The sequence below is a fragment of the Muscardinus avellanarius genome (genome assembly GCF_963383645.1).
Source record: "Muscardinus avellanarius genome assembly, chromosome: 15".
Lineage (NCBI taxonomy): Eukaryota > Metazoa > Chordata > Mammalia > Rodentia > Gliridae > Muscardinus > Muscardinus avellanarius.
In genome coordinates, this window is record NC_137801.1 from 42,234,482 (window position 1) to 42,306,570 (window position 72,089).

At 37.2% G+C, this 72,089-nt stretch overlaps 1 protein-coding gene across 3 annotated transcripts; it reads left to right on the forward strand.

The window, feature by feature from the left end:
- Positions 1-16,079: 16,079 nt before the first annotated feature.
- On the forward strand, positions 16,080-44,605 carry FOXN2 (forkhead box N2; the record flags this gene model as incomplete). Of its 3 annotated transcripts, XM_080711070.1 has the most annotated exons (5): positions 16,080-16,616; positions 29,305-29,411; positions 31,016-31,080; positions 41,099-41,167; positions 44,088-44,605. In XM_080711070.1, 5 exons carry the CDS (start codon positions 16,080-16,082, stop codon positions 44,603-44,605), a joined length of 1,296 nt encoding a protein of 431 aa, XP_080567196.1. The 3 variants fall into 3 exon arrangements, with proteins under 3 accessions (XP_080567196.1, XP_080567197.1, XP_080567198.1); XM_080711071.1 differs by lacking the exon at positions 41,099-41,167; XM_080711072.1 differs by lacking the exon at positions 44,088-44,605 and having other exon boundaries at positions 31,016-31,064; positions 41,099-41,128.
- Between the last annotated feature and the right edge of the window lie 27,484 nt (positions 44,606-72,089).

Genomic DNA, 72,089 nt, shown 5'->3' on the forward strand with positions numbered 1-72,089 from the left:
TTTTTTTGTTTGCTTGTTTGCTTGCTTGCTTGTTTGAAACAGGGTCTAAACAGGTTGCTTAAGGCTGACTTCAAATTTGTGATCCTCCTGTCTCCGCCTCCCAAGTACTGGGATTACAGATGTGTGCCACCATACTTGACTTTAAGTTTTATAAAATCTAAAAGTATTATATGGTACTGGGGATGCAGCTCAGTAGTCAAGTGTGTGCAGAACATGCAGAATCCCTGGGCTTAAATAAATAAATAAATAAATGTACTGTAGATATTATTTTGAATAATGTCATGATGCCAGTTATATCTTGAAAGTAAACAGGGAATTATTTTAGTATTTTAATTCTATTGGGATTCTTCAATAGTAGATTACAAATTAGTTGGATGAAAATGAATGTGAATATGTATTTATATTTCTCTTCTATTTATACCATTTCATTTGTTGCTGCATCTTTTCTCTGTGTTACTTAGAATAGCATTATTAGTGAGAGGCCAACCTTTAAAAGAATTTCAAAGGTAATGTTATTTTTTTTATTTCTTGTGAGTTATTTTTTGTGTTAAAATGTTGGTATCAAGCATAAGTATTCAATGAATTTAGACCTTTTTGGATCCATTAATAACAAAATACCAAAATTTCTAACTTTTAAGTTCTTTTAAATTATTTAAATTGAAAGGATTTGAAGAAGGATTCAGGCATGTTGCCTGATTGGCAAATATAACTATAAATGTGCAATGGGAATAAATAGAAAAAGGATGTAAAGTCACATCATAAAGAAAAGGATGAAACAGTTATTGCAGTTCCATTCTGGGAAGCACTAATTTCAGTTGTTTGTCTGGCCAGCAGATATCATGGGTCAAGAGGAAAATCCTAGCTAGGCCTGGTGGTACAACCCTCTAATCTTAGTACTTGTAAGCTGAGACAGAAGGATCATAGGTTTGAAGCGAGCCTCAGCAATTAGTGAGGCTGTCAGCAATCCAGCAAAACCCTGTTTCAAAATAAAAAGTAAAATAGTGGTGTAGCTGTAGCTCAGACATAGAATGCCCTTAGGTTCAATCCCCAGTACCAAAAAGAAAAGGAAGAGAGACCCACTCTTTTTCTCTATTCTTAATAGAATTTTTTATATCTCAAACTTTTAAAACATAAAGTATTATTACTAATTTTGTACCCTGATGTGTGTGTGTGTGCACACACACACACACATGAGCACTGAACCCAGAGTTTTTTTACTTCTGAGCTATACTCTTTATCTTTTTATTCTTTATTTTGAAATAGGATCTCACTAAGTTGTGGAGGACCTCTCTAAACCTTTCAAGGACTGGGATTAAAAGTGTGTGACCACACTCGGCTCTAAGTTTTGTATTTGAAGACTAACATTTATTTATGTATTTATTTATTATTTTCTTTGTGGTACCGGGGATTGAACCCAGAGGTGTTCTACCTCCAAGCTATACGCCCAGTCCTATTTTTTTTATCCTTTATTTTGAAACAAGGTTTCACTTAGTTGTAAAGTGCCTCACTATGTAGCTGAGGATGGCCTTGAACCTGAGATCCTCCTGTCTCAGCATCTCAAAGTACTGGGATTACAAAAATGCGCCACCATACTGTTGAAGAATATAACATTTATAAATATGCTTCATATGCCAAAACTAATGATTTATTTGTGTTTGTTGTTGTTGTTGTTTTGTTTTCTGAAGATTGAACCCAAAGGTACTCTTAACTCCAAGCTATACTCTCAGCCCTAATTTTTAATTGTTTTGTAACAGGCTCTCACTGATTTGCAATAGGCCTCACTAAGAAGCTGAGGCTGGCCATGAACCTGTGATCCTGTAATATTCCAAGTGTTGGGGCTACAAACATGTCTCACCATGCCTAGCTACAAATCATTTATTAAAAAAACAACTCTAGGAAAATGGATACAAGATTTTAATAGACACTTCATAGAAGAAGACACTAAATGAAATATATGTATATATGCCAGGTGTGGTGGCGCACACTTGTAATCCCAGCATTTGGGAGGCTGAGACTGGAGGATCGTGGTTTGTGAGGCTCCTTGCAACTCAGACCCGTTTCCAAATAAAGATTTAAAAATAGAGCTGGGAGTGTACCTCAGAGTCATAGAATGCCCCTGTGTTCCACATTCAGTACTGCAAAAAATAAATAAATAAAAAGAGAGAAATATATGTATATATAAATGAAAAGATGTTCAATACCATTAGTGCTCTGGAAAGTGCAAATTAAAATCACAGGGTAGCTGGGGCGTGGTGGCACATGCTTGTAATTTCAGCATTTGGGAGGCTGAGACAGGAGGATCCCAGTTCACTACCTGTAGCTACTTAGTGAGGCCTTCTGCAACTTAGTGAAACCCTGTTTCAAAATAAAGAATAACAAATAGGGCTGGGGGTGTAGCTCAAAGGTAAAATGTCCCTGGGTTCCATCCCCAGTACTATCAAAAAAAGAAAAAAGAAAAAAGAAAAAAAAATCACAGAATACAATTTCACAGTTGTTAGATTGGAATCTGAAATATGTATACATTTCTGATTATTATAAACTGATTTAACTCTTCTTGTAATCTACCACTGAACTGATAATGATTTGTCATTATCATTTGAAAAGAAGAATACTGTTTGACCCAATAATTCGATCTACCTGTAATCGCTCTAGACATTATGTCTCATCAGTTTTAAAAACTTATTGTAGGGGCTGAAGGTATAGTGTAGCTCAGTGGTTAAGTGCTTGACTAATATGTGTGAGTTCTCAGGTCAGTCCTTAGCTTGAGAGAGAGGAAAGAGAGAAATTGTAAAAGTGAATTTACTACTGCAATAATGTTAATGAATTTGGTGAAAGGAAAAAAGAAGTTCCAGAATGTGTTCCAGAATGTGTTCTGTATAATTCATCTTTGTATGATGTCTTTTTTATATATATAAGTTTTTATTGGTGCATTGTAGTCATACATCTCAATGGGATAAAAAAAAAACTTCTGGAGATATATATGCACACATCACCCAATCAGCCCCTACCCAATCTCTAATCCCTTCCCTCCCCCTCCCTCCTACCCATGCTTGGCATCCTGATTGGCTTTAATATGTTGAAGTGCATCATGTGCTATAAAGAGTTTCCCTGATCCTCCCTCTTATCCCCTCAGATATGTCACCTTGATTGCTCCTCTATAGGGTCCCTTTTTCATCTAGAGTTCCTCCTGTTACCCATTTCTCCCAAATATTTTACACATTAAGAAAAGCATCTGTTTTCTTATTTTTTGGTGACATTTCACTGTAAATGCCATAATTTCGCTTTCCCTATGGCTGGGCAAAATTCCATTGTGTACATATCCCATAGATTTGAAATCCACTCATCCGTTGAAGGACATCATATGGCAATGGTGAACTGTGCAGCTATGAACATGGTTGTTTGTGCATTAGTTTGGTATTTTGGTTTTCATTCTTTTTGGTAGATACCCAGAGGTGATACTGCTGGATCATATGATAGGTTCGTTTTCCTTCTTCTGAGGATCTTTTATACTGTTCTTCAAAGTGGTTGCACCAACTTGCAATTCCACTAACAGTATATTAGAGCTTCTATTTCTCCACATTTATTCCTACTTCCTGAAGACCTGAAAGCCAGAAGGTGAGTAGCTTTGACAAGATGATCCACTCACAACCAATTTTTTTTAAATAGAGGCTACTTGGATCTGGAAATCTGCTGAGAGTTTACGTGAGGCAGCGGCAGCTTTTAGTGCTCCCTGGTCACACAGCTGAAGAAACCCCCTGGCCCTTTGCTGTGGAGCAGGCCCCAGTTCCAGGTCTGCCGCGCAACAGACTCCAGGCCTGGCCTTGCTGGCTCCAGACCCGTCCTCGCCCCACAGCAGGCTCCGGGCCCAGCCTCCCTGGCTCCAGACTTGGCCTCAACGCACGGCGGGCTCCGGTCCCTGTCACTTGGGCAGGATGTTTACAGAGGTTCCAAATTTTTCCTCCATATATATATTTGTTTAAGTAGGAGAAAACAGCACATGTCATTTGCAGAATCTGGGGGCCCAATTGCCTCTCAGCAGTGGATTTTAGCTTCCCACTGAAAGTGGAGGCTCACAGCCTCACGATGGAGAGCAGGAGCCACTGCTCCAAGCACACCCTCTCAGCGCAGCACAGAAGAGTGTGGTGGCCATGAGCTGAGGTCTGCCAGGAACCCTGGCGCAGTGAGCCAGCCCAGCAATATGGGTAGGGCTCCCTCCGACTTGCCCCAGACATTTTTCTTACATAGTATTTTGTCCAGAATTCCTGCGCATGTGCGGCAGGAGCAGTCTACTTTGGGGGGAGATTTATTCAAAAATTTAAGGTGGATTGGATTGGATCTGTCTGCCTGTCTTGAATACTGGCCACTTGATGGGTCCGGCCCGTCAGCGGTGGGGTTGAGAAATAAGGAGAGTGCTGACAGCCCGAATAGAACCACACGAGCTGGGAGATGTGTCAAGCAGAATCTCATTTATTTCTCTCAGGCAACCCAATTTAAAGCAAAAAACCACAAGGGGGATTTCCAACAGGAAACTATTTTAACCTATCTAGCTAAAGGTCACTCTTGCATGTACAAAGCACATAACTTGCAGCCAATCATTATCCAATGCACAGGGGTTCACGAGCACAGAAGCATTATTTGAGCCAGTAAGGCTCAACATTACCAAATTGGGCTAGCGGGGGCAAGGAGAGTAGTTAAGCTCTCCATATCCGCTCAGTGCTACATGTTGCAGATTCATCGGAAGTTTTCATAGTTCTGTCAAGAGGTTGTGCAGACCCAAACGCGCTCCGCGCTACATGTAGCTGATTCATCAGAAGTTCTGTCAGGTGGGTGAGCAGACCCCAACAGCCACTGCCGCCATTCTGGTCCGTCTCCACGAAACTTTTTCTTACATAGTATTTTGTCCAGAATTCCTGAGCATGTGGGGCATGAACAGTCTACTTTGGGGGAGATTTCTTCAAAAATTCAAGGTGGATTTGGTTGGATATGTCTGCCTCTCCTGAATCCTGGCCGCCGCCGCCTTCTTGGTCTCTCCGATCGTATATTGTTGTTAAGTATTCCTGTGCATGTGTGGTTTCTGATCTCTTCTGCTTTCTGATCTCTTCTGGGGTATCCCTCCAAAAATCACTTTTCTTGCAGTGGTGGGTGCTGCGCTGCCGTCTTGCCTCTAATTCCGCCATTTTCCACTCTCTCTTTTATATTTCACATAGGAGGTCATGACTGGAAATGTGTCTGTGTGTTGTCCTAATCAGCTATTAAATAAAAATCTGTTGTCCAGAGTTTCTCAGAGGGATGCATGTCCTATTCAGCTGCCGCCAAACTACACTACTCTGGCTGTGGTCGCCACTGTAGTCACAGCCACCACCATCTTCCTACCCTCTTCAATATTTTTTAATAAAAGAAAATAGTACGTGTCTTTTGCAGGAGTTGGGGGCCCAAGTACTTAGTAGCAATGTGTTTTATCTCCTCTCCAAGAGCGAAGGCCCACAGCTTCACCATGGAGAGCGGATTCTGCTGCTCTCAGCACACCCAGCCCCAGCGCTGTGCAGAGGAGCGTGGCATCGACTGACTCCCTTATGCAGGGCTCCATCTGATGCGCCCCAAACATTTTTCTTACATAGTATGTTGTCCAGAGTTTCTGAGCATGTGGGGCAGGTGCAGTATACTTTTGGTGAGATTTCCTCTAAAGTTCGGAATGGATTAGAATGAATCTACCTGCCTCTCCCCAACACTGGCTGCTGCCACCACCGCCATCCTGGCCCTTCTCCTGAGCATTTTTCTTACATAATATGTTGTCCAGAATTCCTGAGCATGTGGGGCAGGAGCAGTGCTTTTGGGGGGAGATTTCTCCAACACTTCAAGGCGGGTTGGATTGAATTTATTTACCTCTCTCGAATACTGGCCGCCACTGCCGCTATCTCCGCCATCTAGGTCTGTCTCTTTCTCATATTTTAGGTAGGAAGTCATGGCTATAAATGTCTCTATATGTTGTCCCAATCAGATATTAAACCAAAATCTGATGTCCAGGTTTTCTCAGAGGAATACATTTCCTATTTGGCTGCTGCTAGTGATCGCGGCTTCTGATGTCTTGTTCATTTATTTATTTTATTGGTGCACTGTATTCATACATTATAATGGGATAAAAACTTGTGTAGCCGGGCATGGTGGCGCACGCTTGTAATCCCCGCACTTGGGAGGCAGAGACAGGATGATCGCGCAGGTTCGAAGCCAGCCGCACGCGCTGGCTTAGGAGACCCTGTTTCCAAATAAAAATGTAAAAATTGGTCTGGGAGTATAGCCCGGAGGTAGAAGGGCTTCCAGGAACCCCAGTACCACCAAAAAAAAAAAGTGTAGACATACATGCACACATTGCCCAATTAGCCCCCACCCAATCCCCACTTCATTCCCTCCCCATTCCTCCTTCCCATGCTTGGCTTAGTGGTTGACATCTAATATTATAGCAATTTATCCAAAATTAACAATGATAATCTCACATAACAGATTCATCTGTCTGATATCAAATTTTGATCACTTAGAGATAACATTTCAGTATTTCTTTTTGCTTTCTTTCTTGCCAGAGGATAATTATTTCTTTTTTTTATGTAAAAATATTGTACATTTATCTCTTTTCAGAAAAAGTCTATCCTAACATGAAATATGAACTCTAAATACCCAAAACAATCTCAAAAAAGAATAAACCTAGAAGATGTACATTTTCTGATTTCAAACCTTACAGAGCTACAATAATTGAAACAGTATAGTACTGCTATAAAGGCAGATATATAAACCAGTGGATTAAAATAAAAAGCCTAGAAATAAATTCTTCCATATATGGTCAAGTTATTTTTGACAAAGTTTTCAAGAACATTTGGTGAAGGAAATAATGATCTTTAAATATTGTTGAAAAATAATTACATGAAAAAAATAAGGTTGGACCCTTACCTAACACCATATACAATTTTTAACTCAAAACAGATAAAAGACCTATATGTAAATCTTAAGACTATAAACTTTTAGAAGAAAACCTGGGTCATAACACTTCACAACACTGAAGTTGGCAGTAATTTCTCGGATATGAATTCAAAGGCACAGGCAACAAAAGAATAAACAAACTTCCTAAAAAATAAAAAAATTATTGTACAATGTAAACAGTTAAAAGTTACTGATAAAATGGGATAAAATATTTCAAAATGCTATATCTGAAGGTATATTAATATTCCAAATAGAAATCCTAAAAATTAGCAACAATAAAAGCAAACAATACAGGCCGGGTGTGGTGGCACACGTTTTTAATCCCCACACTTGGGAGGCTGAGACAGGAGGATTGCGCAGGTTCGAAGCCAGCCTCTCTGGCTTAAGAGACCCTCTTTCCAAATAAAAGTATAAAATAGGTCTGGGAGTGTAGCCCGGAGGTAGAAGGGTTTCCAGGAACGCCAGTACCACCAAATAAATAAATAAGTAAAAAAGCAAACAATACAATTTAGAAATAGGTAATAGACTGAAATAATGAATCTCCAAAGATTTTACTATAAACACATGAATATATTCTTCTTTGCTTAGTTGTCTGCTGGATGGGAAATCTTGTTTCTTTGATTCTGGCGTGTATTACCTATTTCTTCTTCATAATTAATTTCCTTGAGTATTTTCTCTAGCGCTGGTTTTGAAGGCATAAATTCCTTCAGTTCCTGTTTGTCATGGAAGCTTCTTATTTCCCCATCTAATTTGATAGATAGTTTTGCTGGGTAGGAAATTTTTGGCTGGAAGTTGTTTTCTTTCAGAGTTTGGAATATTTTACTCCAAGCCCTTCTGGCTCTCATGACTTGATTTTGGAGGTCTGGAGTGATTCTAATTGGTTTGCCTCTGAATGTCACTTGGCCTTTTGTTTTTGTTGCCTTTAAGATTCTCTCCTTGGCTTCCACATTGGTCATTTTGACAATTATGTGGCATGAGGATCCTCTTCTCTGATCCTGTCTAAAGGGAGTTCTATGTGTTTCCTGGACCTGTGTATCGACCTCTTGCTCTATGTTTGGAAAATTTTCTGCTATTTCTTTGAAGAGATTATTGATCCTTTTGGTTTCACCTTCTTTTCCCTCCTCTATTACAATTATTCTTAGGTTAGCTCTCTTAAAATGGGCCCATATTTCTTCAATGTCAGATTCCTGCTGTCTGATTTTTTTTTCTAAGTTATAAGTTATGCGTTCATTTTTGGAGTGATCATCTTCTAGGAGCGAGATTCTATTCTCCATGTGGTCTAATCGATTGTTTATACTTTGAATTGAGGTCTTTACCTCAATGATTGCTTCCTTTATTTCTTTTAGACTCTCTCTAAATTCTTCATGAAAGTCCTGTATTATTTCTATAGTTATATTCCTGATTTGATCTTCTGGAGATCTCTGAATTTCTGTGTTATCAGGTTCTGATAATAGGGGGTTGTGGGCATTCATTGCTCTATTGTCCCATGATTTCAGAATTTTGTGCCTTCCCCGGGTCACTATGACTTCACTTAGTGTGCTCTGTATCTCGAGTCTGTTGTAATCTCAGCCACCACTACTCCTTTACTGGGTTGTATCTCAAAGTCTCATACCCAGGACGTTAATCGAGGCTGCTCAAAACCGTGGGGGTGACAGGCTGGGAGTTTTCCCACGGTGAGCTGGGACTAGGGTGTGTTATCTCTGCCACTGTTACTCCTTCACTGGGTTGGACTGCAAAATATCTGACCCAAGAAGATTATCAAAGCTACACAAGTCCCTGAGAGTGCAGTACAGGGATTTCTCCTTTAGGGGCCGCAGTTACGCTCACGGTTATTGTGCGTGCAGATCTGGAGCTGTGGCGGGGAGCAGTGAACTTGCTGTTGCTTCTGGCAATATGGTGCTGCTGTCACGCCCTTGGCCGTGAGGCTGTCGTATTTCTTTTCTGGTTTTGAGCTCCCTTCTGAGTCCCTGGAAGGCGTGATGAGCTTGGCCACTGGGAGTTTTAGACGTTCATTGCACTGAAAGAACTGCTGACTTACACCCAAATGATCTGCAGCTGCTCACTTCAGCTCCTTGTTTACCTTTCCTCTCTGGAGCCTGGTGCTGTGAGGGAACATGGTGCTGGCGTGGCTCCGCTGCCGCCTTGCGGGCTTGATTTCTGGTCTCTGGTTGTTCTTCTTGTCTTTTTTTTCTTTGTCCCTTGTGTTTACATTTTTTATTTCTCTGCTGATGGTGTTTTCTGGCTATGAAAAGCACTGAATTTGTGGCAACAGAGATTGAGTTTTAGCAGGACTCATAAATGCTGCTTTTCTTGGTCGCCTTTTTTTTTTTTTTTGGTGGTACTGGGTTCCTGGAAACCCTTCTCTGGGCTACCCTTTCAGACCTATTTTATATTTTTATTTGGAAACAAGGTCTTTTAAGCCAGCAAGGCTGGCTTTGAACCAGCATGATCCTCCTGTCTCTGCCTCCCAAGCACGGGGATTACAAGCGTGTGCCACCACGCTCAGCTCGTCTTTTTTTTTTTAATTATCTTTTTTTGTGTGTGTGGTACTAGGGTTGGAACCCAGGGGCTTTTCTACTTCCAGCCTATTTATATTTTATTTGGAAACAGGATCTCACTAAATTGCCGAGAGTCTCACTAAGTAGCTGATGCTGGCTTCGAACCTGTGCAGTCCTCCTGTCTCAGCCTCCCAAGCGCAGGGATTACAAGCATATGCCACCACACCTGGTTTTTTGGTATGATGTTTTAAGAAAAAAAAAAAAAAAGATAACATGGGAAAACTATAAAGAAAATTTTGTTTACTTAATCCTCCATGTAATAAGTTAAGAATGTGGGAAAATAAAATAAGTCAACAAATGTGTGTGGTTGTACCCAAATTTTATGTTTGGTTGGTTTCTTATTTGGGGCAAAAAGTTGTCAGTCTCATTCTCTGTATGTTATGTTTTAGATAATACTGAAATTTCTGTAGCTTAGTTTCTCTTCTTATTTTGTCTTTTCAAAGAATTCTTCTCAGACCATTGTTAATAGCAACCTAGCAAAAGTTATCTTCTCTGGCCTTTTTGGAAATAATCAGAGATTATGGGATTTTATTTTTTGTCCTAGAGTAGAATATCACTATAATATTGAACATAATATGTACATGTTCACATATCTGTTAAGACACCTTGGGGGATGTATGAACTACACTGCTGTAAAAAATAAAAGGTGGTACCTTTAAATTTAAAGGCCTCTTCCTAATAAACCACTGTGGCATTTATACAGAGACACTCTAGACAGGGAACTCCAGGTTTATTTGAACTCTCCTTTTTTAAAATTCTTTTCTAAAATTTCTTTGATGAGAAGAAAGTACATTTCTTTCTGAAATTAGAATTGAGATCTTAAAACAGATCTGTATATTGCTAAATTGTCTAATATATTTATCTGCCTTTTTCTGGTAGCTAGTATCTTGGTTTTAGAAATTGTTTTCTTAGTGTTTGTTTTAATTACCTCAATAAGAACACTCGAAAAACTCTTGAGTTTATTTTTCAAATCTTACACCATATTCTCTCATTTTTTATTGGCCTTAAAACATTTATTTTGAATGATATTTATTATGTAACATGTATATTTTTACATGTATAAATTTTATTTATTTATTTTTTGCGGGTCTGGGGAATGGGACCCAGGGGCATTTGACCTGCAAGCTATACCTCCTGCCCTATTTTTTTATTCTTTATTTGAAACCTGGTCTCACTGAGTTGCAGAGGGCCTCACTAAGTAGCTGAGGCTGTCTGCGAACTGCTATCTTCCGGTGTCAGCCTCCCGAATGCTAGGATTACAAGCGTGCACCACCACGCCTGGCTCATGTGTAAAATTTCATACATGTACTTTGTTGTTCATTTTGTTACTGTTCATAAAAATTAATAAAAGGAAATACTATATCACTGGTCCAGATTTTCTTTTTGTTCATCATACATTTTCTTTTATGAAGCAAATTGATTATGTATGTTATTTATGTTCTGCTACTGAATGGTTTCAGTTTATTTTAAAACATAGTTTCACATAAAACTAGAATTTCCAAATAAATAAAAGTTTTAATTTTTGTGAAATATGCGCACTTCTTATAGTAATTTTACATATTATATATTTCTGATAAGATGACACTAAAATTGTGCACAACTAATGGGTCAGCTTACCCCAAACACCACAACTATGTAACCGGAATGCTAACAAAACATAAATATCCGGCCAGGTGTGGTAGCGCATGCTTGTAATCCCCGCGCTTGGGAGGCTGAGACAGGAGAATTGCACAGATTTGAAGCCAGCTTCAGCTGCTTAGTGAGGCTCTCAGCAATTTAGTGAGACCCTGTTTCCAAATAAAATATAAAATAGGTCTGGGAGTATAGTCTGGAGGTAGAAAGCCTCTGGGTTCCACCCCCAGTACCACACACACACAAAAAAAAAAGTCAATGTTTTTTCACCAAGAAATACCATAGTCAATTTAGGGGGAAAAAAAGTGAAAGGGGTTAGGGTAAAATACATAAAGATTTGGAGAGGAGCTTATTAAGCATTTCTAAGAAAGACCATGTGGCCAAGTTGTGCCAAGAGGAAGAACATGGGTTGAATGAGAATTGTAGACAGCACTGTATTTTCAGGGCATGATGCTTTCCACTGTGTTAACCTATTTGGGTTTGAGCTGTTGGTGTTTGGTACTACAAAAGCATAGGCTGAGGGAAATCATGTACAAACTATTGTGATTTTTACATTATACCAAAATTATTGCTATATTTACTGATGAGCTAATTCATGTTACAGAAAAGCTTTGTCATATAATAGGCCAAAGTAAGACTAAGTTGGGGGTGGCTTTTGTTTTTATCCTAAGCTTTCTGTTAAGTCAGGGCCTTCTTGTGATTTGATTTTGTGTGTGAAATGGAAATATTACAACTAAAAATAATTAGCAGTTGGGTGGGGTGGCTCATGCTTGTAATCCCAGTACTTGGGAGGATGAAATGGGAGGATTGGAGGTTCGTCCCCAGCCTCAGCTGCTTAGTGAGGCACTCTGCAACTTAGTGAGGTCCTGTTTCAAAATAAAGAATAAAAAATAGGGCTGTGAGTGTAGCTTAGAGATAGAATGCCTTTGGGTTCAATCCCCATCCTGCAAAAAATAAATAAATATAAATAGCCCAGCATTTTCTCCCTTGAGTTTATTGTTTTAAGTTTAAACTATAAACGTATTAAAGAAAATTGGAAGATAAAACAATAAAGGAAAAATTAGTAATGTAAGCCACAATTAATTTCTTTTTAATCTATTTTATTTATTTATTTATTTTTTGCAGGTCTGGGGATGGAACCCAGGGTCATTTGGCCTCCGAGCTACACCCCCTGCCCAATTTTTTAGTCTTTATTTTGAAACAGGGTCTCACAGAAACTCAGCTTTGCTAATTAGGTAGCTGAGGCTGACTGCAAACCGTGATCCTCCTGTCTTAGCCTCCCGAATGCTGGGATTACAAGCTTGCGCCACCATGACTGGCTTGTTTCTGAATCTTCTATTCTCTTCCATTTGTCTGTGTTTTTGCTTTTGTGCCAGCAGCATGCATTTTTTTTTTTATTACAGTGGCTTTGTAGTATAGTTTGAAGTCAAGTATTGTGATGCCTTTTGCATAGTTCCTCAGAAGAATGAAAATGAACCTATTGTATGACCCAACTCCTGGATATCTACCCAAAAGAATGGAAATCAAACTACCAGAGTAATGCATGGGTATCCATGTTCATAGTTGCACAATCCACAATTGCCAAACTATGGAACCAGCCAAGATGTCCATCAACAAATGAATGGATTACAAAACTATGCATTTGTACACAATGGAATTCTTCTCAGCCTTAAAGAAGAACAAAATTACATCATTTGTAGGGAAATGGATGAAACTGGAGAACATTATGCTAAGTCATAGATTAGTCAATCACAAAAAGTAAAAAGTTATATGTTCTCCCTCATGTATGGAAGCTAGGAAGAAAATGGGAAAAAGGAGGGACTCCAGACAAAGGAGGAGAAACCTTAGAGGAGTGTAGGAGACCTAATGAGGGAGATGGTGGGAAGAGGAAAATACCTCAAGGTCCTGATGTACATACACAAACTTATCAAAGCCAATCACTGTGCTGACTGGGAAGGAGGGCAGAGGGAGGGACTAGGGTAGGAACTAGGAGGGCTCATTGAATACTATGTGCTTGTATGCCTCTATCACCCTGAACTTTGACAAGATGACTACAGTGCACCAATAAAAAAGAAAAAAAAAGTTCTTAAAGTAGAGTGACAGATCTTACCAAGATCCTAGCCTTTCAGTGTCTATATTTGAATTTTAAACTTTGCTCGCATATACACTTTGTATAACTCTGACATAATTGTTGCCATGATATTGCTTTTAAAGTACTGAAATTCAGCTAGGTATGATGGCACACACTTGTAATCTCAGTACTTGTGAGACTGAGACAAGAGGATTGCAAGTTTGTGGCCAGCCAAAACAATTTAGAGAGGCCCTCTGCACCTTAGTGAGACCCTGTTTCAAAGTTAAAAAATAAAACATAGCGAGGGGATATAGCTTGGAGATAGAATGCTTCTGGGTTCGATTCCCAGTACAAACAAGAAAGGGATTATATGAGTTATTTCAAATGAAGTAAATAACATGTTAGGTTATCACTTCCCTCTCTGGTCAGTTATTTTCTCATGATGTTATTTTTAGTTTCTGTATTAATAGTTGATTTTGAAACTGGGGATTGAACCCAGAAGGTATTTTACCTCTGAGCTACACTCTGGGCCTTTTTTTTTTGAAACAGTCTCACCAAGTTGCTGAGAGCCGCACTGAGTTGCTAAGGCTGGTATCAAAGCTGTGCTCCTCTATCAGCCTCCCAAGTACTGGAATTTCAGGTGTGCACCACCATGCCCATTTTAAGAATATTCAGGTAGCAAATCAAAAGTCATTTTAGAAAATAGAAATGAAATGAGTTTGAAAACAGCTTTTCTCCCTCTTCTTGATAATATAGTGGTAGTCCAAACTTGCTTAAGAAAATATCAGCATTGAAATATCAATACCTAGCCAGGTATGGTGGCTCACACTTGTAATACTAGTACTTGGTAGTCTGAGATGGGAGGATCACAGTGTTCGGACAGCCTCAGCTACTTAGTGAGGGAGACCTTGTTTCAAAGTAAAGAATAGAGCCAGGGTCTGGGAGTGTAGCACGGAGGTAGAAGGGCTTCCGGGAACCCAGTACCACCAAAAAAAAAAAAAAAAAGAGCTGGGCGTGGTGGCACACACTTGTAATCCCAGCATTAGGAAGGCTGAGACAGGAGGATCATGGTTTGCAGACAGCCTCAGTTACTTAGGCCCTTTGCAATTGTGCAATTGATTGTAATCCTGTTTCAAAACAAAGAATAAAAAATAGGGTTGGGGGTGTAGCTTGGAGGTAGAATGCCCCTGGATTCAATCCCCAGTACCTCAAAAAAAAAAAAAAAGGTCAATATTTGAGATGATATATAATGCAGAGTTTAAAATTCTGGAATTTTGCCAGGCGTGGTGGTGCATGCTTGTAATCCCCCGTGCTTGTGAGGCAGAGACAGGATCATGCAGGTTCGTGGTCAGCCTCACTGGCTTAAGAGACCCTGTTTCCAAATAAATAAAAAATATAAAATAGGTCTGGGAGTGTAGCCTGGAGGTAGAAGGGCTTCCAGGAACCCCAGTAACACACACACACACACACACACACACACACACATCTGGAATTTTAGAAGAGATGATATATATACAGTAAATTTTGTTTTTAATGAATTTAGTGAAGATATCTTGTTGAACTAAAAAAGAATGGTAGTTGTCAGGTACTGACTCTGGGTTGACAGGAAAGTAAGAGAATATATTAGTTAAAGGATACAAAATTTTAATTATGCAAAGCAAATAAGTTCTGGTAATGTGTTGTACAATATGGTGACTATAGTTAATAATATACTGTATACTTCAAAATTGCTAAAACAGTAGATTTTTAAGTGTTCTTACCTCAAAGAGAAATTGTGAAGTGATATGTTAATTAGCTTAATTTAATAATTTTTGTTGTATACATATATCCTCATTGTACCTTGTAAATATATACAATTATTACCAATTAAAATTTAAAAATTAGTGGCGTGTGGTGGAGCACTCTTGTAATCCTAGTGCTTAGGAGGCTGAAACAGGAGGATCTTGGGTTCCCAGCCAGCCTCAGCTACTTAGTAAGTCTCATTGCATGACTTAGTGAGACTTTGTTTCAAAATAAAGAATAAAAAGTAGGGCTGGAGGTATAGTTTGAGGCAGAATCCCCCTTGGTTCAATCCCCAGTACCACCAAAAAAAAAAAAAAGAAATTTCTCTTTTAAATATGTTATACAATAAAAGTATTAGTAATAGTTTATAATAACTATTTCAGAGTTGAAGAAATAGTTTACTTGGAATTACTATTTAAACAGTATTTTAGATATATTTTTTCAGGATTGAGCCATATGTATGACTACTATAGTAAAATACAGATGTTTAAGATACATAGGTTATAGTATTATACCTCAAAGAAATAGTCTTGTTTTTTATTTGTTTGTTTTTGTGATATTGAGGATTGAACCCAGGGGCATCTCCCTCCAAGCTACTCCCTCAGCCCTGTTTTTATTTCTTAATTTTGAAATTAAGAATTAATAAACTTATTTCTTAATTTTAAAATTAAACAAAAATAGCTAGCTCAATGAAAATCTCACTACTTGCTAAGGCTATTCTCAAACCTGAAGTCCTCCTGTTTCAACCCACACTTGGCTGTCTTTAATAATAATAATCACTAATTGTCAGGTGGTCACTGTAGGCTAGGTACTTTACTAAATATTTAAACTATATTGTTTTAATTTTTAAATAGCTCTTTTGAATAACATAAATTCTGCTCTTTGTATTATAATTCATAGTATTTTTATTATACAAAAATTGTGCTTAATATTTTGTAGGAGATAATTATAAAACTTATATGATTTGGGGATATTTAAATAATGTCTTTTTTTTCCCCAGAGTTTAAGAATCTTAATTATTAGACTGATTGATAATTCTGTTCTTTATTGCAGACTTATAAGAATAAATGGGTCCAGTAATTGGAATGACTCCAGATAAGACAGCTGAGACCCCAGGAGCTGGAAAGGTTGCTGGACTAAGCCAAGTTTACAAAATGGGAAGCTTGCCTGAAACTGTGGATGCTGCCAAGCCAAGGGCTACACTGGTGGACAGTGAGTCAGCAGATGATGAACTCACAAACTTGAACTGGCTTCATGAAAGCACTAATCTTCTAACAAACTTCAGCCTTGGAAATGAGGGTCCTGCAATGGTTAGCCCATTGTATGACATAGAGGGAGGTGATGTACCTTCCTTTGGACCATCTTGCTATCAGAACCCAGAGAAAAAATCAGCAACATCAAAACCCCCATACTCTTTTAGTCTTCTCATTTATATGGCTATTGAACACTCTCCAAGTAAATGTTTACCTGTCAAAGAAATTTATAGCTGGATTCTGGACCATTTCCCGTATTTTGCTACTGCACCAACAGGCTGGAAGAATTCTGTTCGACATAATCTGTCCCTAAATAAATGCTTTCAGAAAGTGGAAAGAAGCCATGGCAAGGTCAGTGTTTATGAATATTGCTACACTTGATGAAGGAACCAACATGAGCCCCTAAAATATGGGGAAATCAAAGGAGACAAAGATCACTTCAGTTTGAGATTAATTTGAGATGTTTTAAAATTAATCTTAAGTTTTAGCCGGGCGTGGTGGCACACACTTGTAATCCCAGCATTTGGGAGGCTGAGACCAGAGGATTGCAGTTCGCGGACAGCCTCAGCTACCTAGTGAGGCCCTCTGCAACTCAGTGAGACCTGGTTTCAAAATAAAGAATAAAAAATAGGGCAGGGGGTATAGCTCGGAGGTCGAATGCCCCTGGGTTCCACCCCCAGACCCGCAAAAAAAAAAAAAAAAAAAAAAAATTCTTAAGTTTTAATAGAAATCTAGCAAAATTGTGTTGCCTACTGTTGGTACCTAGATTATTGTTATTATTATTATTTTGGTGGTACTGGGGTTCCTGGAAGCCCTTCTACCTCCAGGCTACACTACCAGACCTATTTTTACATTTTTATTTGGAAACGGTCTCCTAAGCCAGCGCGCGCGGCTGGCTTCGAACCTGCGCGATCCTCCTGTCTCTGCCTCCCAAGCGCGGGGAATACAAGCGTGCACCACCACGCCCAGCTAGATTATTATTTTGATGTTCCAATTTTCTAGTTTTGATTTCTGTAGTGTTTTTATAATTATCAACATATTATTTCTACTTATTGAGTATGACAGTCTGACTTATCTAAGTGTAGAACATTTACATCTGTGTAAATTAGTTAAAATATTGTCTTGCTACTATGTTTTTTATTTTTTCTTTTATTTTTTCTTTGTGGGTCTAGAGATGGAACCCAGGGGGCATTCGAACTCCAAGCTATACTCCCTGCCATATTTTTTATTCTTTATTTTGAAACAGGGTCTCACTGAGTTGTGGAGGGCATTACTAAATAGCCAAGGCTGTCTGCAAACCACAATCCTCTGGTCTCAGCCTCCCAAATGCTGGGATTACAAGCGTGTGCCACCATGCCCAGCTTATTTTTCTATCTCAAGTGTGCTTTTAAAATATCCTTTGAGCTGGGTATGGTGGTGCACACTTGTAATCCCATTTCGTGGGAGGCTGAGGTAGGAGGATCGCAGGTTCACAGCCAGCCTCAACAACTTGTGAGACCCTCCACAATTTAGTGAGACTCTGTTAAAATATAAAGAATAAAATAGGGCTGGAGGTATAGTTCAGAGGTAGAATGTCCCTAGGTTCCATCCCCAGTACAACACACACACACACACACACACACACACACACACTTGAAGAAAGGACTGTAGGTAGAGAGGTGTGAGGGCATTTGTAACTGCATACAGCTCAAAGTAGGCACATTTTCTATGGGTAAGGAGTGTAGAAGAGCTGGAGGAAAAGGCAGAGGAAATTTGAAAGGTGGTGAATATTATGCTTATATGTTTGGAGTTCAGTTTTGAGGTCAAGTCAGTGAACATTTTAAAACAAGGTTCTGGTGAGGTTTTCCTTTATTTTACTTGTGACAGTGAATGATAAGCAGTGTTATCTTAAACAACATCCTGAATTCCTTGCCAAAGGAAAGTTATAGTCAGTACCCTGCAAACAAAGATAGACCTAATGAAGATGTGGGATTTGAGCAGTTGGTAATCATTGTTGCCTTCTGCCTGAATCCATGGACTTTTTTCTTATCCAATCTAAAACTGAGTCATGGGATAAGAGTAACTTTAGAAATTTCTTTTCCTTATTTTGTATATCAGTATTTGCCTGGATTCCATTTTTGTTCTACTATTCAGCTTTTAAACTTTAGTGTTCACTATTTTGTCTTTTTTTAAATTGTTTTAGTGTTTTCTTGGTTATGTTCATAGCTTCATATACCTCCTGGACTCTCGTGTTTTCCAGATTTTCCTTCTATAAGCCAGACCTAAATTTGCAAGTAACTATCAGGTCTAGTGGTATCTCACCACGTGCTGTGATACATGCCTGTAATCCCTTTATTTAGGAGGCGGTGACAGGAGGATCACAGATGCAAATTCAAGGCCAGCCTCAACAACTTAATGAGACCTTGTTTTATAAATAAATAAATCTGGGGTTGTAGTTCAGGAGTAGAATGTCTCTGGGTTCAACTCCTAGTACCAAAAAAAAAAAAAAAATCTAGAGGTATCTAAAATTCAGTTTATATAAAATTGAACTTTATTCCTTTCTTTTCTCCTAGGGTTAGTCTAAGAATTTTAAGCTAGAAATCTAAGTCATCTTGTATTCCTCTCTTACTGTGCCTAGTTATTTGAATGTTAAATTTGAAAGGAATTTAACACCCTTACTTTATAACCAGGAAAATGAGGCCCAGATAGTTGAAGTTAATTGACGCTGGTCTGAAAAGTCAAGCTTAAAATCTAGAAATGACAATATCTAGTAGCATCTCTAAATAGCTAAGAATTACTTTTTTATTCTATTTCTTTCTGTTTCTACCGTAATATTAGCCTAATTTAGATCTTCCTAATTTCTCAACAAATTGAACAAATATAAATTGAGGAGGCAGCAAGGAGGAATGGACTCAGATGCTCCTAGACCCACATGTATGACTTGGTGAGATTAGCCTCTCTTAGCCTCATTTTAGTTCTGTGTGTGTGTGTGTGTGTGTGTGTGTGTGTGTGTGTGTGTGTGAGAATAGAAACATTATAATATAGTAAGTTACGTGACATTAAATAAAGCCTGACTTCTTAGTGCAGTTTTCGAGGCTCCTCTCGGGTTGACCTCTGTCTCTGTAGATTTTTTTTTCTTATTACTCCGTGATTTATCTCTACTAAACTATTTGCTATTTCAGTATACTATAAATAATCCTTGGTGACTTTGTTCCCTTTATCTACAATGCATTTACCTAATTCTTTATGGAGATACCATTTTCTTAAAGCCTATATCAAAAGTTACCTTTCAAGCATTTTCTGCTCTTGCATATCCATTTTGTATTCCCATAATTTTTGTTTGCTACTTTATATAGTTCATATCATACTTATTTTATTTTTTGGCACTCACTGGAGATTAAACCCAGTGGCATTCTACTTTCAAGCTGTGTCCCCAACTTGATGTATTTATTTATTTTGCTAAGTTGCTGAGATTGACCTCAAACCTACAGTCCTGTCTCTGCCTCCCAAGTATACTGAGATTATAGGTGTGCACCACTACACCTGGCTTATACAGCCTTTTTAAAGGCTCAGGTGGGCGTGGTGGTGCTCACTTGGAATTCCAGTACTTAAGAGACAGGAAGATTGCAGATTCGAAGCCAACCTCAGCTACTCAGTGAAGCCCTCCACAACTTAGTAAGACCCTGTTTCAAAATAAAGAATAAAAGTAGGGCTGGGGGTATAACTCAGAGGTAGAATGCCCCTGGGTTCAATCCCCAGTACCACAAAAAAGCAACTTTTTTTTTCACTTTAATACATAATTTTAATTTATGTCATTTAATGGTGACCTATACATGGACATTCTAATTTTTTGTTATAAACGCTGCTGACACTGAAAATCCTGGTTTATACATATACATTTTGCTCCCTGATTTCTTCCTGAGGTTGAATTTCTAGTCAATTTTTATAGTAATGAATGAATTAAAAGTACAGTTTTGATCCATATTGCTAATTTGCCTTTTAAAAGGGTTTTAACAATATATTCTGCGCACTAAGTTTTTTGTCATGTCAGTTTTTCCATACTTGGCCAGCACTGGGCAGTATCTTTTAAATCTTTTTCAATTGGATTAAAAGCAATATGTTATTATGATTTAATCTTTATCTTTAGTATAAATTAGATTTTGCCTCTGCAACTTAGTGAGACCCTGCTTCAAAATAAAGAATAAGCCGGGCATGGTGGTGTCGCTTATAATCTCAGCGCTTGGAAGGCTGAGACAGGATTTTCAGACAGGTTCGAAGCCAGCCTCAGCTACTTAGTGAGGCTCTCAGCAATTTAGTGAGACCCTGTTTCCAAATAAAGTGTAAAATAGTTCTGGTAGTGTAGCCATGGGATCCACCAAGTACCACCAGTACCACCAAGAAAATAAAATTAAAAAAAAAAGAGCCAGATGTGGTGGCACACGCTTGTAATCCCCACACTTGGGAGGCGGAAACAGGAGGATTGCATAGGTTCACAGCCAGCCTCGCTGGCTTAAGAGACCCTGTTTCCAAATAAAACATAAAATAGGTCTGGGAGTATAGCCTGGAGGTAAAAGGGTTTCCAGGAACCCCAGTACCACCAAAAGAGAGAGAGAGAGAGAGAGAGAGAGAGAGAGAGAGAGAGAGAGAGAGAGAGACAGACAGACAGACACACACACACACACACACACACACACTTTTTCCAAATAAAAATATAAAATAGGTCTGGGAGTGTAGCCCGGAGGTAGAAGACCCCTGGGTTTCACCTCCAGTACCACCAAAAAAATAAAATAAAATAAAGAATAAAGCTGGGTGTGGTGGCGCATGCTTATAATCCCAGCATTTGGGAGGCTGAGACAGGAGGATCGTGATTAGCAGACAGCCCCAGCTACTTAGTGAGGCCCTTTGCAACTCAGTGAAACCCTATTTCAAAATAAAAAATAAGGCAGAGGGTGTAGCTCAGAAGTCAAATGCTTCTGGGTTCAATCCCCAGTACTGCAAAAATGAAAGAAAGAATAAAAAATATGGCTGGGGGGGTGTAGCTTCTAGGTAGAATTCCCCAGGGTTCCATTCTCAGTCCTGAAAAAGTTAGTTAATTAATTAATTAATTAATTAGAGATTTTAGCAAGGTGTGGTCTTGTATACCTATAATCTCTGTACTTGGGAGGCAGAGATAGAAAGATTGTAGGTTCAAGGCTGGCCTCAGCAATTTAGCAAGATCCTAGCGAGACCCTGTTTCAAACAAAAAATAAAAAGGGCTAGAAGTGTAGCTTAGAGATAGAATGTCCCTGTCTTCAATACCCAGCCCTTCACACAAAAAATAATAAGAGGTCTTTCTACTGACTTCTAATCCTTCTTTTGTTATATAAATTAAGACATTATTTCTAGTCTATATTTGTTAGATAAGTAAATTTACTAAGTAGTAATTATAGCTACATAATGTAGTATATAACATACTAACAAGATCCATGTGCTTAACTATTTACTTGCTATCCCAACTAAACATCTGTTTAAGTATTCTGTACTAGTTGCAATTTAGTACTTGACTTTGAAGCAATGGCATTATTGCTACTAATAGTAATAATTACTCATATAATGTACTACATGTTATATAGTGTTTTAAGTATCGTATTTATTAACTCAATATGCCAAACAACTCTTTATGAGGTAAGTATTATTATGACCATTTTTTTATAGGTAAGGCCATTTAGAAAGAAGTATATACTTTGCCTAACTTCATGCAACAAATCATAAGAGTTGATTAAAAACCCAGGTAGTCTAGAACCAATCTGTGCTCTTGACCAATACCCTATGCAAACAAAAAATAGAAGGTCAACAGAGAGAAAAGTTGCTTTTTAAAAAAAAATCTAATGATATGATCAAACCTCTGCCAAAATTGATCATATTTTATAAAAGCAAAAGTCATAAATAACTCTGAAGAATACAACAAGTTTAGACTATATATATATATATTTTTTGGGGGGGTCTGAGGATGGAACCCAGGGGCATTTGACCTCCGAGCTACACCCCCTGCCCTAGTTTTCTTTATTTTGAATAAAATAAAGGTTCTCACTGAGTTGCAGAGGGCCTCACTAAGTATCTGAGGCTGTCTGTGAACTGCGATCCTCCGGTCTCAGCCTCCCGAATGCTGGGATTACAAGTGTGTGCCTCCACGCCTGGCTTAACACTTGATAATTATGAACAAGTTTATGAAGATATTTGAAAACTTTGAAGATGTTACCAATACCTAGGAAATACAACTTTCAAAACTAGAGGAGAAGTAGAAAATATAAGTGATTCTAATAACTGGAGAAACAGAATAAACAAAAAATAAAACTCCCACCAGAGAAACCATGAAAGCCACGTGGGTTTTTTGTTTATTCGTTTTTTAGCTAAGTTGCCTAGCAATTACAGAACAAAGAATTCTGATCTTAAATAACTCATCAGATTATTTGATGAAATAACATAATTTTGATACTGAATTTGACAAAAACAGAGAGTAGAAGTAAACAAGCCAATCTTATTTATGAGTATAAGAGAAAAATCCCAAGCAAAATATTAAAAACAGTATCTAGCAGTGAATATATAAGGTTTTATCATTCTCAGGATGAATTATCCCAGGAGTGTGAGTTTGGTTTAATAGTAGGATATAAATTATTCATTCAGATTAAAAGAAAAAGCACATGATCTTTATGGATATAGAAAAGGCAGTGTTAAAATTCGACATTCATTCACAACCTTTAAAATCTGATAAAAGACTTCTAAAAATACCCTACAGCATACATCATACATAATTCAGATGTTGTATCCACTGTTCCTACTTCTATTTGTTATTTCATTAGAAGTCTTCAATATACAGTATAGGAAGAAAAAGAAGTGCAAAAATAAAGGAAAAACCAAAGCTGTCATTCAAGATGTTAAGATAGTATTACATAGAAAATCCACTGTCAAATTATTAGAATTGCAATAATTCAACAGGGTTTTTAAAACAAAATCAGTATCTAAAAACTCAGTTGTACTAGCATTGGTCATTTAGAAAATAAAAAACTTAAAATAATGTGTTGTTTAAACTTAGCACTAAATAGTAATAACTAAAAAAAGATATATAAAACCTTCATAGCAACATAGAAAAGACAAAAGTAAATGAGGAAGGATGCTATATGAAAAGATGTCTGTTTTCTCCTCACCTGTAGATTCACTGCAGTTCCATTCAATTCCAGTAGCATTTAGGAGGGAAGAGGTGTGGAGGGGTAGAGAACTAATGCATTAACAAATTCTAAAAGTAAATAAGATTTAAAGTTAGTAATAGAGTAGTTTTAAGTGGGAGGAGATATTGGAAGTTAATGTAAATTTTTTATCATTTGTTTAGTTAGTGTAAATTTTATTTTAGTGGTAGAAACTTCAAAAAAGTCCTTTCCAAAATGTATCATTAGATTTTATTATTGAATTGTATCACTCAAATATTTTCTACTTTTAGAAAGCTATTGTATTTACATTTATGGCATATGTAAAAGTCAATAGTTTATGCTGGGCATAGTGGTACACACCTGTAATCCTAGCTACTGGGGAGGCTGAAGCTAGGAGGATTGCAGTTTGAGGCCAGCTTGGTCAAATCAGAGAAACTGTCTCAAAAAAAAAAGTAAAATATGGCTGATGTTTTGCTCACTAGTCTTTCACTGTTGTTACCCAAATATCTGACATGCAAATCTTAGAGGAAGAAAGGTTGATTTGCTTGTGGACATGGAGATTTCAAAGGTCATAGTCTATTTTTGGGCCAGCTTCTAAGCAGGAGCCCTGACCACACACCCTCTGGTCATCGTGGCTGGGAGCAGAGAGCAAGAAAGGGAGGAAGATGCTGCACCTTGGCAGGCCTGGGACATATTATACCAGGCCTGGCCACTCTCCCAGAGACCCATCCCTTTCAGCCATTTCTGGTCCCCAAACATGGCTGACTCTAGCACAACGGGGTCTGGTTACTTTTATTAAAACATTTTTTGGTACTGAATATTGAACCCCAAAGTATTCTACCTCCATGCTATATGCCCAACCCATTTTCTGTTTTTCGCTTTGAAACAGGGTCTTACTAGATTGCTAAGGCTGACCTTGAACCTGTGATCCTCCTGTCAGCCTCACAAGTACTGGAGTTACAGGCATGTGCTACCACAGCTGGCCTGGGGACATTTTAAATCCAAACTATAACAGCTGGAAAGGTAGCTTAGTATAGAGTCCCTCTTCTATACCCCCCAAAAGGTAACTGTTTACTAATTATTTAGAAATATGGAATAAGAATAGAGATGATGTAATGAGATTGAAGTTCTAAATTTGAAAGTCATCAGCATCAAGGAGCATCTAGGAAAAGTGTAGTGTAATGGAAGATAAGTTTAAGTGTGGATGGCTAGCCGTATCAAATATAGCAGAACACTTGAATTATTAGCTAAGAAGTAGTTGTATACAATTAATGGTGTGCTGATAAATCTTTAGCAATTGGTTAGAGGTGGGAGTTTAGCTTTTGCAAGTTTCTGTGCTATAAATATTTCCAGCATGGCAAATTTCAAGCTATAGACATATTAAATGCGGTACACAGAAGAGATACAGTCAACAGCATACCACAATATAATAAACTCATAATTCAGTAAGAAAAAGAATACCTACTAGAAAAATGGGCAAGAATATTAACAGATAATTTCCAGAGAGGGAAGTGGAAATAGTAAACATGCAAAGATGTTCATCTTACTAGTAACCAGAAACATATAAATTAAAACAACACCAAAAATACTTGTTTTTCCCATTAGAATATGAATATATTAAGTATCTGATAATACCAAATTATGTGAGGACATAGTTTTATATTGAAGAGTGGAAATTAGTATTACCATTTTTCATGGCACCTTGGCAGTGGTTATTAGAATTTGAAATGTGTATCCTCTGACCTAGCAGGGAAAGACTTGATTTCTCCCCAATGTATGTAACATACTTACATACAAGAAAATATGAACTCACTGTAATACTTTTTATAATAAAAGTTGCAGAGCAGTATATCCAATGCACAATTTGTGGTAGTACTCAAAAACAACCTAGTCTTATCCATAATTTTTTTTTTTTTTTTTGTACTGGGGGTGGAACCCAGAGGCTTTCTACCTCCAGGCTCTACTCCCAGATCTATTTTCTATTTTATTTGGAAACAGGGTCTCACTAAATTGCTGAGAACCTCATTAAGTAGCTGAGGCTGGCTTCGAACTTGTACGATCCTCCTGTCTCAGTCTCCCAACTGAAGGGATTACAAGCATGCGCCACCACGCCCGGCTTATCCATAATTTTTAAATATGTACATTCCTAATCTAGTATTAAAATTTTAGAAATATTCAGAAAAAGGAATTTAGGATGTAAAGCTAGAGTATGAAGAAAAATACAGTCCAGAATATGGGTAGAGTTTAATAAAGAGAAAGAGAAGCTGGGCGTGGTGGCACATGCTTGTAATCCCAGTTCCTGAGAAGTTGAGAAAGAAGGATCGCAGGTTCCTGGCTAGCCCTGGCAACTTGTTTCCAAATAAGAAATGAAATTGGTCTTGGGGGTGTAACTGAGAGGTGGACTGCCCCAGTACCACAAAAGAAAAAAAAAAGAAATCATATTACAAAAAACATGAAGATAATTACAGAACTTATATTGAAACAAAAATGGGAGGCTCTCATCTCAAGTCAGTGTAGGAAAGAAGGAAACTGTAGATGATGGTGTTCATTAAGACCAACAGACCACTTTGCTTAAGTGCCTGAAATTTAGGCAAAAAGAAATATTCAAGTACAGTGGGGAATAAACATGGAATTTTTTTTTTTTATGAGACCTTTTCTGAATCAGTAACTCAAAAAGACAGTATTTTCTTTCTGATCTCTGAAAAACACACAACTCATACTTCTGTTAAATGTTTTGCAGTGCTGGGGATTAAACTCGGGGCGTTCTGCATGCTGGAAAAGCACTCTACCACTGAGTTACATCCCTAGCCCCTTTTATTTTGAGACAGGGTGTCACTCTTGCCCAGGCTGACCTCACTTGTGATCCTCCTGCCTTAGCCTTGCAAGTAGCTGGGATTACAGGCATGTACCACTGTGCCTATCCTTACTTTTATTTGTTGTTGAAATTGAGTTTGGCAACCTCTACAGCACTTATGATTAGCTGATATTTAGAAATAATAATCCCCCCTCAAGGAATCAAAAGTTTAACATAGTAATCTTACCGATGTGCTGATAAAGCTACTGATTAAAATTTTTATTTTATCTACAGCACAGCTATTTCTTAAAATATTTAAAAACCTGTTACTTATCTATCCCAGGACTTTAAAATTAAGGTAGACATGGAAGTGTTTTGGTTTGGTTTAGAAGCCCAACTAAAACATTTATAATAGATTTTAGTTCAGAAACATGGAATTAAAATTGTACCTGGTTTAGTACAATTTTAATCTGTTAATTCTTTTTAATTTAGTGCTTCTGAAAACCACTAAAGAGGTAGATAAGGCAGACAAATCTTCTAAAATGTAATGCAGTGCCAGAAATGGCATCATACCTAAAAGCCCAGTACTTGGGAGACAAGGCAGGAGGGTAGCAGGTTCAAGGACAGCCTCAGCAACAGCAACGACCTAGCAAGAGGCTGTTTTACAATAAAAAAATTTTAAAGGGCTGGGAGTGTAGCTCAGAGGTAGAATGCCTCTTCCATCCCCAGTACCACACACACATACACACACAAAAAAAGAAATAATAATCATTGCATCTTCTCCCAATCTATAAAACTTCCATTAAGATAAAAAATTTTGAGTTCAGCCCTTAATATATTCCTTGTTTTTTCAAAACTTTCAGTGGTTTTCTACCAAATAATAAGCCCATAATCCTTAAGAATTCCAAAATATAAAATATTGAGATTTTCTGTTTCTGTTGCACAAAAGATTTCTTTTTTATAGATGAATTTAGTTTAAAAACAGTACTTCTAAAACTCTTCATTCATTGTGTTCCATCATTAAAGTACAATAATAAAGAGGCAAAGTTTTAAAGTGAGAATTAGTTCCTTTTGCACATAGATTCTTAGATTAGCAAATACATACTTTTAGCTCTTACTACTGATAGTTCATAAAGAGACCCAGTGATAGGAAGTGCTGCTATGGTAACATAAACCAGACTGTTATTTGAAACCATACTCAGGACACTTAACTGCCCTTAGTGCAAGTTTTCAGTACTTTTGTACAGTTTGCTATATCAAGGAAACAGTAATTCTACTGTGATCAAAACACTTTGTTTATGCTTTTGATAGAATTTTAAAAGTAAATATGAACTAAACAGTTTTTTGGAGTGTAATCTCAGAAATAAAAGGTAGAAAAAGACTACCTTAATAATAATTGTTTTTTGTTTGTTTGTTGTTATTTGCAGTACTGAAAATTGAACCCAGGGACATTCTACCTCCAAGCTATACTTTGCCCTATTTTTATTATTTATTTTGAAACAGGGTCTCTCTAAGTTGCAGAGGGCCTCACTCAGTAGCTGAGGCTGGCCATGAACCTGCCAACCTCCTGTCTCAGCTTCCCACGTACTGGGATTACAAGCATGCACCACAGGGTCTCACTGAGTTGCAGAAGGCCTCACTAAATAGCTGAGGCTATCCGTGAACCGTGATCCTCCTATCTTAGCCTCCCAAATGCTGGAATTACAAGCATGCGCCACCACGCCAGGCTATAAATTTTTATTGCTTTATTTGAATCTTGGTGAAATTTAGTGAAGTTACCTGGATTGGTGTTTTATTTTGTGGGTAAAATGTGAATAAGAGGTCTAATTCTCAGAGATTAAATATCATTTGGCCAATGAATAAGCAGTGATTAGGATTTTAGTTTTTCTGTTTTTGTTCTTTTGGTGCTGAGATGGAACTAGGGCCTCAGGCATGCTGGGCACTGTTAATCACTAAATTATACACCCTAGCCCTTAGTATCTCCGTGTTTTGTTTTGTTTTTCTACTTTGAAACTTTAACCCCAGCCCTATTTTATTTTTATTTTTCAAACAGGGTCTCACTAGATTGATGAATCTCACCCTTTAATGAGGCTGTCCTCAGCCTATGATCATCCTGTCTTAGCCTCCTAAGTATTGAGATTACAGGCATGTGTCACCATGCCCAACAGTATCTCAATTTGTAAAGTCGGGAACAATTTTATTTATTTCAATTTTATTTATAAATTTATTTCAATTTTATTTATAAATTTTATTTATTTCATTCTTGTATAAAATTTATGGCACAATATTCAGAGATAAAACAGCCACAATAATAGACTTGTATTACCTTAAAAAAAGTTTAGGAAATGGAAAGACACTGGAGACTTTCATATTTTGTTTTACATTTTATAGGTTTGGTTTGTTTTTGTTTTTTATTTTTTTGGTATTGGGAATTGAACTCAGGGGGCCCCAGCCGTTTTTAATTTTTTTTTAATATTTTTTTGAAACAGGGTCTTGGTAGGTTGCTGAAGCTGGCCTGGAACCTGTGTTCCTCCTGTCTCAGCCTCCAAAATACTGTGTTTACAGGTGTGTGCCACCATACCTGGCTTCATGTAGAATTTTTTATAAGCAAAAATGAGTGGGGAAACTAGGTATAGCAGCACAAGCTTGTGTGGGAGGTTGAGACAGGAGGAACACAGGCCAGCCTCGGCAACTTAATGAGACCTTGTTTGAAAATAAAAGAAAATTAAAAAGGGTTGAGGACATAGCTTGGAGGTAGAATAGTCCTGGGTTCAATCCCCAGTACCCCCAAAATAATTGTGGGAAGGAGAGCAGGGTTTGTAGCTTTGAGGTAGAATGCCCCTGGGTTCAATCCCCAATACCACCCCCCCAAAAAAAAAAAAGCTATATAGGTGTGACTCTCTATTCTGTGAGTTCATAGTTTTTTACAGTCTGAATACTACAGTCATGCATAGCAAGCTCAGTCCAACTTTTGTTTTATACTCAAAAGATAATGGAGGTCCCCCAAACATTTATTTAAGACATTTGACATTGTGCATATTTAATAGTTGCAGGCTATTAATTCTTGTGCATTTTATTCTAGGTTCATGGAAAAGGTTCTTTATGGTGTGTTGATCCAGAATATAAACCCAATCTCATGCAGGCACTAAAGAAGCAACCATTTTCCTCAGAGCCACATAACTGTCAGTGGTGAGTTAGATGATTTTATTGTATTAGGTGGAGAAGATTAATAAAGTTGTAAGGCTTTTTTTTTATTATGTAGGGAAGTACCTTATGTATCACATTAGTCTGAGATATTTTTTATGGTTTAATTTGTGTTTCTAGAAAAATAAAAAATTGGGTAATTGAGAACATAAATTCTCAAATGTAGTCAGTACAATGTAAGTAATTACTAAAGTAATAGTATGATTTCAGTTACATAAAAAATTTTTGATACTGAGGATTGAACTCAAGGACATTCTACCTCTGAGGTACACCCCCAGCCATTTTTTATCTTTTTGAAACAGGGTCTTGCTAAGTTGCTGAGGCTGGGCTCAAACCTGATACTAATAAAGACCCTGGGACAGGGGAAATAATTTAAAATATGTTTAAGATTTTTAAATAAGATCATTAACAGCTTGTCATTATAACATTTTTATACACATATTAGGACTTTATCTTTTATTTTATGTTTTTCTCTTTCATAGTACTTTTAATACTTAAAAATTATGTTTAGGTTAGCCAGGTGTGGTGGTACATGCCTGTACTCCCAGTACTTGGGAGGCAGAGACAGAACATCATAGGTTTGACACCGGCTTCAAATTTTAGCCAGACCCTATTTCAAAACTTCAATTTTTTTAAAAAGTCAGCTGCTAGCTGGGCCCCAAGTTTATATTCAATCTATGAAGTAGACCTTTGTCACAATATTATAATTCGTAAGTCTGAGGTACAGTGTATGTAAAAACTGAATAGGAAATAAGCTTTTAATATCATTAGCAAAATGAATTTTTCATACTTTTACAAATTCTGAAGAACAGAAGTAGTTTTTCCCCAAAAATGTTTTAATTCTTGAAAAAAGAAAATACTTATTGGTATCTTTCCATTAAGTTTGATATTAATATGTATTAATAAAAGGAGGGATTTAATAGTTTGGCATCATTACTATAGTCTAACCTTAAATATTTGTTTTGATAAATGCTTTAATTTCTATAGTAATAATTATATTAATATCTCAAACTTAAACATCTAATATAAAACTAAATAAACTATTATATATTATCTGCTGCTCCAGGCATTTTTTTATTTTTTATTTTTTGTTGGTACTAGGGGTGAAACCCAGAGGTTTTCTACCTCCAGGCTATATTCCCAAACCTATTTTTTATTTTATTTGGAAACAGGGTCTCATTAAGTTGCTGAGAGCCTCACTAAGCCGCTGAGGCTGGCTTCAAACCTCTGCCATCCTCCTGTCTCGGCCTCCCAAGCACGGGGATTACAAGCGTGCACCACCACACCCGGCTGCTCCAGACATTTTCAGTGCATATTTTTATTTAGTCAGCATAAGAACTCTGTGTGAAATATTTAAATTTTCCTATTCTACAGAGGAAGAAACTAAAAGATGAATTATTTGGCCTAATCATTGGTCAAAAAATTGTACTTTATTTTGGTCTTTATGTGCTTTCTCCTTTGGCAGATTCTTCCTAAACAATATTACTGTCTAAAACAAAATAAAGTAGAAATAGTTTATGTCTTTTTTACTAAGTTCTATAAAAAGTGAAATAAAGGTTTTTATTAACATTTGTCTTTTTATTTTTCAGTGTTTCTTTATCACCTCACTACTTAAGCTCTGTTCTCAAGCAGAACCAGGTACAAACTCTTAAAGGTATGTGTAAAAATTACCCTCTTAAATCATGAAACTCAGGTCAAATTTCAGTATTCTAAAAAATGTTTCTCTAATTATAAATTACATAATAATTATAGAAGATTTGGTATTCTTTGTTTGTTGAGGGTAGGGCCTTGGACATGGTTTTTTTCTACTGGTGCTGTGGATTGAACCTAGAACCTTGAGAGTGCTAGGCAGGTACTCTGCTCCTTGGCTTAAAGATTTGGACAATAAAAACACTTAAAAGTCATCATTTGTTCTATTGTTAACCTTTTGGTATAATTCCTTTGGTCTTATATTATGTCACATACATGAGTGGATATAAAGTTATTTTTATGTTTCTGTGTGGCCCACATCCAAGGATAGTTTTTACATTTGTAAAATGGTTGGGGAAAAATAATAACAATAATATTTCAAGACATGAAAATTTGCTATAATATCAGAGTTAAGTAATTGAAACAAAGACCTATGTATTATATCATTTGTATTGTCTCCAGGCATTTATTTAGTTATTTTTGTGGTGGTGGGGATGAAATCAAGAGGGGTTCTACCTCTTAGCTACACCTCCAGCTCTTTTTTTTTTTTTTTTTTTTTAATTTGAAAACAGAGACTCACTAAGTTGATACAAGCCTCACTGCATTGATGAGGCTATCTTCAAATCCATCTTCCTCCTGTTTCAACCTCCCAAGTACTGGGACTACATGCATGCACTACCACACCTGGCTTTAAAATATTTGCTTTCTGACTCTTGTATATATTGGGGGGTAGGTACTGAGATAGAACCCAGGAGTAGCCAGGCGTGGTGGCGCATGCTTGTAATCCCCGGGCTTGGGAGGCGGAGACAGGAGGATCGTGCAGGTTCGAAGTCAGCCGCGCTGGCTTAAGAGACCCTGTTTCCAAATAAAAAGTATAAAATAAGTCTGGGAGTGTAGCCCAGAGGTAGAAGGGCTTCCAGGAACCCCAGTATCACCAAAAATAAAAAAAAGAACCCAGGAGTATTCTACTTCTTACCTATTTTACCTCTATTTTATTTTGAAAGAGGATCTAAATTGTTTAGGGCCTTACCAAGTCACTGAGGCTGGCCTTGAACATACAGTCTTCCTCCTAAGTACTTGGGATTTCATGCATGCACCACTATGTCCAGCTCTTTCTGAACTTTTACTAAAGAAATTTGCCATTCCTTAGATTAGACTATAGTTTAGAATATTTCTTTTATTAACTTAGGAAGCTAATTTGCTTAAAAATTTTTATACTTTTTTAAAGCAAATTAAAACTTTGGTCTAGGATTTTTTTCTTCTCATAGTAAATATCGTATAATTAATATTATGTGATGTTCATCTTAATAGTGTATTAAAATAAGATTTTCTAGCATTGTTGCTTTGATGCTTAGAAACGGTTCCATAACTTTCTGTTTTTGGTACTGGTGACTGAACCCAGGGCATTATACTTCTAAGCTGTATCCCCATCCCTTTTTATTTTTTATTTTGAAACAGGGTTTTATATGACTTTTAAAGGTAAAAATTCTCAGATGAAAGCCTTTTAGACATTTTAGCTCTATTATAAGCTGAGCTTTAGAAGGAGTGTGCTAATGTCTATAAAAATAAGGGAGGGAGGGAAAGAATGTGAAAAAGCTTTTAAAAGTCTGCAAAGAAGTTAAGTGAATAAGGAGTTGGTTTTGGATAATCTGCCTTTGCATAAGTCACATATCTGTTTTCCTGCTACTTGCGTGGATAACTGTGGTTTCTCATTTATTTGTTTATTTGTTATTTTGTGATGTTGGGATTGAACCTCGAGCATTTTTACCTCTGAACTACATCCCTAGCCCTATTTTATTTTGAAACAGGGTCTCTAAGTTGATGAGGGCCTCACTAATTTGCTGACACTAGCCTTGAACATGTAATCCTCCTGTTTTCAGCCTCCCAAGTATGAGGATTACAGGTGTATATCACACACCCAGTTTTCTTTATATTTAGAAAACTGCCAAAACTCCTTTATCTTTATATTACCTCAATAACTTCTGATTCCTTACTCTCAAGTTCAGTTTGTACATACATTTTAAGAACTTTTTCTTTGTGATTCCTGAGGTTTATTTTAGTTCTCCATTTGTTCTATCCACATGTTTCTCCTGCTAGTTTCAGCCATAGTTTTTCTTAACTGTGGCTAATACTTCTTGTTCTGATGACTTAAACATATTATGCATCATCTCTCCAGGGATGCCATGCCTTACTTTCCTTCATCTCTGTATGTAAGAGTGTTAGGTCTGTTCACTTAATTACAATTAGCTAGATGGAAAAAGTTGATTAACACAACTACAGGTATGTTCTGGATTGGAATATGAAATTCTCCTGAGTTTTTTTGTTTGTTTGTTTGTTTGTTTGTGTGTATGGTACTAGGGGTAGAACCCAGGGTCTTTCTACTTCCAAGCTATGCTCCCAGACCTGTTTTATATTTTATTTGGAAACAGGGTCTCACTAAGTAGCTGAGGCTGGCTTCGAACCTGTGCAATCCTCCTGTCTTAGCCTCCCAAGCGCGGGGATTGCAAGGGTATGCCACCACGCCTGGCAAATTCTCCTGAGTTTTAAGGAGAACATAAGACTCCACAAAAACTTAGGAAAGTTTATATTTTAATCTGGCTATTTTAGGGCATTTTCATAAACTTATAAGAAAATTTGTTCTTTTTTCTTTATATTATTTTTAGAGAGAAGTTTGAAAAATACCAAGTGCTGTGTTCCATCACAAATAATTTATTGAGCACCTACATCTTTCTGGCATTGTTGGGATATGGAAAGATGAACTACCCAGGCCCTGCCCTCAGAAAACATAGTTTGACAAAGGTTGACAAGAATTATAAAGAGTACCCTTGGGAAAATGGTAGTGCGTGGCAAATTAAGCTTAAAAGTAATGAAAGACCTTTTAGAGAAGAAAGAATGATACATAAACTGGGTCTCAAAAGTTGGGTGGAGCTGGGCATGATGGTACACACCTGTAATCTCAGGGGTGGAGGCTGAGAGGAGCCTCTGGGAGGCTGAGACAGGAGGATCTTAGGTCTGAGGATAGCCTCAGCAACATAGTTAAGACTCTGTTTCAAAATAAAAAGGAATGGGGTTATATCTCGGAGGATACCCCTCCTTTGGGGTATTATACCCGTGTGTGTGTGTGTGTGTGTGTGTGTGTGTGTGTGTGTGTGTGTGTGTGTAGACTAGTGGTACACACTCGTAATCCCAGTACTTCAGGAAGATCTTAGGGTCAAGGCCAGCCTCAGCTACTTAGTGAGGCCCTTTGCAACTTAGTAAAACCCTGTTTCAAAATAAAGAATAAAAAATAGGACTGGTGATGTAGTTCAGAGGTAGAATGCCTTTGGGGTCAATCCCCAGTAATGCTGAATGAATGAAGTTTATTTAGTGTAATAAGGAGTGTGAACTTCCTCCTATAACATTAGTAAGCATTCAATTGTTTATTGCAGTGCTTTGCAATCATAATCTCATTCAGTCTTTACAACAATCCTTTGAGGTATTGCTGCCCCTTGTTTACAAGTTTGGAAACTGAACTTTAGAAGATTAATTTTCTCAGCTGGGCATGGTGGCACACGATTGTAATCCCAGCATTCGGGAGACTGAGACTGGAGGATCGCGGTTTGTAGACAGCCTCAGCTACTTAGTGAGGCCCTCTGCAACTCAGTGAGACCCAGTTTCAAAATAAAGAATAAAAATTTGGGCAGGGGGTGTAGCTTGGAGGTCAATGCCTCTGGGTTCAATCCCCAAACCCACAAAAAAAAAAAAAAGAAAAAGAAAAAAAAAAGATTAACTTTCTCAAGATCACACACCTGGTAAATGACTGAAAAGGATTCAAATCCAGGAATTGTAATTTAAAAGTGTGCACTCATAGCCGGGCGCATGCTTTTAATCCCAGTACTTGGGAGGCTGAGACAGGAGGATCGTGCATGTTCGAAGCCAGCCTGAGCTACTTGGTGAGGCTCTCAGCAAATTAGTGAGACCCTGTTTCCAAATAAAATATAAAATAGGTCTGGGAGTGAGGACTGGAGGTAGAAAGCCTCTGGGTTCCACCCCCAGTACCACAATAAATAAATAAATAAATAAATAAATAAATAAATAAATGTATTTAAGTTAGACTCCAGTATTTAAGTTATATATTCATTTTTTTCTACTCATTACATTAGAACTACCACTAGAAAGCCGGGCGTGGTGGCGCACTTTTGTAATCCCTGCACTTGGGAGGCTGAGACAGGAGGATTGTACAGGTTCAAAGCCAGCCTCAGCTACTTAGTGAGGCTCTCAACAACTTAGTGAGACCCTGTTTCCAAATAAAATAGAAAATAGGTCTGGGTGTATAGCTCGGAGGTGGAAAGCCCCTGGGTTCCACCCCTAGTACCACCACCAAAAAAAAAAAAAAAAAAAAGTAGAACTACCGCTAGATTAAGAGCAGAGGTTAGTTTTAGGAACTACAGAAACCACTATTAACCAAAACTTGTGTACCAGTTTAAAGTATAGTTGCTTCTTGCCCAACTTGGTAATTTATGTGCCAGTGTCTGTGTTACAGTATCATAACAGGAGACTCATGATTTGAGATAACACAACCAAAGTGCTGTTAGGTCAACATTCTGGTTTGATGTGTGTTTAGAGTACACTGACGTGTCAGAAACATTACTGAGCAGCGTGCTAAGGCACTGTTCTAGGCACCAAGAACATTAGTGAACAAAACAGACAAGAATGGAACTCATATTCTGGTTAGTTAAGTTTAGTTTATACTAAAACACCTAGTCTACTATAAAGAGCTATAAAATTGAGGCGGTTTTGGAGGATGTTAGGGGCCAAGTGTAAATCTAAATTCAAAATTAAGGTAAAAAATCAGCATACTTTCTTTCTTATTAATGTGAAATTAAATTAGTGGTTAGGCAGCTTAAAGTATTGGTAGTTTATTGAAATTGATGTCCTATGTAAAATATTACAACAGATACTCCATTTGGATACTTTGTAAACATGTATGTTAGTTTTGATAGAGCAATTGATCCTAGTGTAGTTATTACTGAGCTTTAACGTTGTGCATTGAGAATTGAACTCAGGGGCATTCTACCTCTGAGCTACACCCCAGTCTGATTTTATTTTTTATTTTGAAACAGTCTCACTAAGTTGCAGAGCACCCCATGAGGTAGCTGAGGCTGGCAATGAACCTGCTATCCTGTTTCAGCCTCCCAAGTACTAGGATTACAAGCATGTACCCCCACACCTGGCTAGTAGCATGTTTTGAATTACTAAATGTTGGTTCCTGATGAACTGTATATATTAAAGGCCATCTTTAAAATAGCATAAGTACTTTATAAATAGAACAAAAACCAAAGTATTTTTAAAAATGACAGTAAACAAGCTTTCAGTTTAAATTTGATACCAAAACCCACTGGGTGTACTATAAATAAAAATTGTTTATATTTGCTTATACTCAGAGAATTTTTATTGCTTTTGTTCTAAAATGTTCAAGATTGTACCTTGGATAAATCATTAATAATCAGGTGTACTTAGATACTATAATGTTCAGGGTCATTTTTATATTATTTTGAATATTGAAATTATACTTTTTTCAGAGTTCATTGGCAAAACATGGCAGGAAACCTACTTTACAAATACTCTAAATAAGTTGGATATAGGTAAAATACTTTGGAAAGAAATGTTTATTTTCTTTTTTCTCTTCTCTTCTCTTTTTCCTATGTGTGGTACTGGAGGTTGACCCAGGAACATTCAACCTCTAAGCTACATCTTCAGCCCCTTTTTATTTTTTGATTTTGAATCAGGGTCTTGCTAAGTTGCTGAGGCTGGTTGCAAACTCACAATCCTCCTGTCTCAGCCTTCTATGTACTGGGATTATAGATGTTAACATTCCTGGTTTGGAAATGTTTATTTTCACAAAGTTAATTTCATGTAGTAGAGTTCAAGTTAATTTGTCTATAAGAAATAAATCTAAGGAGCATTTTTTTCTACAACTCTAAAACAGTACCCGATTCCTTAACCTTTAAAATTTTAGAAATTAAGAAATGCTGGGCATGGTGGCACATGCTTGTAATCCCAGTATTTGTGAGGCTGAGACAGGAGGATCTGGGTTCGAGGACATCCTCAGCTACTTAGTGAGGCCCTCTGCAACTTAGACCTTGTCTCAATAAAAAAAAATAAAATATAGAAATGAGGGTGTATCTTGAAGGTAGAATGCCCCTGAGTTCTATCCCCAATACCGCAAAAAAAAAAAATAAAATAAAGAAAAGAAATGGTGTTTCTATAGCTTTTTTCTATTGTTAAGATAACCCCTTATTAAATTGTATTTCATAAATACGTTCCTTAAATTGTAATACACATTTTTTTAAAACAGGGTCACTCTAAGTAGCTGAGGGCCTCTCTGAGTTGCTAAAGCTGGCTTCAAACCTGTAATCCTCCTAACTCAGCCAAGTGTATGCCACCTTGCTTGGCCCAACTCTTTTTTTTTTCTTTTTTCTTTTTGTGGTACTGGGAATTGAACCTAGCAGCATTCTATCTCTGAGCCACACGCCCAGCCTTTTTTTTTTTTTTTTTTTTTTTAAACAGGGAGGGTCTTTCCAAGTTGCTGAGGCTAGGCTCGAATCTTCAATCCTTCTGTCTCAGACTTTCAAATACTAGGATTATAGGCATGTATCACAATGCCTGGCTCCAACAAGTTTTTAGTAAGAAAAAATTTTAGGTGTTTAATTTATAAAATTATACATACTTAAAATTGGTTGCTCATTATAATACTTTCTATGTAAAATTGTCTTCTTTGCTACTACCTCCCAGTTTTATTAAATTGGAAATAAGATAGATCTTTTATGAAAATGAAAATTATTTAATAGAACAGGGGCTCATCTGCTAGGGCTTTTGCCTAATGCCATGTAAGTCATGCCATGTGCAGGGACACCTGGCCAAGGCATAGAGTGGAGTCTGAAATCCAGCCTACACTTTATTCTAGCTGTGTGCCTCGAATGGAGAAATATCCACCTGGAGGACAAGTTGCCTTTTTTCCATTTCCCACAGAGCAACAATATGGACTAGCAGCTGCACTTTTAAAATACTGAACTCTGTCAAGTTGCCTCAGATCTCATTCTAAGACAGGAATTGGAGAAGCCTTTGTCTTGCCAAGTTTCTTTGCTGTGGCATGTGAGCATCATGGAGTCTAATCCTTTATGTGTGCTGTTCTTTTTGCCTTAAAATGCTTTTCACTCAGATGTTATTCCCTCACCTCCCTAAGGTTTGTGTTCCTGCTGTTAACTTTCTCATGGAGACCTTCCCTGGCCTCTGTATTTAAAATTGGAACCATCTTCCCAGTACTTCCTCCCTCTCTACCTTCTTAATTTTCATTCCTAGTGCTCATCATTATCTGTCATACTGTATTTGAGTTGTTTCTTTGTGTTATAAGAGGTTAGGGATTTTCCTGTTTTGTTTTCTGCTACATGAACCTGGAATGAAGTCAGGCTCATTGGACATTGAGTTTATTGAATGAATAACAGAAAAGAGAATTTCCAGTACATACTTTGTTTCCTGCAAAATCTTCAAGTTTAGTCATGGATACTTAGTGTTAAGGGACAATGATGACAGAATAATAATTGAAAGCCTATCTTTTGGAGACGGGAAACTCAGGTTCAGATCCCACTTCCATTGCCAGAGACCCTTTGTGTGTCTTATTTTCTCATTTCTAAAGTGGAAATATTAATAGTATTCAGAACATAAAGTTATAAGGAGTAGATGAGTTAGTAGATAGTTAGCATATGCCAAGCCCATGGAAGATACTCAGTGTTAATCAGCTTAACCTAAGAAAAGGAGGCCTGAGTTATAACATAGTTACTCCTTATACATTTATCAAGAGCCTTCTATTGCTCCAAATATTATGGTAATAGAAAAGATAAAGCTCTTTTCCTCCCCTAAAGAAGCTGATAAGCTAATTGAGATGACATTAATGTAGTCACTGTTGTTTGATGAGGTCCCATTTTACTAAAGGGAAAATAGTGATAGTATTGTGTGCTCTCATAGCAAACAATATAAAGGTACTTACTAATTGAAACCAATAACAGTAACATTTCCTATATTAAGAGAGTTTATAACCAAGTTGGGGAGCAAATAAGTCACTTTCTTAATATCCTTACTGTCTACAATAACATTATAATTAGATCTTGGAATTATACTGGAAAACCTCATGGTATATGTATACATATAAACTTCCAACTTTAAGATTGAGATGAAACCAGGTGTGGCAGCACACACCTGTAATCCCATTACTTGGAAGACTGAGACAGGTGGATCACAGTTTTGAAGCCAGGCTCAGCAACTTAGCAAGGTTCCCAGCAATCTAGTGAGACTCTTTTTCCAAATAAAAAAATAAAATAAGGCTAGAGTATGTAGCTTGAAGGTAGAAAGTTTCTGGATTTATTCCTACCACCAAAAAGAAAAGAGAGATGAAAAACTTCATGTCTTTATCTTATTTTAAATTCATCCTTTGTATAAAACGCTAAAAATTGTAAATATTTTCTAACTTTTCCCTAACACTTGATTGTACCATTTTACTTTTATTCAGACTAATACATCAAGTGAAGAAAAACTTATATAAGCATATATAGATGTATGAGCATAATGACTTTATCTGTAGTAAAACCTCCTGATTTTACCAGCCTTTAAAGCCTTTTTTGTATGTTTCTTGTGAAACATACATAATTATGTCCAACCTTTGAATATTATTTAAATCTATAATGCTTATAGGCTTATGTGTAATTATGAATAAAAGCGTTACTAATATTTTGTTCGTAAAATAATTCATTTAGCCTTTATAGATTAAGATGACCTTGGTTGACCAGTTATATGTATTTTTATCTACTATGACTAGCATGTAATGAATGTATTTCATAACTGCAGACAAGCATAGGTAAAGGATATTATTATTATTATTATTATTATTATTATTATTATTATTATTATTATTATTATTGGTCTGGGGATGGAACCCAGGGGCATTTGACCTCCAAACTATATCCCCTGCCATATTTTTTATTCTTTATTTGGAAACAGGGTCTCACTAAGTTGTGGAGGGCCTCACTAAGTAGCTGAGGCTGTCTGCAAATCGCCATCCTCCGGTCTCAGCCTCCCAAATGCTGGGATTACAAGCGTGCGCCACCTTGTAAAGGATATTATTAAAGATAAAAATTCTTTTTTTTTTTTTTTTTTGTGGTACTGGGGTTGGAACCCAGGGGCTTTTCTACCTCTGGGCTATACTCCCAGACCTATTTTATACTTTATTCAGAAACAGTCTCACTAAGTTGCTGAGAGCCTCACTAAGTAGCGGAGGCTGGCTTCGAACCTGTGCGATCCTCCTGTCTCAGACTCCCAAGTGCCGGGATTACAAACTTGCACCACCACGCCCAGCCTAAAAATTCTTTTATTTATTTATTTATTTTTTTTTTTTTTGTGTGTGTGTGTGTGTGGTACTAGGGAGCTACACCCCCCGCCCTATTTTTTATTCTTTATTTTTGAAACAAGGTCTCACTAAATTGTAGAAGGCCTCACTAAGTAGCTCAGGCCCTTCACAAACCTGTGATCCTTCTGTCTCAGCCTCCCAAGTACTGGGATTCTAAGCATGACAATCATGTGCCACCATGTCCAGCTTCAAGGTAAAAATTCTAAAAGTAGTAATGCTATATGTACTTAATTTATGTGTTTAAGAGTAAAACTTACTGAAATGCAGCTCAGATGTTCATTGTAATAAAGAGAACTTTTATTACCTCTAGTACTTCTCCATTCTCTTTTACATAATACTATTCACAAAAGTATTAATAGTTTTAGGTGAACAAAATTTGATTGCAAAATAATATGTATAATATCATCTGATTTTCATTTAAATTTTTGCTTTCTTAAATAATATATATACCAAAATCTTAATGCCAGTTAGCTTTGAGTGTGTGCAATAAACAGTAGCCTCTCTTATTAAGAACATTAATGTTACCGCTCTTTTCCCTTTTCAGAATCTGATATTGATGCTGCCACTGCAATGATGCTTTTAAATACTTCTCTAGAACAAGAGATTTTAGAATGTAAGCAATCATACTTTCCTTTTTAACATGTTTTCAAATTTAATTAAAAATATACAATGCTTATGTATCATGACAGAATTACTACTTTCTAACTAAATTGTGTTTTGATCTGAATAACTTAGTTTGTTTCATTATATTTTCATTAATTTATATGAGCATTTAGAAAGTTGGAGTGAGAGATATTTTTATGTTGATCAAGAAGTGGAGAAAATTAACATTTATAAAAATGCTTGAAGAGCTAAAAGCAAAATAAAAGCTATAAAACACATATACATAAATAAGAGCTATACATGGTGATGGACTTGTAATCCTAGTACTTGGAAGACTAAGACAGGATCACAAGTTTGACACTAGTCTTAGCAATTTAGTGAGACCACCTTGTTTGAAAATGAAAAGTGAAAAGGGCTCGGGAAGTAGTTCACATGTAAAATGTTTCTGGGTTCAATCCCTAGTTCCAAGAAAAGAAAGAAAGATATAAGAAAGCATATTCATAATTTAGAATAGAAAAGGCTTCTTTAAGATATAAAAAGAAAGATGGGTAAATTTAATAAAACATCAAATGTTAGCATTTTTACAACAAAAGATACCTTTAAAAACAGTAAGCCAGGCACAGTGGTACACACCTGTAATCCCAGTACTTGGGAAGCCAAGACAGGAAGATGACAGGCTCATGGCCAGCTTCTGTAGCTTAGTGAGGCCCTATTTCAAAAGAATAACATAGGGCTGTAGATAAAGCTCAGTGGTAGAGTGTCCCTGGGTTCAATCCCCAGTTCCAACAAGAAAAGAGAGAAGAAAGAAAAGCAACATGAAGGGTTGGGGTATAGCCCAATGGTACAGTGCTTGCCTAGAATGTACAAGGCCCTGGATATTATCCCCCCATGCCACCAAAGAAAGGAACATAAATAAAATATTGGGAGATTTTTGTTGTTGTTGTTGTTGTTAAACCATGTATAGTAGATGATTAATAGCAAGTCTTTATATAAAAGAATCCTACAAGCCAGGCTTGGTGGCGCATACTTTTAATCTCATTACTGGCTACGTGTGAGGTCCACTCAGGGGGCACTTCAACACACTGGTCCCTGGATCTCTCCCCTGAGGATTCTGATTTAATTGGAATGGAGTAGAAGCTGAACATCAAGATTATTTAAAAGCTCTTAGAGCCAGGCTAGATAGTGCACACCTGTAATGCCAGTAGATGGGAGGCCAAGACAGGAAGATCACAGGTTTGTGGCCAGTCTCAGCAACTTTGTGAGACCAACTAAGTGAGACCTTGTTTAAAAATAAAAATAAAATAGGGCTGGGGGTGTAGCTCAGAGGTAGAATGCCACTGGGTTCATCTTCAGTACAAAAAAAAAAAAAAAAATCCTACAAATAAGAAAACAGTTCAACAAAGCTGGGCGTGGTGGCACACGCTTGTAATCCCAGCACTTGGGAGGCTGAGACAGGATTTTCACACAGGTTCAAAGCCAGCCTCAGCTCCTTAGTGAGGCTCTCAGCAACTTAGTGAGACCCTGTTTCCAAATAAAATATAAAATAGGTCTGGGAGTATAGCCCGGAAGTAGAAAGCCTCTGGGTTCTGTCCCCAGTACCCCCCCCCACACACACACCAAAACAACAATTCAACAGAAAAGTTAGCTATATGCATGAATGGGTAGGTCTCAGAGGAGGGATATATTTGGACAATGCATATGTGGAGAGACATGTGCAGTTTCTCTAGAAATTAAGTAATGTAAAGTAAAATAATATTGAGTCTAAGAGACTATAAGACTATAAGATTAAAATGATTTATAGTATGAATGGATACAACCATTTTAGAGAACAGTTGGAGAATATCAATTACAATTTTTTTTTTATTTATTTATTTTTTGGTGGTACTGGGAATGGAACCCAGGGGCCTTCTACCTCCGGGCTACACTCCCAGACCTATTTTATATTATTTTTATTTAGAAACAGGGTCTCTTAAACCAGCTGAGGCTGGCTTTTAACCTGCACGACCTCCTGTCTCAGCCTCCCAAGCACAGGGATTACAAGTGTGCGCTACCACGCCCGGCTCAATTACAATTTTAAATGTGTATGTCCTTTTAACAATTCTGTTTCTTAATATTCCTCCTAGTAGATTATTTGCATATATATTAGAAGAAACTTTTTGGGTTTTTTTTTTGGGGGGGGTTTGGGGATGGAACCCAGAGGCATTTGACCTCCGAGCTACACCCCCTGCCCTATTATTTTTATTCTTTATTTTGAAACTGGGCCTCACTGAGTTGCAGAGGACCTCACTAAGTAGCTAAGGCTGTCTGCGAACCACGATCCTCCGGTCTCAGCCTCCCGAATGTTGGGATTACAAGTGTGCACCACCACACCTGGCGATATCTTTATATATATATATGTATCAGTGAAAAGTTGGGGAAAACCTAAATATCAACAAGGAAATGGCTGGCTAAACAGTAGTATATTTATATTGAGGTACTCTGCGAGTAGTTCGAAATAATTGTGTTTCATGGAAGCTATCAAGACATTGTTTGCCAGGCATGGTAGCATGCTTGTAACTCCAGTACTTGGGAGGCTGAGACAGAAATTTTCAGCCAGCCTCAGCCCTTTAGGGAGGCCATCCACAACTTAGATCCTGTTTGAGAATAAAAGAATAAAATAGGTCTGGGGATGTAACTTGGAGTAAGAATGCCCCTAGGTTTCATCCCTAGTTCCAAAAAAAAAAAAAAAAAGACATTGTCATTGTCAAATGATTTTAAAGTGTTTCAGATGAATGCCTATGGAATAATATAATTTAGGTTAAAAAGAAAAAACCTATAAAGCATTACTAATCTAAAGTGCTTACTGCTCAAGAGGGATGCACTAGTATCTGGTGGTCTGTTTTTGCAATCAAATGCATTTGATCTATTGATGGTAGTTCGGTTTTCCACAGGTGAGAAGCCTCTTCCTCTTAAAACATCATTGCAAAAAAAAAGGAGTTATGGCAATGCATTTAATCATCCCAGTGCTATACGATTACAAGAGAATGATTCTTTAGCTACCAGCATTGACCCAAAAGAAGATCACAATTACAGTGCAACCACAGCACAGCGTTGTGCGTCCAGATCTAGCATGTCTTCTCTGTCTTCTGTGGATGAGGTATATGAATTTATCACAAAGAGCAGCCATGTGGGAAGGGATGGCAGTGAAGGGTTTCATAGTGAAGAAGACACAGATGTTGATTATGAAGATGATCCCCTTGGCGACAGTGGCTATGCATCACAGGCTTGTGGAGATACCACTCAAAAAGGACAGCCAGGCAAAAAGATACGAAAACAGTCATGTCAAGAAATTGATGAGGAGCTCAAAGAGGCAGCTGGATCTCTGCTCCACCTTGCTGGGATTCGTACATGCCTAGGTTCCCTGCTAAGTACTGCAAAAACACAAAATCAAAAACAAAGGAAAAAATAGAAATACTTAATAGTGTGAAGTTATTTTAAAACGTGGCAATACTTTTACTTAATCCGAATTCTTTACAAGGGATATCAAAGCCATAATGGACTTTACTTTAGGGTAACGGGTGCCAACTCTTTCTTTCAAAACATTTTTGGTTACTTTTTTTAATTTAACAATTGCTATTAGGATCATGCCTGATCATAAATATGTGTCATAAAGGCCTAAAAGCATAATTTTTGTGATAAGTGTCTCCAAGGCTTAGAAATTTTTATATAAGAAAATCCTCAGCTTGTCTTAAATTTGTAAAACAAGCTTTTTCTAAATTAATATGGGCAACTCTATATAACTTTATTTTCCTTTTCAGTCTGTAATTATAAATTATTTTTTGTTGGAGCATGAGCGAAGTCAAATATAAATTGGAAAAGGTCTTAGATGAGTAGAATCTTTCTGTTGGCTACACAGGTAGAGAATACAATGGAGAATTCTAAGATTTAGAAAAGGAAATTTTGAGATGTGACTTCATTTAAGAAGATTCTAATTCCCCATTATAATAGGATCTTGGAAATGCTGTTATTTCACAGATAATGTGTAACATTCATTAGGATCCTCTATCTTTTCTCAAAGTGCTTTCCAACCATTGTTTAATCCAGTAGCTGTCTATGTTGAGAAAAATTATCCAGTGAGAGGCTATAGCCATAGAGTGTTATGGAGTAAAACCAATTTTGACATACTTTTGCAATAAGAATCTTATTTACTTTTTAAATGCACTGCATTCTGGGAGCCTTGTAGCAGGATGGAGTATAAGAAAACATTTTGAATACTTATGTCATCATAAGTAAAGGTAGGTCTTTTAGGAACTTTCCAAGCTTTGTATAAGTTAAATTGTATTATTACTATTACTATTACAAAAGTGCATTGACTAAGGTATTTTAAGTATAATATTCAGTTTGAATATATTATTTAGAAAGAACAAGGGATACTAATACTATAATTCATTACATATATATGTGTGTGTGTGTGTGTGTATATATATATATATATATATATTTTTTTTTTTTTTTTTTTTTTTTACAATGGTAGGAGCAACTTTTCAAAAGTTTGTTGTCTTCATGATACATCTTATTTCAGGGACATTGACCTGTTTTTATTTTTTTCTCATAATTTGTACATACATACATACACACATACACAGTCAAGCTCATGTTGTAATTTTTTTTGCTTTTAGCTATTTTTATGACCAAAAAATATTTTTTGAGATTTTTTTTGTTAAAGGGTACAGTATTTTTATTTTAACTTCTAAATTTATTTTGGGCAAGACTGTCAGATAAGAATGATAATAAAAGTATCTTTCTCAGTTGATAAAACTCTAAGCCAGAGATAACAGCATTAAACGCCCTTTCCTGTTTCCATGTTAATTGTCATTGAATCTGGGTAGCCACATCAATAGAATTGGTGCTGTTGAAATATAAGGATTTTTTTTTTCATTTGTTGATAAGGCAGAATGATATTTGGAATTTTTCTTTCTCATAAATATCACATCTATAGAAAATGGCTAACCAAGTTAACAATGAATAATTGTCTACAAAATTGTAGACAAAAAAAGGCTTTTACCACAGTGTAAATAATAAAGAGATTGCAAAAATCAGTTTAATAAAACTGTTTTTAAGCTGTTTACCATGGCCCTTTGGATAGGTCTTAGTAAGTATAGTAAAATTCTGTGCTACAGATGTTCTTCCTGGTTCCTATTCAATAGATAATTACTATGTAAGTAAAGGAAAATGATCTTGATAAGGAGGGGGAAAGTTATTCATAGTTATAATAGGAATCTTCAGAGTTTTTTGTCTTTACATTAACTCTTTAATTTTTAAAATTTTTCTCTCTTAATGTACTTGTTCCACAAGTTTAAATATTTAACATTTATCACTAGCAAGGACAATAAACTCTTGTGCACTAAAAGCTAAGAAGAAGTTACACAACATTTTATATTTAATTCTTGTACAGAATTCATTGTGTCATGTTCCATTTGTTAAAAATCACAGCAGTTGTTTTCAAGGGGAAGGAGCTTTTAGTTATGGTCCCCTTATTAGGACTTCCATAACGACAATGATCTCACTCCTCAGGTGTGCAGAGGTACAAACATGGCTCATAACCACCCAAGTAAGGAAAGTCATTCCAAGTCCTCTGGATTGGAAATTATTCCTAATAATAAAGAACAAATTTTGCTGTAACAAACACAGCTTGGAAAATTCCCCCAGAGAAGTTATATATTTTTCAACATATTTTTAAAACTGTGATATAAGCTTACAGATAACTTGCCTTACATCAAAATAATAGAAATGTGTTGCAAGCAATTCCAATTTATGTTAGATCCTAGGGATAGTTTATCTCAGCACAATTAATCTTTCACATCCCAAATAGAATCAGTGTTTTTTGAATATGTATTTTTGCCATTTGTGCAATATATTGCTAGTTAATATTTTACTTTTCAAATTCAGAGAAAAAAAAAAGATTACCTGTATTTGTGGAAAAGCTAGCTATTGGTGGATCACCTCCCTTTTTCCACCTTTGAGCCTTTTCTACCCTTTAGCCAGCATGACTTAATTTAGATTCCATTGTATATTGTAAAATTTAGTATATATTTTTTCTTTTTTTGTGTGTGACATTACATACAAGGTTCATAATAGATGGTCAATTAAATATATGTTAGTACAACTCGGAACTAGAGAAAGTATTAAGGAGGGAATATATGTGTCTTGGTAGACCAGGAGGCCTTTCCCAGAAATTTAAGTAACAAATATGACTACTTCACAAAGCCTAAGAACTGTTGTCTTAAGTACTACTGTAACTTAACACCCTTTTGTGAAGACTGGAGGCTTTCTGGCTTACATATACTTAATAGTTTTTGTTCATTTGAAATGTGTAAGCTTTGATTTAAGTAAAGTTTACTTCAATATGTTAATGATGTAATAAAAATATTTATTGAAAAGCAAAATGAGTATTTTATTGTTATACCTGCCAATTTTTTCCTTAATGTACATTATTTGCATCTAACTGCCAGTGCCACTGTCAAAGCTCATTTTAAAAGTGTTGTATATTTCTTTATTAAACTAAGTGCTTAATTATAAAGTATTATGTTGCCATCATAGTGTATAAAATGTATAATTGCCAATTCGTTGTATTATTTATTTTTAAATGAAAGTATAAAGATGATTTTTAATTCAAGAAATTTGTTGTTAAACTCTTTCCTTTTTTCTGATGTAGCACAAAAATTGTCCTCAGTCTGAGTTATAACTGCCAGTAAATGACCAGTCAGTGACAAGTGAACCATTCCTCAGTTGCCAATCTTTGCTCACATTAAAAAAAACTTACAAATGTTTAGTTTTTGTATCTAACCTCTGATTATTAAAATGTTTATAAAATTTATTTTTACCAAAGAGATGCAATTCATTATGATAAAGTATTACAGAATAAACTTTGTTTCATAACATTTTTGTGCTCTGTTCTTTTGTGGGAGTCATGGGAGAACAGGGATAGTGTAGATAAGATAGGTGGCTCATACATTTACGCACATGCACACACTCTTTCTATTGTATCACAAAGTTGGAGTATACAGATATAGTTTCAATTTCAAATTTTCTTAAAATCTATTTTTTTAAAATTTTTTATTGGTGCACTGTAGTCATACATCTTAATGTAGTACAAGATGGTAGAAGCATACATGCATACATCACCCAGTTAGCCCTTACTCAGTTCCTGCCCCATTCCCTCCCCTTCCCTTTCTCATGTTTGGCTTAGTGATTAACTTCAATATGTTTGTTAATGTACATCATGAACATTAGAGAATTTCCTTCTTCCCCCTTAAAATCTATTTTTATACATTGCTTTTCCTGGTTTTTAGACATCTTAATCGAAAGCTAAAACAAATGATTCTATTTCTAAAGTTGGACTTCTCTTCCTATTTACAAGTAAACTTATACAATATTTAGAAACATAACTAGAAAAATGTAGTATAATATAAAATAAGATTATTTTTTTAATTTTTTATTGGTGCATTATATTCATACATCATATTGGGGCAAAAAACGTGTGTACATACATGTACACATCACTGATTTAACCCCTACCCAATTCCCACCCCATTCCCTCCCCATCCCTCCTTCCCTTACTTGGCTTAGTGGTTGACTTCGATATGTTTAAATACATTGTGTGTTTTAGAGATTTTCCTCTTCCCCCCTCCTTTCTCCTCCTTTAGGTTGCCTTGTTTGCTCCTCTATAAGATTTCCTTTTTCATCTAAAGTTCCTCCTATGACCCATTTCTCCCTAACTCTCACATATTAGGGAAAGCATCTGATTTCTTATTTTTTGTGACTGACTAATCTCACTTAGCATAATGTCCTCCAGTTCCATCCATTTCCCTGAAAATGATGTAATTGAGGTATTTTTTAATGGCTGAGTAAAATTCCATTGTGTACATATCCCACAGTTTTGTAATCCATTCATCTGTTGATGGACATCTTGGCTGGTTCCATAGTTTGGCTATGGTGAATTGTGCAGCTATGAACATAGATACACATGCATTCGTTTGGTTTCCTATCTTTTGGGTAGATACCCAGAAGTGGTATTGCTGAATCAAATGGTAGATTTATTCCCATTCTTCTGAGGATTCTCCACACTGTTTTACAAAGTGGTTGCACTAATTTGCAATCCCACCAACAATGTCTTAGAGTTCCCATTTATCCACATCCTCGCCAGCATCTGTTGTTGTTCATGTTTTGAATGATTGCCATTCTAGATGGAGTTAGGTGAAATCTCAGGGTAGTTTTGATTTGCATCTCTCTGATTGCCAGTGATGTTGAGCATTTTTCATGCATTTATTGGCCATTTGAATTTCTTCTTTTGTGAAGTGTCTATTTAGTTTGTTTGCCCATTTTGTTATTGGATGCTTTGTTTTCTTAGTGTTGAGTTTCTTGAGTTCTCTGTATATTCTAGATATTAGTCCTCTATCGGTGGTGTACGTGGCAAAAATTTTCTCCCATTCTGTTGGCTCTTGATTGAGGTTCTTGATAGTTTCCTTTGCTGAACAGAAGCTCTTCAGTTTCATGCAATCCCACCTATTGATTCACCGTTTAATTTGTTGTGCCTTTGGGGTCTTGTTGAGAAAGTGTTTATCTGTGCCTGTGTGTTGCAGTGTTTGACCTATGCCGTCTTCAAGGAGCTTCAAGGTCTCTGGTTTGATTTCCAAGTCTTTGATCCATCTTGAATTGACTTTTGTACAGGGTGAGAAAGTGGGATTAATTTCCAATTTTCTGCATATGGTTAACCCATTTTGCCAACACCATTTGTTGGCAACACCATTTGTTGGCTATCTTTTCTCCAGTGTATGTTTTTGGCCCCTTTGTCAAAAATCAATTGGAAAATAAGATTATTTCTAAGTATAGTTAGTCTTACTTCAAAAATGCAGTTCAACCTTCCATTTGAAAATTGAGACATCCATTGTAAAAAGGAATAGGTGGAACCTGCAGCATTTTTAAATCTTAAGTTTCCAACCCCTATGACTTCAGTACTGGGAAATAGTCTTTTCTTCATGGGTTTCTTTGAAATGAGACAGCCATATTGGTTTTTAAATTACCATCACTCTTTCTGCTTTCTGGCTCATACTGGTATGGAATGAGAACAAAATATTTTTAGAAAAGTAACTAGTACTGGCCAGGCATGGTGGCTCTTGCCTGTAATTCCAGTACTTGGGAGGCTGAGAAAGGAAGATTACAGGTTCAAAAGGTAACATAGACCTTGTTTTAAAATAAAAAAGGGCTGGTTTTATAGCCAACAATAGAATGCCTCTGGGTTCAGACACCAGTACCACAAAGGGGGAGAATTATTAAAATAGGCTTAAAATATACTTAGTTTTTTCCCTAATAATTTTAGTATATACTGTTGGGGTTCTGAGAATTGAACCCAGGGGCATTCTACCTGAGAACTAGAACCCTGGCCTTATTTTTTATTCATTTATTTATTTTGCAGGTCTAGGGATGGAACCCAGGGGCATTCGACCTCTGAGCTACACTTTCTGCCCTATTATTTATACATTATTTTAAAACAGGATCTCACAAAGTTGCAGAGGGCCTCACTGATCACGAGCCGCTATCCTGTCTCACCCTCCCAAATGCTGGGATTACAAGTATGTGCCACCACACCCGGCTTTATTCTTTATTTTTGAAACAGAATCTCACTGAGTTGTGAAGGACCTCATTAATGAATTTTTTTCTTTTCTTTTTTTTGCGGTACTGAGTATTGAACCCAGGGGCAAATTACCTCAGAGCTACATCCTCAGCCCGATTTTATTCCTTATTTTGAAACAGGGTCTAAGTTGCAGAGGGCCTAAGTAGTTGAGGCTGGCCACAAACTTGGATCCTTCTGTCTCAGCCTCCCAAGTACTGGAATTACAAGTGTGCACCACCACGCCCAGCAAAGGACCTCACTAAGATGCTGAGGCTGGCCATGATCCTGCCATCCTCCTCTCAGCCTCCCAAATACTAGGATTATAAGCATGCACCACCACACCCAGCAGGATACACTAATTTGATAATTTCTTAACTATTTCCTTAACTACTTACTAACCTAAAAAAGGCTATCACTAACAGTATCAGCCAGGCACATTAGTATGTTCCTTTGGTCCCAGCTACTAGGGAGGCTGATGCAGGAGAATCATTTAAGCCCAGGAGTTTAAGGCCAGCCTGGGCAACAATAGTGAAACACAATCTCAAAGAAAAATTATGTTGTATGAAATTTGAAATAAATGTGTATGAATTGTCAACTGAAAATACCTATGAGTTAGGTAAAATTTAATTTATATTTAAGGGAAGCTTATATACAGATCTATTGAAAAAGTAGGAACATTTTCTAGTCAACTTCAAGGCAAATTATAAAGGCTTATTTCTTAATGCAGATAAACAACAACCCCTCTACTGAAAATGATTCTTAGATTTTTTTTCTCTCTTTGTAGTGCCGGGGGCTCAACTCAGGGACATTCTGCCTCCAAGCTACACTCCTAGTCCTTTGTACTTTTTTTTTTTGAAACTGGGTCTTGCTAGGTTGCTGAGAGCCTTGCTAAATTGGTGAGGCTGGCCTCAAGCCTGCGATCCTCTCCTCAGCCTCCTAAGTACTGGGATTACAGGTGTGTGCCACCATGCTAATGTAATCACCTCTGTAAAGGTCCTATTGCCAATACCTGGCTCACAGTTTTTGTGTAGTGGATTTACTCCCATCATACATTTTTCTTATCCTTAGGCTTCTGGCTTGAGTAAATATTTATAACTCATTCTTGGAAAATAATGAAAGAGGGACCAGAGATAGACTAGTAATAATCGGAAGTAGAAATAACTTAGGGGAGATTTATGAAGCTGAAGTAAAATTGCTGTCTTTGGTTGAGGATTCTGAAGAAACTGCAGCCAGGTTAAGTGCACTGCAATGTAACTAAGTTTGTATGATAATCTTGTAGAGAGGACTTGAGAAGCCCCAAACCCCTGGAGAACTGAGCATCTCTCTACTCAAGTATTTGAATGCCTGGTCCGGAGCATCATGTTTTATGGTTTAGACATAGAAAATGCACTAAGAAACAGAAATAGATGGTCTCTTTTTTAAACATATGCAATTGGGAATTGTGATGGTTGCCATGAAAGAAAATAATAGGATCTAGAGCATAAAACATTTATACTGGAATTTCAGGAGAGGGTTCCCTGAGGATGTGATTTAAACTGAGACCTGAAAAATCCAAGAGTTAATATGAGAATAAAAGTATGGTGCAAATTGCTCTGGGCAAGAGTAACAGTTTCTAATAAGGTCCCTGTGATAAAAGAAATCATGAAATTTTCAGTGAATTAAAAGGCTACTGTGACCACAGTAAAAGGCTGGGGCAGGTCTTGCAATAGCATGTGAGTCAAAGATGAGGGCTTCCAAGTACACAAGAAAGCCTTTAAAGTTCTATGCAATTTAAAGGGTCACCTTACCATTTTGATTTACAGCCATAGTGAATCAGACTTAAGTTCCTTTGTCAATGTCAAAACCCGCAAAGCTGGTTAAAATATTTGAAACAATTAAGATTTTTTAAAAAAATGTATTGGTGCATTGTAGTCATACTTTTTTTTTTTTTTGGTGGTACTGGGGTTCCTGGAAGCCCTTCTACCTCCGGGCTACACTCCCAGAACTATTTTTACATTTTTTAAAATTTATTTGGAAACGGTCTCCTAAGCCAGCGTGCACAGCTGGCTTCAAACCTGCACGATCCTCCTGTCTCTGCCTCCCAAGTGCGGGGATTACAAGCGTGCGCCATCACGCCCAGCTTGTAGTCATACATCTTAATGGGATACAAGATGGTGGAGACATACATGCACATATCACCCAATTAGCCCATGAAACTTTTTTTTTTTTTTTGCAAGATCACTGATATACCTCTAGCCAAACAACTAATGGGGGCGGAAGAAAGGACACAAATTAAGAAAATCAGAAATTAAATGGTATGTATAGAATAGCTTGTACAGATATTAAAAGATATAAAAATATTATGCACTTTTATGCTAATAAATTCAACAACTATGCAAAAAGAATAAATTTCTTAAAAGACAAAATGCAACAACAATGAAAAACCCAACTTAAAGTGAACAAAGTATCTGAAGAGACAGCTCTCTCCAAACTACACATTCAATTCAATACCAGTCAAAACTATGACAGGGCAGGTTTTTTTGTGTGTGTTCGAGGAAATTGACAAACTGGTTATAAAATTTGTATGAAAATGCAAATTATTACAGGTGGCACACACCTGTAATCTGAGTATTTGGGAGGTTAAGACAGAAAGATCACATATTTGAGGCCAGCCTCAGCAACTTAATGAGACTTTGTTTGAAAATTTAAAAAATTTTAAAAGAAAATGCAAATGATTGAGAATAGTCAAAATAATAATTACAAACAAAATTGGATGACATACTCCCTGGCTTAAAAATTAAAGCTACAATAATGAAACAGTATGGTATTGACACAAGTCTAAATATATCAGTAAGTAGAGCAGAATATTCCAGGAAAAAACACACATATATGAGCTATTGAGTTTTGGCAAGTACCAGTTGACTCAAATGCTTAAGGATAAGTTTTCCAACAAATGGTGCTGGAACATTTGGATGTATATATGGAAAATGATAATCCTTAAACCCTGCCTTTCATATATGAAAATTTATCTGAAATCGATTATGGACTTAATACAGAATCTAGCAGTACAAAACTTTAACACAAAAAATAGAAGTCTTTTTAATGTTGGGGCAAGCAAAGATGTCTTAGGACACAAGGAAGCACAAACTATAAGAGAAAAAATAAAACTAATATTCATCAAAATAAAGAATGTATATTCTCCAAAAGACCCTATTCAGAAAATGAAAAGATAAATAATATACTGGAAGAAAATATTCACAATACAAAGAATTGTATTCATAATATATGAAGAACTCCAACTCAGTATTAAGGAGACATAACCCAGTAAAGATACATGCAGATATTCGAGTATATCATTAACCAAAGAAAATACACAAATAGATGACCATAGAAAGATGGTTAGTATCATGTTATTGGGATGCCTCTATGAACCCAATTTAACTGTCTAAATAAGATTGACAGACAGTAATTGTTTTTCCTTTAATGTGGAACAATTAAAAAATCTCACATGTTGCTAGTGGAAATATAAAGTTCAACTTACCTACATATGGCCCAGTACATTAGTTCCCCGGAAATGCCATAACAAAATACCATAGGCTGGGTGACTTAAACAACAGACTTTCTGGAGGCTGAGAAATCCAAGACGGAGGTTTCTTCAGGTGTATTCTTTCCTTATTTTGCAGTAGGAGACACTACCTACTGGCATGTGTCGTCAAATGCTCTCTCCTGCATATGTACATGTCTCTGGTCTCTTTCATGTGTTCAAATATATTTTTATTTAGTTAGTTTTGTGGTACTGGGGATGAAACCCAGGGGCATTCTACCTCCAAGCTACACCCTCAGCCCTTTTTTTTTATTCTTTATTTTGAAACAGGATCTCGCTAAGTTGCGAAGGACCTAAGTAGCTGAGGCTGGCCACGAACCATGATCCTCCTGTTTCAAATGCTGGGATTACAAGCGTGTGCCACCATGCCCAGCTCCAAGTATATATTTTAAATGGGCACCTGTTAGATTGAATTAGGACCCACCCTAATGGCCTCACCTTAATCTGATGACTTCTATAAAGGCCTATCTCCAAATACAGTTACTTTCTGAGATGCTGGGAGTTAGGGCTTCAATGTATGGTTTTGGAGTGGACCAAAACAATTCAATCCTTAACACCCAGAAATTTCATTATTAGGTGTTTACCAGGAGAAACAAAAGCCTTGTGAATGGATGTTCATAAAAGCAAAAGTTTGGCGGGAGGGGAAGATGGCAACCAAGTCAAGCAGCTTCTACAAGTACTGCTGACACTCGATCTCCATGACTTCAAAAATAACGCCTTACATAGCCAGAAGATATTATCAATAGAGAAATAAAAGCTATAAATACAAGGGACAGAGAAAAAGGAGACTAGAAGAACAGCCAGAAAACAGAAACCGGCCCGCCTTAGCAGCAGCTGCCACACCAACAGCCACCACACCAACACCATCTTGCCTCACAGAGCCAGACTCCAGGGAAGAAAAGGAAAGGAGCTGAAGTAACCAGTTACAGCCCAGTCAGATGTAATTCAGCAGTTCTTTCAACGCAAAGACAGACTAAAATTTTCAGCGGCCAAGCCCATCACGTTCACCAGAGATTGAAAGTGGAGCTTGAAACCAGAAAAGAAATACACCAGCATTGTGGCTGAGGGCATGGTGGTGACACCATCTTGCCAGCAACAGTGACAAGTTCACCACGTCCGCGAGAGCTCCAGCCAAACGCACTCTACAATCCCAAGTGAAATTGTGGCCCCTACTGGAGATATTCCAGTGTTGCACCCCCAGCTTTGATAAACTCCCTGGGTCTAATATCTAGCAGGTCAACCCAGTGCAAGAGTAGGGGTAGCAGAAATTACTACACCCTAGTCACAGTTCCCTGAAGGAAAATGCCCAGCCTGGCGCACCCAGGGTCTTGCACAGCTGTGACTAATTCCCTGGGTCTGATACTTTGTAATACAATTCACCCCAGAGATCTAGAGCACAATAAGTGAAGTCGTGGTGATTCGGAGAAGAACCCAGAGAAGGTGGGAGTGGAATCTGCTGTTGATCATATCAGAATCTGAGATAGACTCAGGCTCTGATCAGTGGAAAGTGTGGGGAGAGTCATACACTTAACTCTAAACCCAATTAGTAGGATCACTGGGAACAACACAGACCTCCCAATTGTGTTGAACAGGGAGAAGTCAGACTAGCCCAGCTCTTTCTGGGGAAAACTGAGGCTCCTAACATTGAGTTTGGTCTCAGAGGCATACGCTACCAACAGAGGCAGGGAGAGACCTAGACTTCAAGTCTGTGGAAAGTGTGGAGGGTGACCTTCAATCAATATTAAATCCAAGCCCATTGATATAGACCATCTACATAGACTGAGAAGACTTAAAGAACCACACTCACAGAGGTAAAGATGCCAGTGGCACTCGATATCTACACAGAGAGAGACTGCTGAATTTATTTGGAGAGTCGCATCAATTTTTTGTTGGGATTGTTTAGTTTCTTAGTTCTTTTTTTGTGGGTGTATACCTGACTCTTATTTTTTTCTATTCTCTTTTTTTTTGGGGGGGTTGTGGGTTTTTTAAAAATCTGTTTTGTTTTTATGATTTTTCTTTTGTTTTTTTGTTTTTGTTGTTTTTTTAAATTCTCTTCCCAGATCCTCTCCCAAGCTTCTCCCCTTGTGCATACCTACTCTCTCCTCTCTATCCCTCTTCTACTTTTCTCTTCTTTTTATCACTCCCTTGTCTTGTATTAAATCCAATTCATATCACTATACCAGAAATGTTACATTGGTTACTAGAATACTACTACATTGGTACTATCCCTAATCTATATCATATACTTCCTTAACAAACTCATATAATCATACTATTTGACCCTATCTGAGACCTTACCCTATTCTTCCACTTACTCTTTCACTTCTCTCCTTACTAAATTTTCACTGTTGAATTCAATACAACTTGCCCTTGAATATACCAGCTGACACCTAGAGTCAGAGAGAAATCTACCAAAAGCAACAGGTACAAACCTCTGAAATCATGGGAATGAGGAACAACAACAGAGCAATAAGCTCTCACAACCCCACAATAACAGAACCTGATAACACAGAAATGCAGAGATCTCCAGAAGATCAAATCAGGAATGTAACTGTAGAAATAATTCAGGATTTTAGAAAAGAATTTAGAGAGAGTCTGAAAGAAATAAAGGATGCAATTTTTGAAGGAAAGTCATTAATTAAAACTATAAACAATCAATTAGACCACATGGAAAATAGAATCTTGCTCCTAGAAGATGATCACATAAAAAATGAATGCTTTATTTATTTATTTATTTATTTATTTATTTATTTATTTATTTTGGTGGTACTGGGGTTCTTGGAAACCCTTCTACCTCTGGGTTACACTACCAGACCTATTTTTATACTTTTTTATTTGGAAACAGGGTCTTTTAAGCCAGCACAGCTGACTTCAAACCTGCGTGATCCTCCTGCCTCTGCCTCCCGAGCTCATGGATTACAAGCTTGCGGCACCACACTGAACGCATAGTTATAACAGAAAAAAAATTCGTCAACAGGAATTGGACATTGAAGAAATATGGGCCTATTTTAAGAGAGCTAACCTGAGAATTATTGGCATAAAGGAGGGAAAAGAAGGTGAAACCAAAGGGATCAACAATCTCTTCAAAGAAGTAATAGCAGAAAAATTTCCAAACATAGAGCAAGAGGTCAATACAAAGGTGAAGGAAATGTATACACTTCCTTTAGAAAAAATTAAAGGTTCCTAAGCCACATAATAGTCAAAATGACCAATGTAGAAGCCAAGGAGAGAATCTTAAAGGCAACAAAAACAAAAGGCCAAGTAACATTCAGAAGAAAACCAATTAGAATCACTCATTCCAGACTTCCCAAACCAAGTCATGAGAACCAGAAGGGCCTGGAGTAACACATTCCAAACTCTGAAAGAAAACAACTTCCAACCAAAAATGTCCTAAAACTATCTTTCAAATTAGATGGGGAAATTAGAAGCTTCCATGACAAACAGAAGCTGAAGGAATTTATGTCTTCAAAACCAGCACTAGGAAAAATACTCAAAGAGATTAACTGCAAAGAAGAAATAAGTAATACATGCTAGAAACAGAGAAACAAGAATCTCCATCCAGCACACAACTAAGCAAAGAAGAACAAACAGTATTTCAAACTTAAATGAAAACATGATAGGAATTAACAGTCATCTCTCAATAATCACCCTGAATGTAAATGGCCTAAATTCCCCAATAAAAAGACATAAACTGATAATTTGGATTTAAAAACAGAGCCCATCTATTTGCTGCTTACAAGAAACACACGTTACAAGTAAAGATATTAACAAACTTAAGGTAAAGGGCTGGAGCAAGGTAACCCATGCCAATGGAACTCGAAGATAAGCAGGAGTAGCAACTATGATATCAGACAAGTTAGACTTCAAGCCCAAGCTTATTAGAAGAGACAAAGAAAGTCATTTTTTACTGGTAAAAGGAACAACCAAACAAGAAGAAATAACAATAATCAACATTTATGCCTCAAACATAGGTGCAGCTACTTTCATAAAACAAATTCTCTGTGACATTAAATCACACATAAATTCCAATACAGTAATACTGGGAGACTTCAACACCCCTCTCACATTGTTAGACTGATCTTCTAGACAAAAGATCAGTAAAGATGCCTCAGAACTAAAGAACACCATTAATAAAATGGATCTATTGGACACATATCAAATATTTCACCCAACTACAGAAAATACACATTTTTCTCAGCTGCTCATGGAACCTTCTCCAAAATTGATCACATCCTGGGCCAAAAGTGAGCACTAGCAAATTCAAAAAATGTTACATACTTCCCTGTGTCTTTTCAGACCATAAAAGAATGAAATTAGAAGTCAACTATAAAAACACCCAGAGAAACCACATGAACATGTGGAGGCTGAATACCACACTTCTGAATGAAGAATGGGTTATAGAAGACGTAAGAGGTAAAATCAAGAAATTTTGAGAAACAAATGAAAATAAAGATACAATATATCAAAACCTCTGGGACACTTTGAAGGCAGTATTAAGAGGAAAATGTGAGCACTGCATGCTCACATAAGAAAAACAGAAAGTCATCAAATAAATAACCTAATAACACACCTCAAGGTCCTTGAAAAACAGGAACAACCTAACTCCAAAGCCAGCAGAAGACAGGAAATTATTAAAATCAGAGCAGAAATTAACAAAATAGAAAATAAAAAATACAGAAAATCAACAAAATTAAAAGCTGGTTTCTCAAAAAAAAAAAAACAAGATAGAAAAACCACTAGCCAACCTAACAAAAAAAAAGAATCAACCCAAATTATGAAGATAAGACATGTAAAAGGAGATATTACTACTGACAATGTAGAAATCCAGAAGGTTATACTCCAACAAAATGGAAAATCTAGAGGAAATTGACAACTTTCTAGATAAATACAACCTTCCTATACTAAGTCAAGATTTAAATCAACCAGTAACAATCAAAGAGATTGAAACAGGTATAAGGAGCCTACCATTAGAGAAAAGCTCTGGACCAGATGGTTTCCCAAGTGAATTCTATAAAACCCTTATAGAAGAACTAATACCAATACTTTTCAATATATTTCATGAAATTAAAAATGGAAATTGAAATGGAACTCTCCCAAATACATTCTATGAAGCCAACATCACATTAATACCAAAACCAAATAAAGACAGTTCAATTAAGGAGAACTACAGGCCTATATCTCTGATGAACTTGGATGCAAAACTATTAAACAAAATACTGGCAACACACATTCAAAAACACATAAAGAAAATCATACATCATGACCAGATAGGATTCATCCAGGGATGCAAGGTTGGTTCAACATACAAAAATCACTCCATGTAATTCATCATATAAACAGGACCAAAGACAAAAATCACATGATCATTGCAATAAATGCTGAAAAAGCATTTGATAAAATCCAACATCCATTTATGATAAAAGCACTTCAGGCAATCCAAATAGAAGGAACATATCTCAACATCATAAAGGCAATCTACAATAAGCCCACAGCCAACATCATATTAAATGGGGAAAAACTTCAAGAATTTCCCCTAAAAACAGGAACAAGACAAGGATGTCCATTATCACCACTTCTCTTCAATATAGTGCTTGAGACTCTAGTCAGAGCAATAAGGCAAGAAAAGGAAATCAAAGGAGTACAAATAGAGAAAGAAGAACTCAGACTTTCACTATTTGCAGATCAGATGATACTTTATTTAGAAAACCAACAAATTCAACCAAAAGGCTTATAGAACCGATCAACAAATCCAGAAAAGTATCTAGATACAAAATCAATCTTAAAAAATCAGAAGCTTTTCTGTACACCAAGCATAAATCCACTGAAAAAGAAATTCAGAAAACACTTTCACTCAAAATATCCCCCACAAGAAAATAAAATACTTAGGAATAAACTTAACCAAGGAGGTAAAAGACCTCTAAAAAGAAAATTATAAAACCTTGAAAAAAAGAAATCAAAGATCATAGAAGATAGAAAGATCTGCCATGTTCATGGATAGGCAGAATAAATATCAAAATGGCCATACTTCCAAAAATAATCTACAGAGTCAACACAATGCCCATTAAATTACCAAGATTATTCTTCACAAACATAGTCCTTAAATTCATTTGGAACAATAAAAAGCTCAGAATAGCCAAAGTAGTTCTCAGCAACAAAAACCATTCAGGAGGAACCACAATATCTGACTTTAAACTATACTACAAAACCATTGTAATAAAAACAGCATGGTACTGGCACAAAAACAGATACATAGACCAATGGAGCAGAATATAAGACCCTGAAACAAGTCTACACACTTATATCCAATTGAGTTTTGACAAAGGGGCCCAAAACATACACTGGAGAAAAGATAGCCTGTTCAACAAATGGTGTTAGCAAAACTGGTTAACCATATGCAGGAAATTAGAAATTAATCCCACTTTTTTACCTTGCACAAGAGTCAATTCAAGATAGATCAAAGACTTGGAAATCAGACCAGAGACCTTGAGGCTCCTTGAAGAGGGCATAGGTCTAACACTGTAACACATAGGCACAGATAAACACTTTCTCAACAAGCTCCCAATGACACAATAAACTAATAGTAGAATCAAAACATGGGATTGCATGAAACTGAAGAGCTTCTGTACAGTAAAGGAAACTGTCAAGAACCTCAACTGAGAGCAAACAGAATGGGAAAAGATTTTCACCACCTACTCCTGCGATAGAGGACTAATATCTAGAGTATACTGAGAACTCAAACTCAACTCTAAAAAAAAAAAATAATCCAATAACAAAATGGGCAAGTGAACTAAATAGACACTTCATGAAAGAAGAAATTCAGATGGCCAATAAATGCATGAAAAAAAATGCTCAACATCATTGGCAATCAGAGAAATGCAAATCAAACTACCCTGAGATTTCACCTTACCCCAACTACAATAGCAATCATTCAAAATACAAACAACTACAAATGCTGGCAAGGATGTGGAGAAGTAGGAACTCTAAAACATTGTTGGTGGGATTGCTAATTAGTGCAACCACCTTGGAAAACAGTATGGAGAATCCTCAGAAGAATGGGAACAAATCTATCATTTGATCCAGCAATACCACTTCTGGGTATCTACCCAAAATAAAAGAAACCAAACTACCAAACTAATGCATGTGTATCTATGTTTATAGCTGCAAAATTCACCATTGCCAAACTATGGAACCAGCCAAAATGTCCATCAAGAGATGAATGGATTACAAAACTGTGAAATGTGTACACAATGGAATTTTACCCAACCATAAAAAATCCACGATTGCGACATTTACAGGGAAATGGATGGAACTTGAGGACATTATGCTAAGTGAGATTAGTCACAAAAAGTAAGGAATCGGATGCTCTCCCTAATATGTGAAAGCTAAGGTGAAAGGGGTCATAGGAGGAATTCCAGGTGAAAAAAGAGATCTTATAGAGGAGCAAATAAGGCAACCTAACTGTGGGGATGGGAGGGGGGGAGAAAGAAACTCTTTAAAGCACACAATGTACTTATTCATATCGTAGTCAACCACTAAGCCAAGCATGGGAGGGAGGGATTAGAAGGGAGTAGGATGGTGACTGGGTGAGGGCATTTATGACTACACAAGTTTTTTTTTTTTTTACCCCATTATGATGTATAAATACAATGCACCAATTTAAAAAATGTAAAAAAAAGCAAAAGTTTATAACTATATTATTCATGACAGCCCAAACTGAAATTTATTGAAATATCCATGGACAGGTAGATAAATATGTTATTATGAATCCCCATGATAGGGCACTACTCAGAAACAAACTTCTGGCACCTGAAACAAAGTATAAGAAATCAATCTCAAAAGAATCACATATGTGATTCCATCTATATGGATCTTCCTTTCTGTTCTGAGGATTGAACCCAGAGTCTTAAGCATGCAAAAAAGTGCCCTCCCACTGAACTACATTCACAACCCTTTTTATTCTTTATTTTGAAGCAAGGTTTCAGTAAGTTTCCCTGGTGGGCCTTGTTTTTTCAATATTCCTGCCTCAGGCTCCCCAGTAGCTAAAATTACAGTTGAGCACTACTGTACCTGGCTATTTGCATGAAATTTTGTGAAACAAATCTAATCCTGACTGTAGTAACAGAGAGCACATAGCTGATTGCTTGGAGGGCCAGGCATTGAAGATGTACAGTGAAGTTAAGGAATACACACAGAGAAGGGAGAAAAGCTTCTTGGTATTCTTATTTATTTATTCATTTATTTATTTTTTTGGTACTGTAGTTTGAACCCAGGGGCATTCTACGTCTGAGCTACACCCCTAGCCTCTTTGTTTCTTTGTTTCTTTTTCTTTCTTCTGTTCTTCCTCTCCTTTCTTTCTTTCTTCTTTCCTTTCTTTCTCTTTTTCTTTCTTTCTTTCCCTTCAACAGAATCTCACAAAATTACTGAGCATCAGGCTAAGTTGCTGAAACTGCCTAGAACTTGTGATCCTCCTATCTCAGCCTCCCAAGTACTGTTATTGCAGGCCTGCATTACTGCACCAGCACTTCTTGGTATTCTAATTTACCTTTTGGAAAACAAAAACACAAAAAACCCAATTTTTCCTATTTGAACTACAAAGTAAAAAATAATAAAATGTTTTAGTAAGCAGCAGATGAAAAATTAAAATAAGTTGAACAGTTTTTATTTTATCCAGAGTTCATAATTTAATAAAAAGCCTTACAGTCAACACTCAAGTCTACCCTGTAGACAGAGATGGGTTAGAAAGAAATATTAAAAGCTCTTGAGAAGTGTTGGGTGGGTGTGAATAGTTGCTACAAGTTCAACAGCTTTTGTTCTTTTAACTTAAATCAAGAACTACCTGAATCTAATTTAATAACTTGTGATGGGTATAATCTAGAATTTTATACTACTTATTAGTGTTTTCTACTTGCTAGGAATAACAAACATAAGCCAAGTCAAAGCCTTTACATTATTATTTAATTTTTTCATAGACTCTGTATTTCACTAGTTAGTAACTGATTAAGACACACAGTCTGGGGGACTTCCGAGAAAAGCGGGGCTTAAGAGCCCAGCTAACAACCAATCTCCATTACCACAAAATCAGCGCCTTTCATAGCCAGAAAACACCATCACCAGAGGGGGAAAAAAAATCACCTGGCTCCAGAGAGAAAGTGGACTGAGAACAGAGCTCAGGGCCACAGAGGAGATACACAAGCCTAACGCCCGAGGACACGGCAGCAGTGCCATACTGTCGGCGGCAGCGGCGACTTCACTGGACGGCTACAGCAAGCCGAGGTGAGCCGCTGCGTCACAGCCAGGCGGGATTTCTCGCCGCAGGTAAAATCTAAAGCTCCCAGTGGCTGAGCTCAGCACATGCTGCAGGGATTCAGAGTGGAAATCAAAACCAAGAAGAAATACGCCAGCCTCACAGCCGAGGGCGTAGCAGTGGCGCCATATTGCCACCGGCGGCAGCAGCAGAGAATTCACAAAATCCAGTACAGCTACATCTGCATACTCAAGAACAGTGAGTCAAATTGCGGGCCACAGAGGAGAAATCCCAGTACTGTACTCCCTGGGACTTGACCCAGTGGGGGAGGGGCGGTGGCAGAGATATCACACCATAGGAGAACGTGCAACCTGGCACCCCCCACAGTCTAAAGCAGCCTCTATCGACTCTGGGTCAGAGACTCTGTGATACAACCCAGTAAAGGAGTAGTGGGGTCTGAGATACTACTGACTCAAGATCCAGAACACCTTAAGTGAAGTCATAGTGACCCAAGGGAAGAACCCAGAGAAGGCACAAACTTCCGAAATCATGGGAAAGAGGAATAATACTGGAGCAATGAATGCCCACAACCCCACAACATCAGAACCCGATAAAACAGAAAATCAGAGATTTCTAGAAGATCAAATCAGGAAAATAACTGTAGAAATAATAGAGGTGCTTCGAAAAGAACTCAGAGAGAGCCAAAAAGAGATAAAAGATGCAATTAATGAAGTAAAGGCCTCAATTCAAAGCACAAACAACCGATTAGACCACATGGAGAACAGAATCTCACTCTTAGGAGATGATCATTCCAAAAATGAACGCATAGTTTCTAATCTAGAAAAAAATATCCAACAGCAAGAATCTGACATTGAAGAAATATGGGCCTATTTTAAGAGAGCTAACCTAAGAATAATTGGAATAGAGGAGGGAAAAGAAAGTGAAACCAAAGGGATCAACAATCTCTTCAAGGAAGTAATAGCAGAAAATTTTCCAAACATAGAGCAAGAGGTTGATACACAGGTCCAGGAAACTTATAGAACTCCCTTTAGACAGGATCGGAGAAGAGGATCCCCATGCCACATAATTGTCAAAATGACCAATGTGGAAGCCAAGCAGAGAATCTTAAAGGCAACAAAAACAAAGGGCCAAGTGACATTCAGAGGCAAACCAATTAGAATCACTCCAGACTTCCCAAACCAAGTCATGAGAGCCAGAAGGGCTTGGAGTAACATATTCCAAACTCTGAAAGAAAACAACTTCCAGCCAAAAATTTCCTACCCAGCAAAACTTTCTATCAAATTAGATGGAGAAATAAGAAGCTTCCATGACAAACAGAAACTGAAGGAATTTATGTCTTCAAAACCAGCACTAGAGAAAATACTCAAAGAGATTAACTACAAAGAAGAAATAGGTAACACACTCCAGAACCAGAGAAACAAGAGTTTCCATCCAACAGACAATTAAGATTGGTTATCTGTGGAGATTCATTACTTATGTTAGTCTTTTACCTATCTTTAAATGGTATTGTTTGCCTTTATTGTTGTTAATTTTTAGGATTTCTAGTTGGAATATTAATATACCTTCAGATATAGCATTTGGAAATATTTTATCCAATTCTATTAGTAACTGTTAACTCTGTTTACATTGTCTTTGGATATACAATATCTTTTTTATTTTTTAGGGAGTTTGTATACTCTTCTGTTGCCTGTGCATACATTGAAATCATATCCAAGAAATCACTGCCAATTTCAATGTTGTGAGGTTTTATGACCCAGATTTTCTCCTAAAAGTTTATAGTCTTAAGATTTATATTTAGGTCTTTTATCTATTTTGAGTTAATATTTGTATATGGGATTAGGTAAGGGTCCAACTTTATTCTTTTCCATGTAATTATTATGTTTCAACAATATTTAGTTAAAAGATCATTATTTCCACCGCCAAATGTTCGTGGAAACCTTGTCAAAAATAACTTGACAATATAGGGAAGAATTTAGCTCTAGGCTTTTATTTAACTCCAATGGTTTATATATCTGCCTTTAGAATAGTACTACACTGTTTCACTTATTGTAGCTTTATATGGTTTGAAATCAGAAAATATATATCTTCTAGCTTTGTTCTTTTTCAAGATCGTTTTGGGTATCTAGAGTCCATATTCCATATTAGGATAGATTTTTTTTCTGAAAAATAAATATATAAATATATGATAGTTTCACCTAACAAAAAATAGAAAAAAATATTCTCTGGTAGAAAGAAAGTAAAAAGAAATATTGAAATGTTATCTTTAAGTCATCAAAAGCTTGGTATCAGACAAATGAAACTATTATGTGAGATTATCATTTTTAATTTTGGATAAATTGCTATAATACTAGATGTCAACCACTAAGCCAAGCATGGGAGGGAGGGATGGGGAGAGAATGGGGTGGGGATCGGGTGGGGGCTGACTGGGCGATGTGTGCATGTATGTCTACAAAAGTTTGTATCCCACTATGATGTATGAATAAAGTGCACCAATAAAAAAATAAAATTAAAAAAAAAAAAGACACACAGTCTGGGCTGGGGATGTAGCTCCGCCATAGAGCACTTACCTAGCATGTGCAAGGCCCTGGTTCTATCCCTCACACCACAAAAATAAAACAAAAAGCCCACCAAGTCTGATTTCTAAATCTATATCTTTTTTTTTTCTTTTTTTCTTTTTTTTTTTTTTTCTGTACTGGGGATGGAACCCAGGGACATTCTACCTCTGAGCTACACCCCCAGCCCCAATTTTTAGTCTTTTTATTTTTATTTATTTATTTTTGTGGTTCTGGGGGTAGAACCCTGGGGCTTCTCTACCTCCAGGCTATATTCCCAGACCTATTTTATATTTTATTTGGAAACAGGGTCTCACTAAGTAGGTGAGAGCCTAAGTAGCTGAGGCTGGCTTCAAACCTGTGCAATCCTTCTCCCAAGCACTGGGATTACAAGCCTGCGCCACCACGCTCGGCTAGTCTTTTTCTTTTCCTTCCTTCCTTCCTTCCTTCCTTCCTTCCTTCCTTCCTTTCTTTCTTTCTTTTCTTTCTTTCTTCCTTGTGGATCTGGGAATGACCCAGGGGCATTTGACCTCCAATCTACACCCCCTGCCCTGTTTTTTATTCTTTATTTTGAAACAGGGTCTCACTAAGTTGCAGGAGGGCCTCACTAAGTAGCTGAGGCTGTCCATGAACTGCGATCTTGGGTCTCAGCTTCCCAAATGCTGGGATTACAAGCGTGTACCACCACGCCACCACGCCTGGCTCTTTTTATTTTTGAAACAGAGTCTGGCTAAATTGCAAAGGGCCTCACTAGGTAGCTAAGGCTGTCTGCAAACCGCGGTCCTCAGGTCTCAGCCTCCCAAATGCTGGGGTTACAAATGTGCGCCACCACATCTGCTCTCAATCTATATCTCAATTATTGAGTTTTATCACGTCTAGGTTATAGTACTACTAGGCATAAGAACATGCTTGGCCAATTTTCATTCATTGTTCACAAATCTTCATTACGCATTTATTTTTTTATTTTTATTATTATTATTATTATTATTATTATTATTATTATTATTTTTGGTGGTGCTGGGGTTCCTGGAGGCCCTTCTACCTCCGGGCTACACTCCCAGACCTATTTTTTTTTTTATTTTTGGAAACAGGGTCTCTTAAGCCAGCATGGCTGGCTTCGAACCTGCGCGATCCTCCTGTCTCCGCCTCCCAAGCGCGGGGATTACAAGCGTGCGCCACCACGCCCGGCCTTCATTACGCATTTATTAACCATCCACCGTGATGCCGGGTTCTGGCAGTCTGACAATAAACCAGAGATAAAAATCTCCTTCATGGAGACTACATTCGAGTGAGAGGAAACTAACAAAATAAGAACTTGAAGAATAATACGAGAAGTGATGACTACTATGAAGAAAAATAAGATGAGGAAGAGAAAGTAGAATTGGGATGTGAGTTGTTTTTTTTTGTTTTGTTTTGTTTTGTTTTTGGTGGTACTGGGGTTCCTGGAAGCCCTTCTACCTTCGGGCTACACTCCCAGACCTATTATATATATATATATATATATATATATATATATATATATATATATATATATATATATATATTGGAAACAGGGTCTCTTAAGCCAGCCAGGCTGGCTCCGAACCAGCGCAATCCTCCTGTCTCTGCCTCCCAAGCGCTGGGATTACAACCGTTCGCCACCACGCCCGGCATGAGTTGCTATTTTTGATGGTGGGGGGGGGTCACTTGACAAGGTGCCTGTGAGCAGGAGGAAGCTAGACAAGTGTGCAGTGGAAGAGCCTTCCAGGTGTGTAGACAAGTGTGCAGCGGAGGAGCCTTCCAGGTGTGTAGACAAGTGTGCAGCGGAGGAGGAGCCTTCCAGGTAGGGGCCTGCGAAGGCAAAGAAGGAGGAAGGGCGGCAACCCCAGGAGCAGCCCAGGAAGGTGCATCCTGCAAAGGATGGTGGGCCCCGGGCAGGAAATTAGAACCAAGAGCAGTTAGTCTCCTGGTCACGTTCATTGTATCCTGAGATTTGAAGATTGCTCATAGAATAATTAGAATCTTGTGACAGGGTCCTGCAGTGTTGTCTAGGCTTATTCCTGGGCTAAATGGTCATCTCATCTCAGCCTCCATAACAAACCTTAAATACAAATTCTTCATCAAATATCTTTTTTTTTCTTCCTTCTTTTTTTTTTTTTTTTTTTTTTTGTACTAGGGTTTGGACCCTGGGGCATTCTACCTCTGAGCTATATCCCAGCCCTATTTAATTTTTATTATGAAACAGTGTCTTTCTAAATTGTAGAGGACCTCACTAAGTTGCTGAGTCTGGGTAGGAGCCTATGATCCTCCTGTCTCAGTCTCCCAAGAACTGGGATTACAGACATGTGTCACTATGCCCAGCATATTTTTTATTTTAAAACAGGGTTCCACTAAATTGCTGAGGCTGGCCCCAAACCTGTAATACTTCTGTCTCTGCCTCCCAAGTACTGGGATTATAGGTATATGTCACCACTCCCTGCTTCAAATACTTTCTGATAAGACAGTATAGCCTAGCCAGGAATGGTAGCACATGCCTGTAATTCTCAGAATCAAAATATATATCATATGTTAATGTGTCAGTCTTTTGTCAAGAAAAAATACTAAACCAAAAAACCTAGGATCCAAGAAGTTAAGGAAGAAGCAGTTGTTTCTCTACAGTGGTAATCAAATTGCCTTAACTATTCTTGTTGGCATAAAGGCAAATCTACATCACTGAAACACTATTAAGATATTAAGGTACAGGGAAGGAAACAGACCAAATAACGTTATGTGTACATATGAATTTATCACCATGAGTCTTACTATTATGTAAAATTACAATGCACCTATAAAATATTAATAAAATAAAATATAATGCATACTGCTTTATATTTATATTTTATTCATTCTACCTCCAAGCTCTACTTCCAGCCCTATTTGTTTTTTAATTTTTTTTAACTTTTTTGGTACTAGAGATTAAAACTAAGCTACATCCCCAGCCTACTTTATTTTTTATTTTGAAACCAGGCCTAACTAAATTGAGAGGGCCTCATTAAATTGCTGAGTCTGACCTCAAACCTGCAATCCTCCTGTTTCAGCCTCCCAAGTACTGGAATTACATGTGTGTGACCATGCCTGGCTTTTAAAATTTTGAAACAGGATTTTATTAGATTGCAGAGAGTCTCATTACATTGCTGAAGCTGTCCTCAAACCTTCTATCATCCTGTCTCAGCCTCCAAAGTACTGGGATTACAGCTGTGTACCGCCATGCCCACCGTACTTAATAGTTTAAATGTAACTGAAACTAAGCCATGCAAGTTTTTTAGCTTTAACAGATTAGAGAAGAAAATTTTATAGTTAACCTATCCAACAAATTTAATTAAATAATTCAGTCATTCACTTAAGGTCTGGCATACAATATTGAGAGTCTTAATAGGTAGAGGAAAAGCTACTAAGTTGAATCTTTATCAAATTGTACTCTCAGTTTTATACTACCTGGCCTTGGTGCCCTACCCACTAACCCTTCAAGGAACTAACACCAAGCAAATGCTTTAAGAACTCAGGTGTTTGGTATCTTTATAATCAAAACAGCAAGAACCACATCAGAAGAACTTCCCCAGGACATTATGGATTTCACTCAGACGAGTGTAGTCAGTGGTAGAGCACCTGCTTAGCATGCCTAAGGGCCTAGGTTTGATACACACACACACACACACACACACACACATTTAAAAGAACTGCCAGGTGTGGTGGTGCACACCTGTAATCCCAGTAGTACTTGGGATGCTCAGATAGGAGATCACAGGTTTGTGACCAGACTCAGAAACTTAGCAAGACCATCAGCAATTTAGCAAGACACTATATCAAACTAAAAAGAAGGGGGAGGGAGGCTAAGGATATAGGTTAGATGTAGAACGACCCAACCCCCCAAAAAAAACCCTCCCATTTTCTGCCTCTCCTTGCACACCAATCTAAATTCCGGAAAGAAATTATATGTAAAGTTGATTTTTCCTGAATGACCGTATTTGATAACTCAGAGTGTGTTCTTATAGCTTGATTTTTGTAATTGTATAAATACTTTCGTTCTCTTCTTTTATTTTACTTATTTTTATTTATTTATTTATTTATTTTTTGGTGGTACTGGGGTTCCTGGAAGCCCTCCTTCCTCCGGGCTACACTCCCAGACCTATTATATATTTTTGAAACAGGGTCTCTTACGCCAGCACGGCTGGCTTTGAACCTGCGCGATCCTCCTGTCTCCGCCTCCCAAGCGCAGGGATTACAAGCGTGCGCCACCACGCCCGGCATCGTTCTCTTCTTTTAGATGAATGTCCCCAGGAAATATATGGTCAGCTTTAATTCAGTTTAAGAACAACACTGATTATTCAAATGAAATGTGATAATGCTCCTCAGCTGACACTACAGGTCCTTATCAGTTGATGTAAAATCAAGACCATATATAATTTATTAGTTCTCTCTATATATACATAATTGCTTTTCAGCGGAATTGCAGAAAGCAGTTCATGCTGATCTTTCCGGGGGGGGGGGGGGCTTTGTTACCACTCAACTCTAAGCTTTATTTGGTATTGCAGCTTTTGAAATGGAGCATTAATTGAAGCAATTATCCAATTATACCAGCTGTGACTGTGCTGTATACTGAATATTTACCAAGAAAAGAAAGTATTTAACAGATGATTTAATATAGCAGTCTGCCATAATGAATCTGCAACTGAAACTATAATCACAAAGCTAATGTCTTCAGTGGCTGAAATTTTTATTCAGGCTTGATGTTCAAAGCAGTACAAATACATGTGGTGTCAATTTCAAAAGTAATTAGAGAGTGTATATTTGTTTATTATATAAAATGTGTGAGATTTTTCCAACTGCTTGATTTTAAAAGTGGATAACTTTCAACTTCAATTACTATTTTCTCTCTCTCTCTCTCTCTCTCTCTCTCTCTCTCTCTCTCTCTCTCTCTCTCTCTCTCTTCCTGTGTGTGTACCGATGCCTTGGAACCACTTTAGGTACTTCTAGGATAAATAATGAGAATAACGGGCCTTGTGAGACATTCTACTCTGCAGTCACTGGTGTGATAATGAGGTGCCTGGCAGTCATTTTCTGCCTGTTAATCTATTCAGCTTCTCAAGTGCTGACCAAGTGCTTGGCAGGAAAAGGCTTTGGCGAGGCTAGCATTGATTAAATGGATGTAAAGATAATCCATATACTGTCAAGGAATATTTTTATGGGCAAAAATCCACTAACAACACCTGCAATATTGGCTCTATGAGGGAGAAAATGTTCATCAAACTTGTCAGTGCTACATGAAAGACACAAAACAAAGGAACCAAAACATGTTGCTACCAACATTTGAGGCATCTTATTGGTGCTGTCTTGACAAAGAGATGCCATTCCTTTAGGTGCTATGATGTCACCTTTCTCCAATCATAACCTTCCTTCTGAGAGTGAAGGATAATGCTGGAGACAAGGTGAGTGACAGCAGCAGGCAACCAAGCAGTCACTAGGCAACAAGATCTAGCCTTCAGTGGAAAAGGATTTTAAAACGTTTAACCCTCTTGCCATCTGTGCCTCTTCATTTTGATACTGGAATTGAACCCAGGGCCATTTTACCTCCAAGCTACACTCTAAGCCCTCTACTCATTCCCTCTCTCCTCCTCCTTTCTTCTTCTTCTTCTCTTTCTTCTTTTTCTTTTCTTCTTTTTAATTTTCAAACAGGGAGGGTCTAAGTTGCTGAGGGTCTTGCTGTCAAGTTGCTGAGGCTGGCCTTGAATTTGCAATCCTCCTGTCTCATCCTCCCAAGTACTGGGATTACAGGTATGTGCCACCATACCCGCTATTATGCCCAGATGAGAGAAATCTTTATTGAGTTTTATTCATATCACAAACCCATTAGCTGACAGGAAA